The sequence below is a fragment of the Oncorhynchus mykiss genome, chromosome 15 (genome assembly GCF_057628025.1).
Source record: "Oncorhynchus mykiss isolate SJ-2025 chromosome 15, ASM5762802v1, whole genome shotgun sequence".
Lineage (NCBI taxonomy): Eukaryota > Metazoa > Chordata > Actinopteri > Salmoniformes > Salmonidae > Oncorhynchus > Oncorhynchus mykiss.
The window spans coordinates 28,638,836-28,693,685 of NC_143036.1; the positions used below are offsets into that span (position 1 = coordinate 28,638,836).

The 54,850-nt window shown below is 42.8% G+C and overlaps 5 protein-coding genes across 5 annotated transcripts in view; 1 reads left to right on the forward strand and 4 right to left on the reverse strand.

The window, feature by feature from the left end:
* The window catches only part of LOC110489926 (transcription factor Sox-17-alpha-A), a 4,678-nt gene extending 2,814 nt beyond the window's left edge, over window positions 1-1,864 (reverse strand). Inside the window, exon 1 of the mRNA XM_021562941.3 lies at window positions 1-1,864. This exon is cut by the window's left edge and continues 926 nt beyond it. The gene's annotated coding sequence lies outside the window, so the exon portion shown is untranslated.
* A 27,600-nt stretch (window positions 1,865-29,464) lies between these two features.
* On the reverse strand, window positions 29,465-30,533 carry sox32 (SRY-box transcription factor 32). The gene is made up of 2 exons (XM_021564366.3): window positions 30,224-30,533; window positions 29,465-30,120 (listed from the first exon to the last, which is right to left on the reverse strand). Exons 1-2 carry the CDS (start codon window positions 30,531-30,533, stop codon window positions 29,465-29,467), a joined length of 966 nt encoding a protein of 321 aa, XP_021420041.2.
* Window positions 30,534-38,643: 8,110 nt separating this feature from the next.
* Window positions 38,644-43,491, reverse strand: LOC110489927 (large ribosomal subunit protein uL15m). Its single transcript, XM_021562942.3, has 5 exons — window positions 43,319-43,491; window positions 42,721-42,878; window positions 42,379-42,544; window positions 39,997-40,120; window positions 38,644-39,885 (listed from the first exon to the last, which is right to left on the reverse strand). Exons 1-5 carry the CDS (start codon window positions 43,421-43,423, stop codon window positions 39,548-39,550), a joined length of 891 nt encoding a protein of 296 aa, XP_021418617.1. The 5' UTR covers window positions 43,424-43,491; the 3' UTR covers window positions 38,644-39,547.
* lypla1 (lysophospholipase 1) lies at window positions 43,487-46,228 on the forward strand. The gene is made up of 9 exons (XM_021562943.3): window positions 43,487-43,850; window positions 44,146-44,177; window positions 44,312-44,377; window positions 44,511-44,558; window positions 44,649-44,719; window positions 44,855-44,928; window positions 45,036-45,137; window positions 45,357-45,533; window positions 45,678-46,228. Exons 1-9 carry the CDS (start codon window positions 43,782-43,784, stop codon window positions 45,726-45,728), a joined length of 690 nt encoding a protein of 229 aa, XP_021418618.3. The 5' UTR covers window positions 43,487-43,781; the 3' UTR covers window positions 45,729-46,228.
* A 2-nt stretch (window positions 46,229-46,230) lies between these two features.
* LOC110489929 (regulator of G protein signaling 20) lies at window positions 46,231-53,587 on the reverse strand. The gene is made up of 5 exons (XM_021562944.3): window positions 53,453-53,587; window positions 52,287-52,447; window positions 47,896-47,979; window positions 47,212-47,446; window positions 46,231-47,071 (listed from the first exon to the last, which is right to left on the reverse strand). Exons 1-5 carry the CDS (start codon window positions 53,459-53,461, stop codon window positions 46,877-46,879), a joined length of 684 nt encoding a protein of 227 aa, XP_021418619.3. The 5' UTR covers window positions 53,462-53,587; the 3' UTR covers window positions 46,231-46,876.
* Window positions 53,588-54,850: the final 1,263 nt, after the last annotated feature.

The following is a 54,850-nucleotide window of genomic DNA, read 5'->3' on the forward strand; positions in this document are numbered from 1 at the left end:
TAAATCCATGTGCTGCTGTTCTGCGAGGCATGTTCTCAATTGCTCATGCCATCCCTTTCAAATATTTGTTTACGTTTTTTGTCATGTTTATATAACTTATATCACTGTATACCACCTGTAAGTTTAAACTATCCTAAAGTATATATTATTCAGACATAGGTCTAATACACACGCACTCTCTTTCATCTGTGTATTGAGATGCTGGATTTGGTAACTGGAAGTTCAGGTTTACGCAGGAAATAATTATATTTCTAATGCGCAGATTTTAGCATCATCTTAGACTGTCTGCCAGGGTTCACAGCCATTGGCTGAGGCTGGATGTAGATTATGTTGATTCAAAAAACCGTTAATTAGGGGTTAGACATTCTTATAGGAGATGCTGGTGAATACACTATATTTGCAAACAGTCGAGATAGATTAAATGAACAGTCATCTATCGGTCTTTGTTGTCTGTGAAGTGCAGAACCTGGGACCACAGTTAGGGGACACAAGGGCCATACGCAGTGGTGATTATTGGACCGTATTCCTCAAGGCCGAACATGAAATGGTTGTATCTGACAGCAAGGCTAGGGTAGGTCTCCAAATCGGTTTCTCTCACCCTAGCAGAAGTTATTTTTTAAATGTAACCTTTATTTAACTAGGCAAGTCAGTTAAGAACAAATTCGTATTTACAATGACGGCCTACGTTGAACAGTGGGTTAAATGCCCTGTTCAGGGGCAGAACGACAGATGTTTACCTTGTCAGCTCTGGGATTCAACCTGGCAACCATTAAGTTACTGGCCAAATAGGCTAACCACTAGGCTACCTGCATTATATCCCTGTCTTTTTCACTTGAAACTGTCAAAACAAGTAATTCAATTATATTTAATTTAATTACACTAATATATCACTAAAAGTATGTTGCAGGTGACCTTGGTCACTTTGGATCCTAAACCCTACACACACTACTCTCCTCCACACATTGGCAGGAGCTCACCTGAGTTGAGTACTGGCATCTCAAATGTTCTACTTCTTGAGCTCCTGTTCCTCTTATAGAATATTAGCTCAAGAGTATTGTGGAGCTCCTGCACCTAAACATAAACAATACCGGCACCCAAAATGAGTACTAGTACCCTTTTCAGTCAAAGTCAAGCACTGGTGGTGGATGAATGAGGGTGTGTAATTGTGTATACTCTGTAAAGTAATTTATCAGTGCTTAAAATTAGGAATAAAAGAAGTCCAGCAGCCTGAAAAAGCTATATATAGGAAGTATTTAAAACTTCAGAAAAATCACTTCTTCTTTTCATCTGCTACAGATATGACCACTGCTCACAAAAACGTTGTTATAAAACCATGGCTGATCCCTTGTCTATCGCCTACAATCCTGTAGAAAGTCGCCAATCACCATGCAGCCTACATGAGACCCGAGAGAACAAGGTGATGTGAGAGAGCTACTGTTGATTGAATCAGCTGCAGCCAGAATATCAGTCCACCCACACACCTCACACTATTTTTATGTTTTAATAAGCAGGCGAGAACCAAGCCGTGTCCATAGTGGTCAGGAATCAAAACAACAGCCAGAGACTGCAGGCGTCCTTATCAGTAACGGCAGGGCTTAACCTGCCAGCTCCCTTCTTTTCTTCATCTGTCCTCGAGCCGTTCCCATCATGCCATGTAGACACAGTTAGATACAGCATGTCAGACTGGAGCCTTTCCTCTCTCAGGTCAAAGAGGGCTGACAGAAATATGAGAGATGCTTATACAACCCCATCGTGCCCTGTCTCTGTATAGCAAGGGGATCCAGAGTATACTGGCTGACCCTTTTGGAGGGGGTGGTGTTAGAGGGGTCTTGCTCTGTCACAGTCCAGCGCTCGGACAGGATCTGGTGCTATAATATTGGCATCGTCTATTTTACAGCTGATGACCTGATACGGTTTTCCCCCGTGGTCTCATGAGACTGGACTGAAACCTCACGAGTTTGAAAATGTGTGTGTGCATGTTTGTATATGTCTATGTGTGTGTTTGCATGTGTGAGTGCCAGCAGCCATGATGTGTGTGTGTGTGTGTGTGTGTGTGTGTGCGTGCCTTGGCTGTCTCCTGGTGTGTGGGAGAGAAAAATACAATCTTTTGATGGGACAAGTCATGAAGCCCCATTTCCTATACAAGGTGAGGTTCAGAGTCCCCCCAGAGGGGGGGAGTAGGGCAATAAGAGGAGGCGACACACCCCGCGGCCATCCCCCGTCCTCCCGTGTCCCCCACCCCGTGCCTGGGGAGTCTGGGGCTGGGTGGGGGCCAGGGCTCCCGACGCCAGCCTCTGGGCTCCACGCTAAGGGAGAGGTCACTAGGCTTGCTTACACAATGGCATTATCTCAGTTCCAGCCTCGGCTACTGCAGCGGTGAGCACTTCCTGTCCCTCCGCGAGCACTTCCTGTCCTTGGCGTAGCAGCACAAACTGTCCGCCTTCCAAGTGAGTTCTGACACACTGTCGAGCTGCTGGTCGCCAGACTCACTGTATAAATGTCTGTGGGCGGCTTTCTTGGGAATTGCACAATGCGATTGCCGAGTCCTTTGTGTTGAGTTGCGAGGCAGCCATGTTTAGTTTAAATCACTGGTACGGAAGGCATATATATGTTAGCACTCTGCTCAGATCCCAAGACACTATCAGGCTATAAGAGCCTGAGCTCGGTCAAAGCCATAGAAAGGCAAAGGTTTACCAATGGACCTACTACTCAAGTTCAAACGTCATGGTTCATTCATTGGAAGAAATAGTATCGTGGATAGTCATTTATGCTATTTTGAAACATTAATTCTTCCAATTTCAAGGCCTTCCAACAGTGACACACAAAAACACATGAAAACACAAATGAACGAACAAATTAATAAATGAAGGCTAAAACACACATAGTGCAATCACTGACCAATAGGAAGTGAATAGAATAAATATGTGTGATAATCTGTGATTCTATGAGTGTTTAGACTAGGTCTGATTATGATTACCTCTATCAACTGCCTGAGGGGTGGGTGGTGGAGGGAACGGTGCTTGCAGGAAGAGGGAACGGGGAGGATGGAAGAGGAGGTTAAAGAGGGTAGAATGTAATGTAACAGGTGTTGTCAGTCATACTCCATACTCCTCTCTCCCTCTTCCATCATCAGTATGTAAATAGAAATCTAAGGTGATTAAAGCCACTTCATAGTTGCTAATGAAATGCCATCAGACGCTCAGCCTCCATTAAGGCTGAGTTGTGAAGCAACATGTAGTTAAGATGACATGCTGTATCTATTATTTTGCGACGCCCCATATACTATAGGAACACAGCTCTCTGAAGATGTAATAACCCGGCTAATTCAGTATCCTTACTTTCCATTGTGTAATCAAATCGGTGAATGTATGGTATTACATTACTATGGTATTTAGAATTTTTATGTTTTTTATTTTTTTAATATCTCATTACTAATCTGCTCCATGAAACAGATACAAGATATGAAAGCTTGTGCTCAGGTCAGGTTACGCTCAGATGGCTGATGGGAAAGGTTGTGTGGTGGTTGAGTGTGGTCCTGTTCCTTTCTTACTTCCCTGTGTTAAAGCCTGTGACCTCGATGTTTGGACCCCACAATCCCACAATACCTCAGTGTGAAGCAGATCAGAAAATTAACAAGAGAAAGATCTTACTTTCTTTCTGTCCTCAACTGACATACCTGCCAGTCGATGTTGTTATTGTAAAAGATAATGTGTTTTCAATGACTTTCCTTGTTAAATAAAGGCAAATAATAAAGTCACTGAATACAGTACATTTGAAAAGTATTCAGACCCCTTGACTTTTCCACATTTTGTTACCTTACAGCCTCATAAAATTGATTAAAAAACATCAATCTACACACCATACCCCATAACGACAAAGTGTAAACAGTTTTTTAGAAATTGTTGCAAATTTACAAAAAAAACAAAAACAGAAAGACCTTCTTTACATAAGCATTCAGACACTTTGCTATGAGACTCAAAATTTAGCTCTGGTGCATCCTGTTTCCATTGATCATCCTTAAGATGTTTCTACAACTTGATTGGAGTCTACCTGTGGAAGATTCAATTGATTGAACATGATTTGGAAAGGCACACACTTGTCTTTTAAGGTCCCAGAGTTTACAAGGCAGGTCAGAGCAAAAACCAAACCAATTGTCCATAGAGCTCCGAGACAGGATTGTGTCGAGGCACAGATCTGGAGAAGGGTACCAAAACATTTCTGCAGCATTGAAGGTCCCCAAGAACACAGTGGCCTTAAATGGAAGAAGTTTGGAACCACCAAGACTCTTCCTAGAGTTGACCACCTGGCCAAACTGAGCAATGAAGGGGAGAAGGGCCTTAGTCAGGGAGGTGACCAAGAACCCGATGGTCACTCTGACACAGCTCCAAAATTCCTCTGTGGAGATGGGAGAAACTTGCAGAAGGACAATCATCTCTGCAGAACTCCACCTATCAGGCCTTTATGGTAGAGTAGCCAGACGGAAACCACTCCTCAGTAAAAGACACATGACAGCCCGCTTGGATTTTGGAAAAAGGCCCCTAAAGACTCTCAGACCATGAGAAACAAGATTCTGTGGTCTGATGAAACCAAGATTGAATTCTTTGGCCTGAATGCCAAGCGTCACGTCTGGAGGAAACCTGGCACTGTCCCTACGGTGAAGCATGGTGGTGACAGCATCATGCTGTGGGGATGTTTTTCAGTGGCAAGGACTGGGAGACTAGTCAGGATCGAGGGAAAGATGAACAAAGCAAAGTACAGAGAGATCCTTGATTTAAACCTACTCCAGAGCTCTCAGGACCTTAGACTGAGGTGAAGGTTCATCTTCCAATAGGACAACGAGCGAAAATAGCTGTGCAGCGATGCTCCCGATCCAACTTAACAGAGCTTGAGAGGATCTGCAGTGATGAATGTGATAAACTCCCCAAATACAGGAGTGCCAAGCTTGTAGACATATACCCAAGAATACTCGAGGCTGTAATCGCTGCGAAAGGTGCTTCAACAAAGTACTGAGTAAAGGGTTTGAATCCTTATGTAAATGTCATCACTCTGTTTATTTTATATACATTTGCAAAAAAATCTAAAAACGTTTTTTGCAAATGTCATTATTGTGTGTCGACTGGTGAGGGAAAAAACGATTTAATCATTTTTAGAATTTGGCTGTAACGTAACAAAATGTGGAAAAAGTCAAGGGTTTTGAATGCTTTCAGAAAGCACTATACACCCCCCCCCCCCTCTTAGCCAAAAGGCTGTGTGTGTGTGTGTGTGTGTGTGTTGTGGGCTATAAATCCCCCTCAGGGGAATGCTGGGAACATGAGGCCATGAGGAAAGGGGTGCAGGGGTGGATGTGTGTGCCTCAGACAAGCACAACACAGAGTAAACCCTCTCCACTCTCTTTTCATTGTTCTGAAGGCGTTAATCTGTCAGGGATCTGCTGGGAATCAGGTGGGAATCTCCTTGGGCACATTGTCATCGTTACCGGTCTGGGCTCATTCTGGTACCCTCTCGTCCCTTTCTACCACCCCAACACACTCATGCATGCTCACACACTCTCTCTCACACTCCTCTGGGGGGACTCTGAACCTCACCTTGTATAGGAAATGCGGCTTTATGACTTCTCCCATCAAAATATAGTATTTTTCTCTCCCACACACCAGGAGACAGCCAAGGCACGCACACACACACACACACACACACACACACACACACACACACACACACACACACATCGCTCTGGGCTGATGTAGTTGTGATTAAACCTGTTCTTGTTTATCTCCACAGGTCAGTTCAGAGATGAGCATATCCGCCTCATCCCCCGCCTCGCCTTCACTCTCTGTCTGTTTGATTAATCCCAGTCCTGGATCCAAGACACGTTTTCAATCTTCCTTTAGTCATGCTAACAGGAGGATGTTTGAAAACTTTTCACCTAAAGTTGTGGTAACCTCTGGTTTTGTGGACTTCCAGGGGGTCGAGCAACAATAAGACGGAAACGCAAAGTAAAATAATCAAAGTCACTTTCCTGAGTACATGACAACTATGGTGGTGTTTCTTCACTCATGTAGCGTATGGCTTCATAGGATATAAAAGCATTCCTCTTCAGTTTACAGTAATGTACTGTTAAACCAAGTTCTCTTTGGAATTTAAGGTAACATACTGTAAAAAAAAAAAAAAAATTGCAGTAACTTACCGTAAAAAAAGCACAGGATTGTTTTTACAGTGCATATACAGAAAGGATAATGGCAAGGAACAAACACTTAAAATGTTGAAATGCCAAATGACCAGGGATATACGGACTAAAATGAAAGATAAGAATATAGGATGAGTCCCTTTAGGTCCCTACTGCAGTCTGTAGAGTGATTGAGGACGTGTGTGTCTGAGTCCAAATGAATCCAGACTTAAATGAAGGTACAGTCTGATTAAAGTGACCCCCTCCTGTCTATTCCAGTAACTTTACCTGTGATTGATAAGTCATTGTGTCATCATCACCATTTTAGGATAAAAAGGATAAAAGTCTCACTCACTCGTGAATCACATTTTAAAATAGAAGCACAGGGGTGACTATTAGTTAACCGGGGAAAGGGAAAACCCATGTTTCCTTACTCAAATGAACAGAGAGGTCAGTCCTTAAAGGGAGGACAATGACTGAATCCCAAATGGTGCCCTATTCCCTATGTAGTACACTATGGCCCTATGGTCCCGGGTCAAAAGTAGTGAACTATATAGAGAATAGGGCACCATTTGGGACGTAACTGATCTCTTTCATCTTGATCACTTTTACTGCCCTGACCTGCCTAACTCTCCACCAATGACCACTGCATTGTCTTGGCCCGACGGGCTAATTGTGACTTGTGTTTATCATTTTTATGACTTTATCCGTGAAGACAGAGGTATGGCTGGCTTCCTGACACTCCAGGCTTCTTTTTAAACCAATCACATTATTAGGGTCAACATTGGACGCCCCGTCTTCAAACTGTATTGTTTTCGGCAGTGCAATAATGTTCCCAAACTGATAAGACCCTATCTATTTTGGGTTTTGCGCAGAAAGGGATTTGTCCCTGATACATGATTTCTGTGTTCCGGGGAAGAAGTTATTTTAAGAGTTAAGTTTCAGGGACAGCATACACTGTGTGATAAATGGGAGATACAGTCAAATCTGAAAAATATCTCTAAGATCTGTGTTGTGGTATGATCAGGATGACTTGTGGTGAGAAAAAAGTGTAACCTTTATTTAACTAGGCAAGTCAGTTAAGAACAAATTCTTATTTACAATGATGGCCTACTGGGGAACAGTGGGTTAACTGCCTTGTTCAGGGGCAGAACAACAGATTTTTACCTTGTCAGCTCAGGGATTCGATCCAGCAACCTTTCGGTTACTGACACAACGCTCTAACCACTAGGCTGTAGATTGTCTTTAAAGGGGCCATCAGCAGTTAAGACATCTATTTATGAACTTAAAAATGAATGACATGTACCCATTTATTAGAATATAACTTAGAAATGCCTCATGAGCTTAGCTCAATTGTCGTACCCAATCAGAACTCAACATACTGTATATGCTTGTTTACCTCCAATGTTTGTTTACAAAGTAAAAACTATCATTTTGATATCATGGATGGTCAGTCCTTGCATCCAGGGCTCTGTCTATGAATTTCTCCAGCCCCATCCCTCAGCTTTTTACCGCTTTGTTATTGTTTCTACTGTTGATTGCCCGTTTAAACAGCGGTATTGTTCCTCTGACAACTAGCTACCACATAAATAGTACTCTCCACGTCTTGGCATGCATTTGACCCCTCCGCCCTGAAAAGAAGTCCCTCAATTCATCTCATCTGTCACACATACAAGTGACGCATAATAGCACCTTCCTATTTCTATTCCTACAGTTCAACACATGTAGATGCCTATGCATCCACGTTTGTGTGCCTTTTAACTAACTGGTGAGTGCAGAATATGAGTTAATTCCTAATCTGTGCACCGTGTGGCCCATGCCTTTGAATGGGATGAGAGGGACAGTGGGGCCTTTGTATGTGACAATCAGGGTATGAATCGATTCCTCAGGCGGTCAAATACTCCTCTCTCTTTCATGCTTGGCCTTTGCCTGGTCGAGGTGCTAAAGCGTCACCGCAGAACAAAACGCTGATACCCCCAAGGGTGCTAACTGAACACCATGTTGGCGCGAGAGGCGACCAAGGCGACCAATACCGATCAATATTGTGTGATCAGTGGTCTACTCTCTCTCTCTCTCTCTCTTTCTCTCTCTCTCTCTCTCTCTCTCTCTAGGCACAGACAGGGGATCTATGGATCAATACGGTGAAGCACGAGAGCTGGAGAGGAAGAATGATCTCTTAGACAGAAGATAAGAGAGACACCATTGCATTCAGCGACAGCATAAACATCTGCATCACCGGTCTGGCTTGACTGGACTTCTACTTATTCAACACAGTGCCTTATGAAGAAACTCAATGCTACTGCATTGATATAAGTTTATAATCTCATGTGTGGTTTGTTCATTTGTTGACTAATTGATCGTTGTTTATTGCCGTGATTGAATGTCATACATTTGTCGTAAAGAGATTGCAATTACGATTTTTTTTTGGACACCATTGTTCATTTTCGGGAACTTCCTCACAAACGTAGTGACTTCTCCTTTGATGTTTGTTTGTGGCGACACGCTCTTCACAACGCTCATATCCCCTTCATATATGGAGATCACTGCACCGTCACAATGATGCTGACATAATACACATGCAGTGCATTCGGAAAGTATTCAGACCCCTTGACTTTTTCCACATTTTGTTAAGTTACACCCTCATTCTAAAATTGATCTTTACACAATAGCCCATAATGACAAAGCAAAAGCAGGTTTTTAGAAATGTTTGCGAATTTATTTAAAATAAAATAACGGAAATATCACATTTACATTAGTATTCAGGCCCTTTACTCAGTACTTTGTTGAAGCACCTTTGGCAGCGATTACAGTCTTGAGTCTTCTTGGGTATGATTGGCACACCTGCATTTGGGGAGTTTCTCCCATTCTTCTCTGCAGATCCTCTCAAGATCTGTCAGATTGGATGAGGAGGGTCACTGCATAGCGATTTTCAGGATGTTCAATCGGGTTCAACTCCGTGCTCTGGCTGGCCCACTCAAGGACATTCAGAGACTTGTCCCGAAGCCACTCCTGCATTGTCTTGACTGTGTGCTTAGGGTTGTTGTCCTGTTGGAAGGTGAACCTTCGCCTCAGTCGGAGGTCCTGAGAGCTCTGGAGCAGGTTTTCATCAAGGATCTGTCTGTACTTTGCTCCGTTCATCTTTCCCTCGATCCTGTCTAGTCTACCAGTCACTGCCCCTGAAAACATCCCCCACAGTATGGTGCTGCTACCACCACGATTCACCGTATGGGATGGTGCCAGGTTTCCTCCAGATGTGAAACTTGGCATTCAGGCCAAAGAGTTCAAGAATTCAACTCTAAGCGGGCTGTCATGTGCCTTTTACTGAGGAGTGGCTTCCATCTGGCCACTCTACCATAAAGGCCTGATTGGTGGAGTGCTGCAGAGCTGGTTGTCCTTTTGGAAGGTTCTCCCATCTTCACAGATGAACTCTGGAGCTCTGTCAGAGTGACCATCGGGTTCTTGGTAACCTCCTTGACTAATACCCTTCTCCCCCCCGATTGCTCCGTTTGGCTGGGCAGCCAGCTCTAGGAAGAGTCTTGGTTCCAAACTTCTTCCATTTAAGAATGATGGAGGCCACTGTGTTCTTGGGGACCTTCAATGCTCAACTGTGGGACCTTATATAGACAGGTGTGTGCCTTACCAAATCATGTCCAATCAATTGAATTTACCACAGTTGTAGAAACATCTCAAGGATGATCAATGGAAACAGGATGCACCTGAGCTAAATTTCGAGTCTCATAGCAAAGGGTCTGAATATTTATGTAAATAAGGTATTTCTGTTTTCTGTGGAAAAAGTCAAGGTGTCTGAATACTTTCCGAATGCACCGTATCAGCCCTTACAAAAATGTCCATTCAATATAATAGGATTATTTTCCTACTGTAGCAAACTGGCTCAAATTAAAATCCTACACCTGTATAATGCCCATAAAGGAAACACAGGACATTACACACAAAATGTGCTTGTCCACAAAGGACACACACAGCCATATCCATTAAAATATTCTTAATTAACAGTTCTAAATAATGAACTTGTAGTTGTGTTCATTAAATAACTTTCTCCAGCAATCCATGTCCCTACATGTTTTACAATATAATATAAAAACACCTTCAATTATGGGTATTCTTTAATTTATTGTGTTTCATATGTATGCCTAACATTCCAAATACAGCCTAATCAACTTGCAGATTTGTTCCACTTAAAACAATGGCTACTGCACATGCAGCTACAGTTGAAGTTGGAAGTTTACACACACATATGTTGGAGTCATTAAAACTCGTTTTTCAACCACTTCACAAATGTCTTGTTAACAAACTATAGTTTTGGCAAGTCTGTTAGGACATCTACTTCGTGCATGACAAGTAATTTTTCCAACAATTGTTTACAGACAGATTATTTCACTTATAATTCACTGTATCACAATTTCAGTGGATCAGAAGTTTACATACACTAAGTTGACTGTGCCTTTAAACAACTTGGAAAATTCCTGAAAATTATGTCATGGCTTTAGAAGCTTCTGATTAGGCTAATTGACATCATTTGAGTCAATTGGAGGTGTACCTGTGGATGTATTTCAAGGCCTACCTTCAAACCCTGTGCCTCTTTTCCTTGACATCTTGGGAAAATCAAAAGAAATCAGTCAAGACCTCAGAAAATAATTGAAGGCCTCCACAAGTCTGGTTCATCCTTGGGATCAATTTCCAAATGCCTGAAGGTACCACGCTCATCTGTACAAACAATAGTACCCATGTATAAACACCATGGGACCACGCAGCCGTCATATCGCTCAGGATGGAGATGCATTCTGTCTCTTAGAGATGAACGTACTTTGGTGCGAAAAGTTCCAATCAATCCCAGAACAACAGCAAAGGACATTGTGAAGATGCTGGAGGAAACAGGAACAAAAGTATCTATATCCAAACTAAAACGAGTAATATATAGAAAGTAACCTGAAAGGCCGCTCAGCAAGGAGAAGCCACTGCTCCAAAACCGCCATAAAAAAGACAGACTACGGTTTGCAACTGCACATGGGGACAAAGATCAAAATTTTTGGAGAAATGTCCTCTGGTCTGATGAAACAAAAATAGAACTGTTTGACCATAATGACCATCGTTATGTTTGGAGGATAAAGGGGGAGGCTTGCAAGCCAAAGAACACCATCCCAACCGTGAAGCACAGGGGTGGCAGCATCATGTTGTGGGGTTGCTTTGCTGCAGGTGGGACTGGTGCACTTCACAAAATAGATGGCATCATGAGGATGGAAAATTATGTGGATATATTGAAGCAACATCTCAAGACATCAGTCAGGAAGTTAAAGCTTGGTCGCAAAGGGGTCATCCATATGGACAATGACACCAAGCATACTTCCAAAGTTGTGGCAAAATGGCTTTAGGACAACAAAGTCAAGGTATTGGAGTGGCCATCACAAAGCCCTGACCTCAATCCTATAGAAAATGTGTGGGCAGAACTGAAAAAGCGTGTGCGGGCAAGGAGGCCTACAAACCTGACTCAGTTACACCAGCTCTGTCAGGAGGAATGGGCCAACATTTACCCAACTTATTCTGGGATGCTTGTGGAAGGCTACCCAAAACGTTTGACCCAAGTGAAACAATTTTTAAGGCAATGCTACCAAATACTAATTGAGTGGATGTAAACTTTTGACCCACTGAGAATGTGATGAAATAAATAAAAGCTGAAATAAATAATTCTCTCTACCATTATTCTGACATTTCACATTCTTAAAATAAAGTGGTGATCCTAACCAACCTGAGACAGGGAATTTTTACTGGGACAAATGTCAGGAATATTGAAAAACTGAGTTTAAATGTATTTGGCAAAGGTGTATGTAAACTCCCGACTTCATCTATACATGCAGGCCTACCCTGGCATTATATTGTCCTCTATGGTGCTTAAATTACAGAAAAAGTAGAGGAATGTGCAGTGTGTTGTTATCACACAGCTGTGGTTTTATGGAGGAAATGCACTGTGTGTGAGTGCTTCCTCTCTGAGCTCTTCCCTTTACTCTAACGGTGTATAGAAGCAGTACTATTGACAGGAAGGTCCTACTTTAATGTTTATACCACATGTTAATTAGCCTCACATTTTAATTACTCTCCCATACGTGTTCTCATCACTCACAATGTAAGGAGGCCATACCATTCACTTAACGCTCACATGTAGCATCCAGGAAATTAATACTCTCAAATATGCCTGTCTGTGCAGTCATATATCAAGACAGATGGTTTGTGACACTAATGATGCTGAACAAATGACTTGTGAAAATTGTATTTCTTTTCTTCATTTGATGACAGCTTTTTTGTGGATATTATTTTACCTTTCAGTGCAGGAATTTAATTGAGTTAAGAGAATTGATCATCTACAAATATGACAGTCAAATGAACGTAGCCAGTTGTCTACATGACATACATTTCCTAAACTTTACTCAGTGACATGCACACAAAGGAATCGTTTTATCAATACTTAAGGTTGGATGTCTTTTCGAAATTCAAAGGGACTTATTGCTCCGGATGACCTGTCACTGTCTGAGTTCCTGATGTTAAAACAGAGATAATCTCCTGACAGGTCATTTACACACAATGGTGTGGAGCATCAGTATCAACCCAGTCACCACTCAGTACCCTCACCAAGTCAATGTGCTTTCAAAGTCGACCTCAATCTATATATAAAGAACAACAACATTTTCCTCCATTAGAACATAAACTTATTTCCCAAAAGCCTTTCAAAGCTAACCCAAACAGATAAATTAGTCATGTAATTAGTAGTCGAATTCCGTCTATTATGGAAGGTAGAATGTCTTACAAGGATCAATAGTATTGTGTGTTGAGGACAGTGTCTGGATCTAAGCATTACACTTAGCCTCACACTTAACTTTTGAACTTTCAACCTAACCTCAATGACCAGTGTCAGATGACCAACTTCCCCCTGTGATATTCTCACAAGATAAGAGGGGAAACTCTCAGACATACAGTACATACCCACAGTCAGAGACTCTGAATACTATCCACTGCCATCAGTATACACATGCACAATACAGCATTCATACACTTACATGGTCAGCGTCCGAAATGGCGCCCTATTCCCTATTTAGTACACTACTTTTGACCAGGGCCCATAGGAAAAGTAAGGTGTCGTATAGGGAATAAGATCCACAGGCATATTTTGAGACCTAAGAGAAACTTGACCACTTCTGAATGTAAAACATATCTTTCTGACATCGTGGTCGATGCGCAGCAAGTGGACCTTGAACTTTGTAGCGATTGCTGCATTTGCGCAGCAGGTTATAAGGCTTTCTGGCTCGATACCATCAAAAACATTGTCTTATTGCTGGGGGCTGTGGAGTATTTGGGACCTTATCAGATGGCCTTGTGGCTTTACAATAACACTGGCTCTATCAGGGCCAGGCAGACCCCTATCTGGCAGCGCTGGCCTACAACAACTATAAATACAGCATGCAAACTACGCACACACACACACACACTCAAGACGCTCCCAACCTGGGGTGTGTGTGCATTCACTAAAACATGGGATTTATAACAGACTGACCATGACACTGCAGGGCAGTAAAGGGTATTATTCTAGGACCATACGTGTCAAGTGTTTAAAGTAGGAGTGGTGATCTATGGTCAGTTTTGCCTTTTAGATCACAATGATTAACACTCCCATTCGGAGTCTCTTGGCGGATGATGAGAACAACCCTATTCCACCCGAGGAGGAACTTCATTTGAATGATGTGGAGACAACGTGTGACGTTGAATCGCTGAAAGCAAATTTCACATTTCATAACCTGCTGCCACATGAATGACCACTTCAATATAATTCAAGGCCCTAGGCCTACAGTTTTGGCATCACCAGTGTGGTGCAATCAAATACATTTCCACAGAATTGTGATATCTGTGGCCACAATATTGTACGGCGATGCACAGTATGAATTCCCCTTTATTAGGTAGGAGGTCAAGCACAGATTTGATGGACCGTTTCTTATGAGGTGCAGATCTACTCCCATTGTGTGATGAAGCACAGATTTGCTGAGAAAATCAAAGCTGCTGATTTCCTGCGCTGAGGAAACCCCCTTTACGGAGAATGGCTTGATAATGCCCCAGAGCGCCCCAAGCATCCGTTCAGATAAATACATTCATAAATAAAAACACGTCCGACGACATTAAATGTATTGTTCCTCTTTCAGGCTATGAAGTAGGAACCATATTGTTTATAATAAATAAGTGTATTAGCAGTTTTGGGCCGGGTGGGTGACAAGGTCCGGGATATCCCCCTACGGCCCCCGCCACTCACACCCCTAGGCACCTACGTGCCCTGGGCAGAACGCTTCCATTTAAGGCGGTGGTGGCCTAGGAAGTGGGGTGCTGGGTAGTGGCAGGCTGACTAGGCTGAGCCCCTGTCACGTTTTCTCGTGTGATAAGAGCAGGAGCAGGAAGCCATGTGAGGGCAGGAAGGAAGAGTGCTTAAGCTGCCTGGAAGGAGTGAGAGAGGGAGAGAGTCGGGAGCAGTGGAGAGGGAGACTGAGCGTAGAGAGAGAAATACCATCAACGTATATACGGGGAGTGAACGATAGTAGCAAGAGGAGAGCGGGAGTGAGAGGCGAAAAGAGAAAATCAAGCTGTATGGGTACGTCCCCAACGATACTATGGGTCCTGGTCAAAAGTAGTGCACTACATAGGGAATATGGTGCGACTTGGGACGTTTCCTGTACTCCAGTCCAATGACCTTAGTGGAGTCTCTCTGTCTGTCTGATGAAACCACAGGCTTAGACAGGTGGGAAGGCTACAGCCCTCTGGCCACAGTGGACTGAGTTCTCTGTTGGGAAGCCCAGAGGGAAATAGGGAACCTGAAGTCCATGGGGGAAGTGGGTGGACGACTACATTTGGTTAGAGAGGCCAGGAAACACTGCTACATACATCCACAGCTCCAACAGACCACACAATGACTAAGAAGTAATATGTGTGGAAATGATTAATCATAATGCCATATTGTGGTAGTAGTAGAGATAAAATATGCTTATATGATAAATGTGAATTACATAAAACCCACAAAAAAACATATACAGCTAATAATAAGTCAAACAACACATTCAACAACCCTTTCCTTCCTATGTTAAAAGTGGAAATAAATATGCGCTATGAATATAAAGACGGACACCCCATGACACACCTGAACAATTTGGGTCGTCATAGTCACAGGTGAGAATGTCAGAATCTCAGCTCCACCACTCAACTCTCTGTTTTTCTCAAATTCCCTCTTTTTAATCAGTCTGTTCATCTAAAAAGGATTTCTCTATTTTGAGGATTTTAATCCAGGGTCTGTGTTAATCTCTGGAACTCAGGGATTGGAAGAGAGTATGGACGGGGCATCAAATTAATTTCATGGGGCTCAGTGTGAACTGGGTATGGCCATGAAGGTCAAATAATCGCTGCCGCTTTGGTTTATTTTCCAGTCACATGAAAACATATTTGGAAACTTGAAGACAGGAATTCATGTCAGCCAAAGGGTGGAAATGTAACTCAATTAAATGTTATGTGAACAAGGACTGATTATATAAAGAGCAGTCATTGTGGCAATGTAGTCTTGCAGGCCAATGGATGTGGAAAAATACAGGTCAAAGATGGCTGTGATTAGGATTGATTCCACACAGCGCAGGTAGACGTTGCAGGCTAGAGTGAGCCCTCCCCTGGAGCTAACTGGGATTGCACCATTCTTCCAGGGCACTCAGAGTTTACTGCACTCCATGGATGTGTGCCAAATGGCACCCAATCTCCAATAGTGCACTACTTTTGTCCAAAGGGCTCTGGTCAAAAACAGTGCACTATGTATATATATATATATATATATATATATATATATATATATATATATATATATATATATATATATGCACATACATACAGTTGAACTCAGAAGTTTACAATTCCTGACATTTAATTCTATAATTTAATTCTATAAAAAAAAATCCCTGTCTTAGGTCAGTTAGGATCACCACTTTATTTTAAGACTGTGAAAGGTCAGAATGATAGTAGAGAGAATGATTTATTTAAGCTTTCATCACATTCCCAGTGGGTCAGAGGTTTACATACACTCAATTAGTATTTGGGAGCATTGCCTTAAAAATGTTTAACATGGGTCAAATGTTTTGGGTAGCCTTCCACAAGCTTCCCACAATAAGTTGGGTGAATTTTGGCCCATTCCCCCTGACAGTGCTGGTGTTACTGAGTCAGGTTTGCAGGCCTCCTTGCTCGCACATGCTTTTTCAGTTCTGCCCACAAATGTTCCATAGGATTGAGGTCAGGGCTTTGAGATGGTCACTCCAATGCCTTGACTTTGTTGTCCTTAAGCCACTTAAGCCACTATTTTGGAAGTATGCTTGGAGTCATTGTCCATTTGGATGATCCATTTGCGACCAAGCTTTAACTTCCTGACTGATGTCTTGAGATGGTGCTTCAATATATCCACATCATTTTCCGTCATCATTTTCAGTCATCATGATGCCATCTATTTTGTGAAGTGCACCAGTCCCTCCTGCAGCAAAGCATCCCACACAACATGATGCCACCCCTGTGCTTCACGGTTGGGATGGTGTTCTTCGGCTTGCAAGCGTCCTCTGTTACATCCGTCGTTGGAATGAGACCAAGGCGCAGTGTGGTGTCGCCGGAAGCTGTGAAATGTCGCCGGAAGCTCTGGACTGGGAACTCTCGCCAGAAGCTCTGGACTGGGAACTGTCGCCGGAAGCTCTGGACTGGGAACTGTCGCCGGAAGCCCTGGACTGTGGAGGCGCACTGGAGACCTGATGCGTGGGAGTGGTACAGGTGGCACCGGGCTGATGACACGCACCTCAGGGCGAGTGCGGGGAGGAGGCATAGGACTTACTGGACTGTGGAGGCGCACTGGAGGTCTGGAGCATAGAGCTGGCACAACCCGTGCTGGCTGGATGCTCACTTTAGCCCGGCAGGTGTGGGGCGCTTGCACAGGACGCACTGGGCTGTGAAGGCGCACTGGAGACACGGTGCGTAGCACCGCATAACATGGTGCCTGAACGGCGACACACACTCCAGGGCGAGTGCGTGGAGGAGACACAGGACGCACTGGACTGGTGAGGCGCACCAGAGGCCACCGGTGCACATGACTGGTGTCACGCTCTTCAGCACACCCGATCTACAGCGCTCTCAACGCCAGCACCTCTCTCCGGAATCTTGCGTCGAACTCCTCACTCGACTCCCTGACTGGCTCTGGTTCAACCCTCGGCTCCGCGACCACTCCGTGTGCCCCCCATCAAAAATGTTTTTGGGGCTACCTCTCGTGCTTGCGTCGTGTCCAAGATTCCTGATCTTGTCGCCATTCCTCTCTCGCTGCCTCCACCTGCTTCCATGGCAGTGTCTTGTCCCCTGCCATTACCTCCTCCCAGGTCCATGATGTCCTCCACTCCTGGGCACGCTGCTTGGTCACTTGGTGTGGGATCTTCTGTTACGTCCGTAGTCGGAATGAGACCAAGGCACAGCGTGGTAAGCGTACATCTTACTTATTTTTAGATGAACAACAAAAAAAAAAAAAAAACACGAAACGAACGTAAAGCTCTGTAGTGCTAAACAGGAACTATACAAAGACAAGATCCCACAAACTAAGGTGGAAAACAGGCTGCCTAAGTATGATTCCCAATCAGAGACAAGAAGAGAGGGGCGGCAGGGTAGCCTAGTAGTTAGAGCGGTGGACTAGTAACCGGAAGGTTGCAAGTTCAGACCCCCGAGCTGACAAGGTTCAAATCTGTGGTTCTGCCACTGAACAGGCAGTTAACCCACTGTTCCTAGGCCGTCATTGAAAATAAGAATTCGTTCTTAACTGACTTGCCTGGTTAAATAAAGGAAGGAAAAAAAATAAAGATTCTTGTTTCATCAGACCAGAGGACATTTCTCCAAAAAGTACAATCTTTGTCCCCATGTGCAGTTGCAAACCGTAGTCTGGCTTTTTTATGGTGGTTCTGGAGCAGTGGCTTCTTCCTTGCTGAAAGGCCTTTCGGGTTATGTCTATATAGGACTCGTTTTACTGTGGATATAGATACTTTTGTACCTGTTTCCTCCAGCATCTTCACAAGGTCCTTTGCGGTCCTTTGCTGATTTGCACTTTTCGCACCAAAGTACGTTCATATCTAGGAGAGAGAACGCGTCTCCTTCCTGAGCGGTATGACGGCTGCGTGGTCCCATGTTGTTTATACTTCAGAAGCTTCTAAAGCCATGACATTGTTTTCTGGAATTTTACAAGCTGTTTAAAGGCACAGTGAACTTAGTGTATGTAAACTTCTGACCCACTGGAATTGTGATACAGTGAATGATAATCTGTCTGTTAACAATTGTTGGAAAAATTACTTGTGTCATGCACAAAGTAGATGTCCTAACCGACTTGCCAAAACTATAGTTTGTTAACAAGAAATTTGTGGCGTGTTTGAAAAACACTGACTTCTGACTTCAACTAATAGATAGATAGATAGATAGATAGATAGATAGATAGATAGATAGATAGATAGATAGATAGATAGATAGATAGATAGATAGATAGATAGATAGATAGATAGATAGATAGATAGATAGATAGATAGATAGATAGACAGTACCAGTCAAAGGTTTGGACACACCTACTCATTCAAATATTTTTACTAGAATAATAGTGAAGACATCAAAACTATGAAATAACACATATGGAATCATGTAGTAACCAAAAAAGCACTAAACAAATCAAAATATTTTAGATTTGAGATTCTTTAAAGTAGCCACCCTTTGCCTCGATGACAGCTTTGCACACTCTTGGCATTCTCTCAACCAGCTTCATGAGGTAGTCACCTGGAATGCATTACAAATTAACAGGGGTGCCTTGTTATTAACAGGGGTGCCCTGCCTTGCCCTATTTGGTAAAATACCAAGTCCATATATATCATCCCATCTGGTTTGCGCTTAGTGGGACTATCATTTGTTTTTCAACCGGACAATGACCCAACACACCGCCAGGCTATGTAAGGGCTATTTAGCCAAGAAGGAGAGTGATTGAGTGTTGCATCAGATGACCTGGCCTCCACAATCACTCGACCTCAACCCAATTGAGAGGGTTTGGGATGAGTTGGACCGCAGAGTGAAGGAAAAGCAACCAACAAGTGCTCAGCATATGTGGAAACTCCTTCAAGACTGTTGCAAAAGCATTCCAGGTGAAACTGGTTGAGAGAATGCCATGAGTGTGCAAAGCTGTCATCAAGGCAAAGGGTGGCTACTTTGTGGATTTCTTTTTGAATCCTACCTTCTTTTTGTATCCTACTAAGTGTGGGTTTCTCCCTTGCTGTAAACTCTATCAGGTACAGGGGCCTCCCCAGCTGCCACTAAGCAGTAAATAAATATGAGACTATTGTTTTCCTTCAGCCTAACTGTCCTTGCTCTCCCGTGCTGAGTAAATGCACACATACAATGGGAGGCCGGACCGCAGTGTCAGTCGTCATCCCCCTGGATCCCCCGCTCCAGCTCTCCTCACCATGGGAAAGTGGCTGCGGAGGAAAGGAGAGGCTGACAATGAGGTAAGTTGCAACCGATGCTTTTCCCAAATGAGATTTTACATGGAGTCAGCCTGCATACGTTCGACAAAACACCCGGCTCACAATTTTTTATGGCTTCCACAGCGACATTACAGTAAATGTGAACGGGTCTCAGATCCCAACAAATCTAATCGAATCAAGTTTTATTTGTCACAGGCGCCGAATACAACAGGTGTAGACCTCACAGTGAAATGCTTACTTACAAGCCCTTAACCAACAATGCTTTAAGAAGTTTTAAGAAAAATAAGTGTTAAGTAAAAAATAGACAAGTAAAAAATAGAAACTAAAAGTAACAAATAATTAAACAAACAATAGAAGAAGAAAAACAATAGCGAGGCTATATACAGGGGGTACCGTTACAGAGTCAATGTGGGGGGGGGGGGGCAGCACCGGTTAGTCAAGGTAATTGAGGTAATATGTACATGTAGGTAGAGTTAAAGTGACTATGCATGGATAATAAACAGAGAGTAGAAGCAGTGTAAAAGAGGGGTCTGGGTAGCCCTTTGATTAGCTGTTCAGGATTCTTTTGGCTTGGGGGTAAAAGCTGTTAAGAAGCCTTTTGGACCTAGACTTGGCGCTCTGGTACCGCTTGCCGTGCGGTGGCAGAGAGAACAGTCTATGACTTGGATGGCTGGAGTCTTTGACCATTTTTAGGGCATTCCTCTGACACCATCTGGTATAGAGGTCCTGGATGGCAGGAAACTACCCTCTTTAGTGCCATGCGGTCGGAGGCCGAGCAGTTGCTCTCGATGGTGCAGCTGTAGAACCTTTTAAGGATCTGAGGACCCATACCAAATCTTTTCGGTCTCCTGAGGGGGAATAGGCTTTGTCGTGCCCGCTTCACAACTGTCTTAGTGTGTTTGGACCATTAGTGTGTGGACACCAAGGAACTTGAAGCTCTCAACCTGCTCCAATACAGCCCCGTCAATAAGAATGGTGGCATGCTCAGTCCTCCTTTTCCTGTAGTCCACAATTACCTCCATTACAACAGGGTTACATTATTGTTGATATCATTTTTTGTTATCTTATATGGCACTCTTTAAGTGACATTTTATTAACCTTCGAGAGGAGAAAACAACTATAGCATTTGGCGTGTTGATTTGTCCTTCCTGAAGGGTGTGCTACTGCTGGGAAGATATCCCCCATTAAAGACTGAAAGTTGTGAGGCTTAGTGGCCACCTCAGGGTGGGTGGCTTCCTCTGCTGTTTCTCCACAGGAAAAAGGCGGACAGCCATAGTACTGTAGTCTCCGAGAATGCCTGGAAGAATGAGCTAGGAGGCCTTGAGCTATAGGCTGTGGCGATTTTAGCATGTAATCGTGGTGGGGCAACCTCAACCCAATTTTTTTATGCTTGCAAGCAAAGCCACTACAAAACACAACACTAAACAATTCATAAATTGGACTACAACGGTGATACAGTTGTAGTCACCGTTGTAGTCACAACGGTGACTACAACGGTGATAAATGGCGCCCACAAGCCAAATGGTTTTGTTCATTGATTTCACCTGTGTTAGTTACTTACCTGGTCTCCTCAGCTCCTTATTTAGTTCTGTTTATGCCTTTGTGGTATTATTCGTTTTGACTCTACTAAGCCTTTTCCTAGCTCGTTTGTGAGAACCAGTTATAGCCTTCAGTCCTAGTTTGGATTCACCTGCCTGTTTGCCTACCTGTGTATGACCATTACCTGTGCCCAAGATTCCTGCCTTCTGCAAAGGCAAAATAAACACCTGCCGTGCTCTGCGTGTGATTCTACACCTTTTTCTCTGAGTATTCATTAGAGGCAATCCGTAATTTTGGTTAAGACATTAATGAGCATGCTAGGACGGAAGTAGTCAATACACCTATTTGTTCAGCACTTTTGATATGTACAGCAACAGAATTCAGAACATGGGCCATTCTTACAGCATTCTCCCTGTACACCATGTCATATCTCTAGGATAAATAAAGGGGACATATAAGCATACAATGAAAGTTCTTGCTGTATTCAATGATGACATTTCTCTAAAAAAAGATTATTGGCTACATGTGCACCACCAAGTCAGAACAGTAGTCAAAGTTATGATGGGCAAAAGGGAGCAAATTATTATGGTGAGGCACATTGGCTACTAACAGCTTACTACACAACATACACTTAGTACTTTCTTAGCTACAATATACATATTTCCTTTACATATTAGAAGACCTTTTTAGACTCACCTTGCTGTGCTTACTTCAACAGGAAGGTGGTGCGACGGTCCTTCGTGTGCAAATTTTGTCATCAGTCTGGCATTCTCTGGATTTATGGTTCTTTCAAGACAACTGGGAACTTGATCTTTAGGTCGGAGCACTGAAAAAAGGCTTGAGTTCCCGACTTGGAATTCGAGTTTAATCCCAGTCTGCGCTCATTTTTTTTTCCAGAGTTCCCATTTGTCTTGAACTCACTGAAGTATGAGATTTCCCAGTTCTGAGTTTCCAGTTGTTTTGAAAGCGGCATTGGCATGGCCAATGCTGAATGTTTGTCCTTTTAAGCTTGGAAAAGAGACCCTTAAACCCAGACTCGGACCACACATCCACTACACTGAATAGCAGGCCAGTGATTACTTTGCAATGCTTGCAGTTAGCCACTGATTCCTTTCTAACCACTCATTGTTGAATTTGCATTTTCCAACTTCTTGTGTAAGGTTTATGGCCAACGAGCACCAATATGTTTTATCTATAATTTCTCTTCATCGTTTCTCTTCATATGACAAGTATTTGGCAGTGAATTGTCAACTTTATTCATGATGACTGCTAGCTATGATTTTGAAAGTATGTTGCCTTGATCAACCCAATCAAAGCGTGTGTGTGTGTGTGTGTGTGTGTGTGTGTGTGTGTGTGTGTCGTGATTTGACATCATTTTCATTTTATCTGTGGCCAATGACCTTGAGCCTTCTTGGATGGGCACTTCCAATGTAACTACGGCAGCACCCAAGGGGCTTGAATTTTTGAGCTCTCCCTGTAGATTTTGCGATGATGTAGTGTCCCCATGAGTGAGCGAACACTGAGCCAATCATGGCACAACTAGAGAACATTACCAACCCCTACGCTTCGTATTTTCCGCTGGCTGCCCAATGACCACAGAAAGCACTGAGCTGGGCTGAAACACCTGCATTTTGGAGCTGCCTTCCTCAAGAAAGCAAAAAAGAGACCATGTTCGTATGCGGCTTTATTAACTCAATGATTTTGGTGGATTTAAAACAAAAAAAATTGAAAACTGATGTGACACGTATTAATAGCTAAATAACATGCAAAACATGCACAAAAAGCATGACACCTTTGCTACAGGTTGCTACTGGCTATAGGTACCCAGACCCAGAGAGGCCCCAAGAGGAGGCACATTACTCAGGCTTGTCCCTACCCTAAGCGAGCTCAAGTTGCCCAGGCCTGCCTATGCCCGGCACAGGCAGCGGACACTGCAGCCCCATCGCATAATCACCGATGACATACATGGAGTAGTTTTCCAGATTGGTTTTCCTGTTTCTCCAGCTGCGAGTCGGCAAACAGTACAGGAAGAATAACAGAGGTTGCAGCCAGGCTCCCAGAAAGTGGCATTTATAAACAGAGCACAAATAAAAGTTGAAAGGCGCACTGCTCTACTCCTGAGAGCCTAAGAGAGAGGGGGAAGTGAGGGCACGTCCTCCCTTTTAACACCCACTGCCTTTAAACAGCAGGCAGCCTAGTGCTTAAGCGCATTTGCCCAGTGACCGAAAAGTTGCTGGTTCGAATCCCTGAGCTGACTAGGTGAAGAAAAAAAATCTGTCAATATGCCCTTTAGCAGGGCACTTGTCCAACATTTCTCCTGTAAGTCAGTCTGGATAAGAGTGTCTGCCAAATGACACAAATGTAAAAACCCTGCTCACTTTGCTATACCACCTTCAAATGCTTCCAAAAACGTTCTGTGACCCCCCCCCCCCCATTTCCTCCAGGTGACATTTTTATAATTACAGTAAAAGGCCATGTCAATCTACACACCTTACGATAAGATACCGCAAATCAACATATAGGCTATGTGAAATAACAACATCAATCTCATGGGTGTGTACTCAGGTGCCAGTGAGCTTTATGTGGTGGCCCTCTTTGCTCTGTCAGGTCAGGTGGCTATCCTGTAGGCAGAAGATATGGGCCATTGTCATACAGTGGTGCTCCGGTCAGCATTGTGACTGCAGCTGAGAACTAGCTACCCTGCTGAGAGGCTGGGGCTGTATCACTCGGGCTTACCCTGCTAAGCCAATTACCACAGGTGTTAAAGTCCTCGTGTCAATACAAGCTAACAGGTGCCCACCATTGAGGGTGGAACAGCAGGATGGAGAGCGTGTGAGGACGAAGGTGTGAGGGGACGGCCAGATTGTGCCCCCATGAGACGTGCTGTTGGAATTGCTACTGGAATTCTCATCGTGAGGAGATGTCAGGCAGTGACACACACGGACGGACGTCGGACGCACGCACGCTCACACGCACACAGGTATTGTTCACGTCCCTGACCATCACACATTGCTAACAGATTCCTTTACCTTCGAGAATAGGTCGTCCAGAGAAGGCACATTCCACAGACACATCAAAGACCATTGAGGAAGAACTGTGACCGACACATCTTAAATTGTATAGGAGCTTGTTACTGGGATTTAGAGTTTAAACTGCAGAGGAAGGGTGTGCTTTGTTTTAGTGTCCACTACTGACCTGATATTTATTTACAAACAACATGATAACAGCGTCATTATTATTACCTAATCAATACCTTTCTATTCCTATGGGATTCTAGGCTACATGGGGCGGCAGGTAGCCTAGTAGTTTGAGCGTTGGACTACTAACCGAAAGGTTACAAGATCAAATCCCTGAGCTGACAAGGTAAAAATATGTTGTTCTGCCCCTGAATAAGGCAGGTAACCCACTGTTCCTGTTCCTAGAATGTGTTTCTAACTGACTTGCCTAGTTAAATAAAGGGAAAAAAATAGGTAGCACTGAGCACATTTCAGTAAATATCAAATCATTACCAATTGTTAAATACATATGAATGACATTCATTAATCATTATAATGTATTACATTTGTAAAGCACATGTAGGTTAAATATTGAATTTTTAACCTGATAGTGACCTAGAATTATTTTGCTTATGAAGGGATGTCCCAGGTGCATTGAGGTATGGAGAAAGCACAGGGAATCTTTTCCTGTGACGTGTCGACACGGCAACACGCCATCTGTCTCCATCAGTCTCATCAAATCATCAAAACACAACTGCACAAACAGTCAAACACTCACATGCATACTCCTACTCTGAGTCATAGTGCACTGTGAGACATTCAGGAAGCGCTCTGACGTCATTTCCAGAGGATGTAGTGTACGAGTGTAGGGTAGTGGGCTTGGTGCTAAATAAACAAACTCCAGATGATCACTGTGAGGGTAGCTCCTGTGAGTTACTCATCGTTAGTTACTCATCGACCTTACACTGATCTAAGTGTCCAGGGACGGGTTTTTCAAAAATGATCTATCCTGATTTTTAAGCTGTCCGATTGGATTAAATAGAAGGAATAGAACGGGAGTCCCCATTCAAGTCAAGGATTCGTCCGTTCTATTCATTCTATTGCTATGCATTTAATCCTTAGGAAAAATCCAAACAGATAACTTTGGAAAAACTGGGCCCAAGTGATCATTTACAAAAGTATAACTCAACAGATTGTTTTTGGTCAAACATACACAAATACAAATTGCATGCACGCATGCGCTCACAAACACACACACACGTACGTACGTACGCACACACAGCACATACGACTACACATACATTGAGGGTTGTTTGTGTAATCAGTTCCTATATGTGTTTGTTGACAGTCTCTGGGCTCAGGGGCTCTAATGGAGTATTGTATCTTCCCAGCAGGTCACAGGGGCCACACCCAGATGCCCCATTGTATTCAGTCTATCTGTCAGACTAAAACCCTATTTCTGTAATCAGCTGTCTGGTTCTCTGGTGGTGTCTCCCAGTTCCCAGGTCTCTGTCTGGGTCCCTGAGTCCAGAGGCACTTACTCCACTCCACAGAAGGACCCCCACTGTGTTCCCCGTGGAGACCAAAGGTCCCCACTCCCCATCACCTCTCCTCTTTCCTCTCTCTCTTCTCCCACCTCCATTCTCCTCTCTTCCTTCTCTTCTCCCACCTGCCTTCTCCTCTCTCCATTCTTCCCCTCGCATCTCTACCTTCTACTTATCCCTCTCCATTGTCCCCGGAGACAGTGGCCAATGCCAGGTTCCTACCCCAACCAGTCAATTATAGCCTGTGTCTGTGTAAAGACCTGTGAGATTAACAGGTGAAATCCCTTTGAAACTGTGGGACTGAGACTACCCTGATGAGGTTATTGTAATCTGATTGGCCCAATTAGAGCTTGATGGGAGTCGCCCCCGATAGACTCATAATTAACTGTTCTGCCATCAGATTTTTATCAGAGACAGATATTTGATTAATGAATTGGTTTTAAAAGGTGGTGGTTTTATAGGTTTTAATCTCAAGCACGCTGTACACCTACAGCGGACGGTGGGCATTTTAAGCTGGAGTCAGACACACATTCCCCTGCCTATTTATTTTAATTAATTAATGAATGCATTTAATAATTTCCCGGGCTCTTTATGTGGTCCATTTCAGTGGCATGTCTATCAAACAGACTTTCTATTACATTATATACAGGAACACAGTCAGTTTCTAGTTAAGAAGCCATTGAGTGTCTTACTTCATACTGTTTCCTGTTTGAGTTTCCTTCTCGTCCACAGACAGAGGAGACATTCCTGAAGGAGAATTCACGGATGAGCACTATCAGTAGAGAGCAGCCCTGGATTTACCCCAAATGCACCCTGTGCCTAGAACAGGAAATCATTGATGACCTTCATGTTTGAGTTGAAAGAAGAAAATCTCCAATTATAGCTGTTAAAATCTGAAGAATGCCCTCTGTAAGCAAATGCCGACCTATTTTTAGGTTGAATGTAAACCCAAGCTATTTATAAGATCAATACTCTACATACCGAATTCTAATATTTATGGATGTAATCTCTAACTACGAAACTGTTTTAGTCCTAGGAATGTCTCCTTAGGACCTGCCACATAGTTGACACATCAGTCTCCAGATTCCATAAATTCTTCCCAACTGATAACTGAATGCATTTCTAAGACATTCCACCTTGAAAGTATACACATTTCCTGAGTATAATGTAAATATGCAATATTATGCTAAACTAAATTTAGATCACTTCAATTTATATTTATCCCCTGTCTCGGCACAATAGCGCAAAAAGATGGATAATTCACATACAATTTCTACTTCACAAGTAGATTCACTCATTATAAATCTAAGGAATTAAATTAATTGTTTCCACTTGCCCTACTGGTGTCCTCTGCTGTTTACTGTTGATCATAGGAATCCTTTCACTGCTATTGTTGACACTGTCTTTGTTTGTCCTTCAGGAAATCCCTGAAACTGAATATTAATTGTTGCTAAGAGACTAAACTACAACAGAAAACACACTTGAGGAAATTTTTATGAGTTTAGAGAGAGAGAGAGAGAGAGAGAGAGAGAGAGAGGGAGAGAGAGAGAGAGAGAGAGAGAGAGAGAGAGAGAGAGAGAGAGAGAGAGAGAGAGAGATAGATGCAGATATATCAAGCCTTATCCTGTTTATTGAGTAGTTGTTATAAACTACATGACCAAAAATACGTGCATTCATATGGAGTTGGTCCCCCCTTTACAGCTATAACAGGCTTTCCACTAGATGTTGGAACATTGCTGCAGGGACTTCCCTTCACTGGGAGGTTTCCCTTCAATGGAACTTAGGCGTCTAGGCCGAACAATGAAAAACAACTCCAGACCGTTGTTCCTCCTCCACCAAACTTTACAGTTAGCACTATGCATTCGGGCAAGTAGCGTTCTCCTGGCATCCACCAAACCCAGATTCGTCCGTCAGACTGCCAGATGGTAAAGCGTGATTCATCACTTCAGAGAATGTGTTTCCACTGAGTCCAATGAGGGCGAGCTATACCACTCCTCCAGCTGACACTTGGCATTGTGCATGGTGGTCTTAGGCTTGTGTGCTGCTGCTCAGCCATGAAAACCCATTTCATGAAGCTCCCGATGAACAGTTCTTGAGCTGTCGTTGCTTCCGGAGGCAGTTTGGAACTCGGTAGTGAGTTTTGAAATTGAGGACATATTTTTTTCTTTCAGCACTCGGCGGTCCATGTGAGCTTGTGTGGAATACAACGTTGTGGCTGAGCTGTTGTTGCTCCTAGACGTTTCCACTTCACAATAGCAGCACTTGCAGTTGACCAAGGCAGCTCTAGCAGGATAGAAATTTGACGAACTGACTTGTTGGGAAAGGTGGCATCCTACAAGTGTGACGGTGCCACATTTGAAGTCACTGAGCTCTTCAGTAAGGCCATTCTACTGACAATGTTTGTCTATGGAGATTGCATGGCTGTGTGCTAGATTTTATACACCTGTCAGCAACGGGTGTGGCTGAAATAGCCGAATCCACTAATTTGTATATATTTGTATATTAGTGTATTTATGTGTGAGAGAGAGTCTCTCAGTCACACATAAACACAGTGTCTGAGGGGTTTACATGAGTATCATGGGAATGGATCTGACGTCAGATGTCTTCCGTTCATTCAGGTGGCTGTCGGTTGGAGCCTGGAAGTGCTGAGGAGAGCAGCTCTTCAGGCCCCTAATCAGCCCTCTCTCCCTGGGCCTCCATCCTGCACTTCCCCCTTCCCCACAATAATAACCGTCCCTGTCATTATTCAATGTTTCCTCATGTGAACCCTTCATAAAGGATGCTTATGAAAATATGTGTTGGTGAATCTGAGTGGGGTTGGTGGGGAGTGGGAACTTGTGATGTGTTTTAATTTTAGCATGGAGCTCTGCCTGTCTGGCCCTATGCCCTGCCATAATGCTTGACGAGTCAATAGTTTGCACTGGGTTAGCCCAGTCAGGTTGGGGCAGAGTGGGATAAACATTTTCATAAATGGATAAACATTTGGCAGCCAGAGGCATACGATTTGGGAGATGTGTAATATTTTTTGGCATATTTTTAGAGCCTTTGTGAGATGTTTTAAAATGAAACAGGAAGTTTGGAAGTTTATGCCCCTGGCGCCATTTCCCTCCCAACGCCCGGGGACGAGAAATACACAGGGCTAGAGATAAAACAGTATGTCAACAGCCTGGCTTCTGCCAACGGCTGGACAAGCAATAACTCGGACAGCCTCTCAGTCCACTCCAGTTTGTTGATATAACTAATAAATATTCCAGATCATTTGTAGCCAGTCATCCATCATAATAGAAATTCAAAAGAAACTCGTTCTTTATAAACGAATCTGTTGAAATGTTGTATAATTTGGTGCACCACACTTTTGAATCTGTTACATGTAGCATTCGCATTAGAGTATGTTCTGTTAATTACTACTACAACAACAAAAACGTAAAGGTTCTTTTAGATATATTTATAAGACATATTTGGTTGGGAAACCACTCTTTTATCAATAAGAGTACATTTTGACAACAACAGAACAAACCATATGAATAATAATGCTAAACATGTCATGTTTAAAACGTGTAACGTAATTTCCATACATCTCAATAGTAACAATAGGTTGGGGGAAAAAATATAATTTCAATAAATACATTTGGGAGTTGACATGCTGTACATGCTGTACTGGTGATCATTTTACTCCAGGGGCTCCGGCTGGCATGTGGACGGGCCAAAGTACTGTTCAAACTCACTGGGGTCCAGATCATAGAGCATGTCCAGCTGAACCTGCTCCAGGTAGAACTCCAGAGAGGGGCCAGTAGGGGGGTACAGCTGGGGGCCCGAGGCCCTGAAGTCCCCTTGCTCCCCGTGAGACATAGCACAGGCTGGGTTAGGGGGCCCACACTGCTGCAGCCCATGCTGGGTAGAGTAGTACGGATGAGGCTCTGCTGGGTATGCCTCAGTGTTAGAGTACATTAGAGGCTTGTTAGAGAATGTGGCTGCTGGATTTGTGTAAATGAACCTGTCTGGGAAGGTCTCCCTGGGAAGATGGGAAAAGTATGCCTGGGAGGATGGGTAGGTGGCTGGATGTGGGTAGGCTTGCTGCTGATGGGACTGGTTTTGGATGAGGTAGTTGAGGTCATAAGGCCTGGTAAAGCCTTTACTGCAGAGGGTGGAGAGAGGGACAGTGGCCTCCACAGGCAGGGGCCCTTTGGGGCCCTTCTTCAGCTGCTTCTTTCTGCGAGGCCGGTACTTGTAGTTGGGATGGTCAATGGTGTGCTGTACTCTCAGGCGCTCTGCCTCCTGCATGTAGGGCCGCTTCTCTGCCAGAGACATGGCCTTCCAGGTCTTACCTGCAGCAAAACAATCATGTCAGTTATCAGTATATAATTGTTGAAATATAAATAGTCTCGTCATAGTTTTAATTTAAATGGGAATTATTTGAATTAAACTTACCGAGAATTTTGCTGAGGTCGGTATTCTCCAGGTCAGGGTTGAGTTGGGCCAAGCGTCTGCGTTCCTCCTTGGTCCAGATAATGAAGGCGTTCAGCGGCCTTCTGACCCGCGTCTCTGCGGATGATTTCGGCTCAGGACTAGCGCAGCTGGAGTCAGAGTTGACCGAGATAGGACTGGTTGGGCCAGAGCCGGGGGACTTCGCCTCGGACATCAGCTCACTCTGGGAAGACTCACAGCAGAACTTGTCGCTTTCAAACATGGCTTTCGTTGGGCACAGTTCGAAATGTGTGGAGATCGGATCAAAGTACATGGTTACTATCTTTTTAACCTTTGACGTTGCTCTCCTACTCCAGTATTGATGGAGATCGGCTATATGCGCTCCTTCCACCAATGGGAGCCCAGGAGGAGTGGATTTAAGGTGTGAAATCCAGGTGTTTTCTCAAGTCATTGATAGTCCTTGATGCCTCAATCTATTATCAGTCATTCATCAGTCATGAAACCGAAATTGACATTTAATATTAAATCAAAAGAATACACGTAAGCCTATTATTTCCTTTTCGACAAAAATGAATTTATAATATCCCTTTTAAAATGTTTCGTGATAAATGCTGTCATGATTCGCTGCAATGACTGCTCGATTGCATCACGGCAATCTTGGCAAAGTTGACATAGGCCTAGATGTCTTCACAGGCTGTTAATAAGGTATTCATTGCGGATTTACTTTTTAGGAATCTGGCAAATTCCTATGCCTAAAATGAATCGGATGACTACTTTATTCCCCCTTTGATATATCTTTCTGTTTTTTTTATTGAGGCATTACCTTTTCCTGTGTGTGATAAACAAAACGAGATAAATTGGCTGTCACTCTAACATTAAAGTTATGTGGCAGTACTTTAGTTATTCATTAAAAGACCACGGGCCACGTGCAAATTGCCCTCTCCTCTTATCAGGTCCACTGTCTCTATCAAAGCACATTTTACAGGACGGTAACAAACATGATCAAGGCAGATTTATTATAAGATTAAGGCGCACAAATGTTTACCACCAACAAAAGAGGTATATCAACTTTTGAAAAGGCCGCATTACAAGCTCACCTTTGTGTGTGACAATGGTCTATTTCAAGTCGATTCATCAGTAGGTCTATAATAAAAGAAATAGGCTATTGAGTTAATGCCATCTTGGACATGCTGTGGGTGTTCATGGGTTAACACAAAGACATATCCATTATGTCATATCCAGTAATACATATGTAAGAAAAATATGTAGCCTATTTTAAACAGGCCTTTTTGACAGTTGGCGTGCATGGTCCTGTTGCCTTTGCCCTGTCAGGTTTTTCGGAGTGATAAGATTTGCACAGGAAGTCCTAAAAGGTCAGGAAGGAAAATCTATTGGAGTTGTGTGGTACAAGGGACAGTGTAACCCCCCAGAGAGCTAGGGCGAGCTTGTTTTCATATAAACATGTTTCATTTTTACAACTCCTGAGATTGTTCATGAACTCACAAACTTCGATGTCAAAATAACCTCAGCGAGTCAACAAACCCTGGCTGCTCGCGCAGCCTTTGAGTTCAGTCAATATATTCCTGTTGATTTTCAATTTGCATGACTAGTCTAAAAAAGTATTAACATGACATAATTCCTCTCGGTTTCATCTGATAATCCCACTCTATTTTCTTTGATTACACATCTGATTATACATCCCATCAACTTCAACAATGGAGGCTAGGGTCATTACAAGCAGTTTATGTCGATGTGGAATCAAGACTACATAGAGGAACGCCCGTCATCCATTCTGGCCTGTACCTGAAACTTTTTCTTTGTGGCTAGACGACTTGCTGTCATGTCTTCAGCCTCTGCTGTTAATGTCAAAACGGCATATAATGGGTCTTATTGTGAGAATACACACGACAGTGTGCTTCATTAATTTCGGCCTCCACCTGCACTGTTTTGTAGCGACAGACCAATTGCTGTTATGTAGTCCATGTCTTTAGGCCCCGTAAAAAAAAGGTAATGGATGTTGACACCTTGGTCAAACAGAGTCAGTTCTGATGTTGTTGCCTCGGTTAATTCAATAACAGGGGGGGGGGGGGGGGGGGGGGGGGTGTCAAGGTTTATTTTTCTTTTAGATCCTCCTCTTTTAGACCGTTTAAAGTAGACTCTTCAAAGTAGAGAGATCGGTCTGAGAGTCGGCACAACGAAACTTTGGGCCCGGAGGTGTATGTTTGTGAATCGATACAATCTATGCTTGCTTATTAGACCGTCTAATGGTAACATAACGAAGTAATCGAATTGAAGTGAAGTACTCCAATTGAAGCATAGGCTAGCCACACTAAATGTGGCTGAGTAGGCTATAGCCCTATTTGTTTAAATTGCTCTAGGCCTAGTAAAATATGTTAATGAGGTTTATATTTTCATGATCTCGCACAGGGTCCGTTGATTGCGCGCTTTGACGTTGCATACGAAACTAATCACATTAAGTTATATAGCCCAATGGAAATTTCAAAGGATTTTTTCAAATTCATTTTCGTTATTGTTTATTAGTTTACAAACGAATGAGTTAAATACATACATTTTGTAGGAATATAGCCCATGTCATATACTTTACTAGATGTCCACACGATCGAGTTACACGACACAAGGAGTACTTATGTGATAGCAAGTATTATTAGCATAATAAAGCCAATAAAAAACGTATTTTTTGTATACCCACAAAATGTATTTCAATGTTTTTCAGGGACTGTAAGAATTAGGGTTAGAATCCACATCCGAGTGTTAGAAAGCACACAGACAGCTGCCGTGAGAAAAGCGCTAATGGATTTAATTAATTCGCTTCAAAGACTCAGCATGAATACAATAATGTTAGTTTCGGTTGACGTTTCTGTAAATTGGGCAAATATTGGAGAATTTAGTAATATCTGACATTGAAAGTAGCTCATCTTATTTCCCCCTTAATTATGTTATCTATTTACAGTTGATGTCGGAAGTTTACATACACTTACGCTGGAGTCATTACAACTCGTTTTTCAACCACTCCACAAATTTCTTGCTAACAAACTATAGTTTTGGCAAGTCGGTTAGGACATCTACTTTGTGCATGACGCAAGCCATTTTTTCCAACAATTGTTTACAGACAGATTATTTCACTTATAATTAATTCACTGTATCACAATTCCAGTGGGTCAGAAGTTTACATACACTAAGTTGACTGTGCCCTTAAACTGCTTGGAAAACTCCTGAAAATGATGTCATGGCTCTAGAAGCTTCTGATAGGCTGATTGGCATAATTTGAGTCAGTTGGAGGTGTACCTATGGATGTATTTCAAGGCCTACCTTCAAACTCAGTGCCTCTTTGCTTGACATCATGGAAAATCAAAAGAAATCAGCCAAAATTGTAGACATCCACAAGTCTGGTTCATCCTTGGGATCAATTTCCAAACGCCTGAAGGTACCACGTTCATCTGTACAAACAATAGTACGCAAGTATAAACACCATGGGACCACGCAGCCATCATACCGCTCAGGAAGGAGACGTGTTCTGTCTCCTAGAGATGAACGTACTTCAATGCGAAAAGTGCCAATTCAATCCCAGAACAACAGCAAAGGACCTTGTGAAGATGCTGGAGGAAACAGGTGCAAAAGTATCTATATCCACAGTAAAACGAGTGCTATATCGACATAACCTGAAAGGCCGCTAAGCAAGGAAGAAGCCACTGCTCCAAAACCTCCATAAAAAAAGACAGACTACGGTTTGCAACAGCACATGGGGACAAAGATCGTACTTTTTGGATAAATGTCCTCTGGTCTCATGAAACAAAAATAGAACTGTTTAGCCATAATGACCATCGTTATGTTTGGAGGAAAAAGGGGGATGCTTGCAAGTCGAAGAACACCTGGCTTAAGGACAACAAAGTCAATCCTATAGAAAATTTGCAGGCAGAACATAAAAAGCGTGTCCGAGCAAGGAGGCCTACAAACCTGACTCATTTGCATCAGCTCTGTCAGGAGGAATGGGCCAAAATTCAACCAACTTATTGTGGGAAGCTTGTTTGACCCAAGCTAAACAATTTAAAGGCAATGCTACCAAATACTAATTGTGTGTATGTAAACTTCTGGCCCACTGGGAATGTGATGAAAGAAATAAAAGCTGAAATAAATCATTCTCTCTACTATTATTCTGACATTTCACATTCTTAAAATAAAGTGGTGATCCTAACCAACCTGAGACATGGAATTTTTACTGGGACAAAATGTCAGGAATATTTTAAAACTGAGTTTAAATGTATTTGGCAAAGGTGTATGTAAACTTCCAACTCCATCTATACATGCAGGCCTACCCTGGCATTATATTGTCCTCTATCGTGCTTAAATTACAGAAAAGGTAGAGGAATGTGCAGTGTGTTGTTATCACACAGCTGTGGTTTTATTTCACATTCTTAAAATAAAGGGGTGATCCTAACTGATCTAAAATGGGAATGTTTACTAGGATTAAATGTCATGAATTGTGAAAAACTGAGTTTAAATGTATTTGGCTAAGGTGTATGTAAACTTCCGACTTCAACTGTACCTTTGGCATTTACTGGTCATAAAATAAGACATTTTGATTTATTTTTAGAGTTGTCCTAGATTTTCATTATCTTCTTAACCATTCTGTTTTGTCATGAACTGCAGGTAGGTGAGTAATGATTCATCGAATTGGTTTCTTAATCTCTGAATGGATGTCCGTATGCCCAGAGTAGGCATATCATTGCATTGCTTCATGCATGCCATTGTGACGGTTGACATCTAAGCAACTAGGGACAGTGCTGTTGCTGAATGGTCACTATAATGTTTGTATGGGGATTGTTCTCTGAAGATTCCCCATCACAATGTTCCATTGTATTGGACAGAAGTCATATATGAGACACTCCTCTCTGTCTTCAGTCTGATTTGGAGTGAGCCAGGATGGAGGTCTCCAGGTGCCTCCACTCCAGTCGACCTGCCCGAGGAGCACCTTCTCTGCTACACGCTCACTGGATTACCGGGGCTGTGGGAAGATGCAGCCATAGACAGGTCAGAATAAAGATCCCTGCTAGGACAGTGGCTTGGATGTGGATCATGTATGTACCTGCCTAGGACATGCTGGAGCAAATCCTGTCCCTCGATGGACCTAGGACATGCTGGAGCAAATCCTGTCCCTCGATGGACCTAGGACATGCTGGAGCAAATCCTGTCCCTCGATGGACCTAGGACATGCTGGAGCAAATCCTGTCCCTCGATGGACCTAGGACATGCAGTAGAAAGAGGAAGCTCACTGGATGGAGTGACGTGAGGCTGATTAGCTGGATATACTCATCTTAATCACCAGTGGGACCATATTGCATTGTGTCAGTGTGCGGTGTGCTCGCAGGGGGTTACACTTGTAGAATGATCTTCACCAACCATACTTTGAAACGCTGTGTGTTTGAAATAACTACAAGGACAAGTGTGCAACAAAAAAATGGAGACTCCAAAAAATAGAGTATTTCTAACAAGAGGATGTAAAGCAAGGTCATGTGTCTTGGGGGCTTTGTTAACGAACCTCTGTATTCCAGTGGACTCGTATAAAACAGGCCCACATGGAGATACGGGTGAGTTTCCATACAGTGGCTGTTCATAGCAAACTGTGATCTGAGGTTTGAGGTGTGACCTGCATTGTCACAAAACCGTGTGAGATGGCATTATGTGGAGTGGGTCTCTGCATGGTGACTGTTGGTTCAGACTCCTACTGTATTGTATGGACCCAGGAGGCTGGCATCGGTTACACTGTCAGCCTCAGACATCATTCTATGCAGCAGCCTTCCCCCCTCTTCTCTCCTTCTGCCTGCATCCAGCCAGTGCTAATCAGGTATTTGAGCACACACTGAGGCCTCAGCCCTGGGTGCCAGCCCCAGCACTTGTAAACAGTGCCCTGCCCTGGTCTGTCCTACGTGGGGTTAACTGAGAGGATTACCCCCCCCCCCCCCCCTAATGTGGCTTAATGTGGTCTCATTAGTTGAACACAATGATGTCCCCACCTCTCAGAGCAGATAACACACCATGCTTTTAGCCCCAAACAGAGCTTAAAACCCATCCTCAGACCATCAAACTCAGGCTGCAGACAGCGCTGCAGTAGCAGGGGCCAGACACAGAATGGGTGTATTAGGCTATCATATCATTTTTGCGGTTATTTCATCATGATTATGTATTTATTTAAGGGTGATTTGCATTTTTTTTTTAAAGATACACTTGAAATATATATTTTAATACATCATTTTTTTCTGTTTTCTTTTCATATGTTTAAGTCCAATGCTTGGAATATTAAATAAAACAAGACAAACACGATCTAGGTACTGATATTGCAATGTTGTAATACATTCAGTGGTTATGAAGAAGTCAAATATATACCCAATCAACAGCATGTTAGCAAGAACACAACACTGTTGGTTTAGAAAAGACAAATATAAAAGAGGCATCTAGAGATCCAACAGGAACCAATGACGGCTGTCTATTGTGTCAGGCCTCTGTGACATGATGAGGAAAAAGCACTTCATTGTCCTTATCCTATCATCGGATTAAAACTTCATTCCTGCCTATGATGATTTATTGGTGTAAATCCCTTGTGGGTTACACATAAATGTCTTCCATTGCTAAATGCATTGCGCCGCAGCTCTGAAATACGCTATTGAAGGGAAGATCATTTTCAGTCATGCCTAAAAACAATTCTATTCTTTGTAAATGAGCAATTGTATTCTGGACCTGGCCCTCTGATAAGACCCTTATCTATTAAATTGAGTGCTTCTTTTATTATCCGGGCTATTGAGCTTGGGCATTTGATGAAGTGGTGTTGTATTGCCACAGCAGGCTATTGCACTATACATCCAATCTAGACAGTCTCAGTCACTGATCCTCTCTGCTGTTCTACAGCGCTGTCATGGACACTGTATCCCATCATGGTGCTGTGCACTATACCAGATTCTCATAGTTTAACCAAAGGTAAAGACTTGTCCCCTAGTGATGTACAGTATAGCCCTTTGATCTGTCCCACTGTACTGTCCCACTGCTCCTCCCTGTCCTGTCACTAGTCTTGTCTGTGTGTCTGTCTTGCCTGTGTGATCCCCCTGGCAGACAGACAGACAGAGCTCCATCTGATTGCAATCGCCTCTAATTATTAACTGGTCTGGATAAGTATCAGTGTATAACCCTCACCAGACCTGCGAGACACCATGATATCTGCGTCTGTCCCAAACGACCTACTCAGCGATAGCCGACAGGCAATCACAATGACCTGGTCTACTTGGACAACGACAATGTTGAATGTTTAATTAGATAGTGTGAACTGGGCAGAATATCACACTCAGACATTAGATTATTTGGAGCACAAGCCATGGTAAATGCTTTGTAAACTCCCAGCAAATATTTGAAATCTTAAATGTTGGATAATTGCTTAGGGAACTCGATTGATGGCGTTTCTATAAAACGTTGTTTAGTCAGTCTAATTTAGGGTTAGAGTCTAATAACACTTTAGTCTACTATTATACTAAAGTGATGCTTTCTGTGTAGATACTTAAAATTCAACATATACTCCAGGTTAGGGATTTCAGAGAACCATCCCGAAGATTTAAACCAGAACCAGATTCAAACGGATTTCTGTTGCTTTGAAGATAAGGACTGTAGCTCTGCAATAAACAGTAATTGTTTAGTTGCTTTCCTGTGGTGTGATTTATTTCAAGTACTGTGCTGTAAGATTTCAGGCTTGTTTTCCCGGCAGGGCCTGACGTGTGTGTACAGTGTCAACTAGGTGTATATGTTGGTTTATTATCGTCAACAAGATGCCAATCCTGAGATTCCCACCTCCATCACCCGCACCCCCCATTCACACATGACTCCACCTAGAAAAACACTCATGATGACCTTCGAATGTGACCTTTGCACAGTATACAGAAATAGCATAATACGATCTCTAACTACCTAAGTAGTAACAATGGGATTAAGACATTTTTCATTTAGAAATTAACAGCTGTGCACTGTAAAATTCCTTTAACATTTCAATTGTGAAAGTCTAAACCGTTGGCAATTCCTATTACAATACACCCAAGCTATTTACAATACACACACTAGATAATACAGATAAAATAAGTAAATAAGTAAATTCATATCAACATTGTTTAGTTCATATGAACCAAAGTTTATTTCTATTGAAAATCCCTGCATCATCAGTACGAGTATAGAAAGAGCATGGCAGTGGGACTACTGAGGTGCTGCTGCTCCCCTACACGCTCACACACAAACATATGCTTCCCTAGATAAAGACTTTCATGCAGCAGAAAGACAATGTCAGCGTAGAATACCAAGTTATTTATGGAGAACGTTTTGTCTTAAAAAAAAAATAGAAGTGGGATGGGAAATACAGTATGAATATAAGGGCCTTTTCTGATTTGATTTATTATTTTATTGATGTGGAATACCTCATCCTAGTATTGCCGGAAAGGGTTATCACTTAGATAGCAATCAGGAAGTGATTTTGGAGCATTACATCAATACAATCATGGCATTTTCTAAATAGTCTTTACATATCAGTCAGCTTTAGATCATAACAGGGGTAGAACTACAAGTGTGTGTGCCTCAGATTGTGTTCCAAACAAGGGGGGGGGGGGGGGGGGGTACAGTCGTTTGAACGTCCAGGCCAGGATACAGCTGCCTATGACTCATTTCAAACTCCCCCTTCTCCAGCCGAGGCAGCCCATTTTACATTTAACACACATCAGCAGGCATCTGCTTCCTGTTTTCATTCTTTGAGTCATCTTATGTTTCTTATTTCCCCCTCACCTGTTGGGGTCTATGTTCCTTCCATCATGTTGGACATTGGTGTTTCCAGCTAGGGGAACTAAAGCACCACCAGCGGAAGTGATCATTACAGCACTTTCATCTGAGACTGCAGTGGGGTTACTTATCAAAGTCAACACATTAGTCCAAGTGTCCGCTGTCCCAAGAATTTCCCTGATCAGTGCACGACCGTACCATGTTTGTAACCTAATCAAAATGAACTCCTCCAACCACTATAAGCGTTGATCATAAAGCATTGGTGCATTACCTACAGAGCTGCACCATAGAAATACATTGTCAGATCTTGGGTGAAACACCCCTAAGATGAACGACAGAACAATGGCACTAAATGATGAACATTAAATACAACACACGCAGCGGATCAGCGGTGTTAAGAAAAAGCTGAATCTATTGTCAAGTTGTGCTCAGAGACATTCCTTTTAAAAACAATCACAAAAAAAATCAGGACATTTATGTACATCAACAGAGCATGTTAATTTGAATCATTTATGAACTGTAATATTGGAGCAGTTTATCATCAGTCGGTTTCAGTATCTTCTTCTCGGCCATGTTGACGACCCAGCCTGGCGAGAGGCCAAAGAAGATCTGTCTGGGGTCCTTTATCATAGAGAGCATGTGGAACAATTCGTCTTTGGAAATGTCCGGTAAAACGTAGCCATACTTCTGGGCCAAGGCTATCCGTGCTTTTTGAATCTTCTCTGGATCTGCCAGGTAACCCCGGTTGGCAGCATCTGTGTAGTAGGGGACCATGTCTTCCCCAGGCAACATTCTCTTTGGAATGGGCTGTCCACTTATGAAGAATGGGACAGGCTTACAGAGGACCGCTAACAGACAAGAGGAAAGCACAGGGTTACAAACACTCCAAAATGCATACAATTTAAGTGGCGTCATGGCAAGATCATTAAGTTTTGGCCTAACGTGTCACTACTACTCACCAAGACTTCTGGGGTCATAGAAACCTGTAGTGACCATCCCTCCGTTTCTCTCAATGGCAGCAATGGCCTCTTCAGACGCCATCTGAACTTCTATGTTGACTTTCGCCGCAAAGATACCAGCACCCTAGTAACACACACAATTGAATGCAACATTAAATAAAATAGACTACCAAAACAGAACAAACTAGCGGGATGGGAAAAACAGTCTTTGGGTAATGACAGCTACAATCTTAACTAAATACTGCCACCTACTGGCAAAAGATAGGTGCACTAAATAACTACAGATCCAAATAAAATCTAAATCAAATGTTATTTGTCACGTGCTGAATACAACAGGTGTAGTAGACCTTACCGTGAAATGCTTAATTACAAGCCCTTAACCAACAACGCAGTTCAAGAAATAGCCATACTCCTTGCATTACATATGTAACAGGGTTGGTTATGTTTCCACGTGCCTCTAAAGAAAGGTGTATTTAATGTTCAAGCATTCTTATTGATTGGTTCAATTCCGATGACAAGGCATGCTAGTTTTTGCCCCGACTGAAGAACTTGGATTGCAATGCTTGGAGTTTGTTTTTGAGCGTCTCAAAGCCCATAATCTGAAGTTGGCTCCAAAGAAATGCCATTTCATGAAGAGGTCAGTGCGGTTCTTGGGGCATGTCATGAGTGAAGGTGTGGCCACAGACCCAGAAAAAGTGAAGGCTATTGCAGGGATGACAGAGGATCTCATGGAGGATAACACGGACGTGCCCTCCCAGGGGAAGATTCGGTTCTCTCGGAATGATAGTCTATTACCAGGAGTTCATTGAGGGGTGCTCCACCATCGCTAAGCCTCTGCATGGGCTGACAAATGGGACGAAGGCACCAAGCCATGGTAAAGGCAAGAGGAAACGAGAAATCCATAGGAAACTCACAGCAGCAGACTGGACTGGTGAGTGCAAACAGGCCTTTAGTCAGTTGAAACGAGCTCTCCTCGATCAGGTCATGCTAGGCCAGCCTGTGAACAGAGATGGGTTGCTAAACTCACTCCATTCGAGTTTGACATCAAGTACATCCCCGGTCCCAAGAATGTCATTGCTGATGCACTCAGTAGACAGCCATTTGTGCAGCAGAGTGCTCTCCACCACATCACAAGGGTTCCATACAAGTCCCTGCTGGAAGAAGCTGCAGGAGTTCATGCTGAGAAGGTGCAAGATGTGTTCCGCTGGTCGAACCACCCATTCAACCTCGAGAGCTGCTCACCGTCAATTGAGGCAGATGCCTGTGAAATTGTCGTGGACTGCCAAACTACCTCCCAACCTTCTCCTGGTTCTCTGTCAAATGAAGTGGTGGCAGCAGTCCTGAGGTCGCAAGGGGAGGCTGGTCTACAGAACGGTGCGCTGCTACTGCCTCAGCTCACTCAGTCACTGGTGCCATCTGAGATGTCAGATGTGAGAGTGCTATCCCGTGACGACCTGATATCAAAGCAGCGCCAGGATGACGCACTCGAAAGAGTTGTCTTCTATGTGGACAGGGGCCGGAGACCTTTTAGGAGGGAACGTGGCCATGAACCACTCGAGGCTCTGCAGATTCTGAAGACCTGGGAGAAGCTCACTCTGAAAATGGGTGTACTATATCACGTTACCAAAAGTTTGCTGTCAAAAAAGAAGACGTACCAGTATGTAGAACCCACCTCCATGAGGGCGACAGTTTTGAAGGGTGTCCACGATGAAGGTTCTTATCGTCACTGAGTGTACTGAACATGTAACATGCATGCTTTCCTAAGGGGTCTTTATTCTCTAAAGAGAATTAGGGGAATTTAGTCTTTGCACTGGACTATTTAGTGACATATATATTGCAAGGTATTGCATACCTCGTTTTGTTTCTTTATAGTATGCAAGTGTAATTCAGTGGGGGAGAATGTAACAGGGTTGGTTATGTTTCCACTTGCCTCTAAAGAAAGGTGTATTTAATGTTCAAGCATTCTTATTGGTTGGTTCAATTCCGATGACATGGTGTGTCATTGGCCCCGCTTGCAGATAGGGGGAGATCGAACGTCGGGTCTCCCCAGTATGAAAATGTGATGCAAGGGATTTTGCCATCGACAGCCATCAACATCATTAAGCCCTGCACAACTAACATGCTGTTTCCTATTTAACAACAGCTAATAAATCATGATCAACTGGGACCACTGGCTGGGGTGATTTATTTGGACAAAACACAATGCAAGGAGAGTATGATTAACATCTCTTACACATAAGCACTTAACTGCCTTTGTGAGATTGTGCTTCATCTCCAATGTTTAATTGAAGCTTCTGTAACAATTAACTCCCCCAAATCAAGCGGAGACATCGGCTAACTATGACAGTTTACGTGTGAACGTAGCCAAGGCAACCATCTTACCTCGCCAACAAGCTGAACACCATAGTCCCTCTTCTGTGGCTGGATGGTCACTCCCCTGCCATTAACCAGCTGAGTCAGGTCAATGGGCTGAGTGGGGTCAACCCGGCCCAGGTCAATCAGATACTGCAGCCTGTTCAGGGTCAGGGGCTGGTACTGAGCCCGCCGACTGGGAAGAAGAGCACAAATTTGTGAGTATAATCTCCTGTCTCTAGCTATGTATGTACAGAGATGCAGCATGAAAAGTTACAAGACCTTTTTTGCTTCTAGGCCACCAACTCTGTATAGTATGATCATTTGATGATAGAACATGGAGTGTTCAACAATGGACATCAATGTATTTACCTGTGTCCCTCATTGTAGCCGTATTTTGGGATGGCTAGATAGAAGGGAGTCTGACCCCCCTCGAACCCCAGACGAGGTCGGTTGCCTCGCTGCCTCTCCCCCTTGTGACCCCGGCCACTTCTGTTTCCTCCATGTTGGCCTCTGCCTCGCTTCTTCTCCTGCAAAATAATAGACAAGATGAAAAATACCAGCGTTAAAACAGCTGTACATATTCTTCACTATTAATGTTCAATAATATATCCATAGTAATTAATCGCTAATTGTTTATCATTGGCACAATGAATTCCTGCAACGAATGTCTGTTTGAGACGAGACCAAAACTGTCTGACTAGAAATTATAACTACTATGCTATTTGCTTGTGTTTGATATAGCAGACAGTGATGATAACTGACCAATTGTGTTAAAATCAGATGTTGTGCTTACATTCTAGGGGTAAACAAGAGATTTAGCTATAGATAGCTACTATTTGTACAAGCAAGCCATCTTTGGCTGGCTAAGTTACAGTAGCTAGCTAACGTTAGCTGATGGCTACTACTAGCCATGCTAGTTAGCTTGCTAGCTATTCAGCAACTGATGGTCTGGTAAACGCATACTTACAGCCTTCTTGGTCCCCGGTTCAGGTCGTAAGTTTGCTAATGAAATACGAGGCAAATTCTGCAAAATATCTAATGCCTTCCCACTAGGTTTTCTCGTAAAAGACATCGTCCTCTCCACATGTCAACGTCACCCAAGGACAAAATCGGCTACCATGGATATTGCTCACGTGACACACAATCTAGCATTTGCGGGAAACGGAAGTGCCATTGTTTCACAGACTTTTAGACCATCTGTATTTTCTACGACTTGAATGGATTAGTACATTGTCCTATCCACTGGGTTTACCAGTTAATGAATTCTTACTGCGCTCTCTCTTTGCCAAACTGATGCCCGCGAGTACCAAAACATACTGTTCCCGCAACTATCGCATGTAATAACAAGGGCGATACAAATTTAACGTTTTCGTTCCATCCAAGGATACATCGTCAATTCTCTTGGAGAATAACAGCTGCCTGTACGTTGTATGTGCGGTAATAGTATGTCAGTGCCCTTGCCTGCTATTGTACCTGCCGCTCGGAAAGCCACTGCAGCGGTGAGTTAAGATGATTTTTGACAGCGAGTTTTGAATGCATAGTTTATTGTTGCGGACAATAACTTGCCCTCACATTAAAACTATAGTCTCACTTACGTCTGTATTCTCAGTAAAGGACCACTAGTGGGAAGCTAGAATCAAGTGTTTTAGTGTAGGGCTGTAACAAAATCCTGCACAGTAGCTCTCCAGGTGGAGGGTTGGCCACCCCTGACCTAGATTTACCAACCATAGACATTGAAGTGTTGTCAATAAAGCTAACCACATTGTACGTTTATGTATATATTTTGCATTACAGGTGATATTTCTTCATGGCCTAGGTGACACTGGGTATGTGCAGCTTATTAGTTTCATCCCTCATCTTACTCCTTCCACTCACCATTGACTTCAGGGTTATCTGTTGTTATTATTCCCTTTCACTATAGTCTATAGCTCATAAAATGTAATTTGCTTTTTGTTCATAGCCATGGCTGGGCAGAGGCCTTTGCTGGGATCCGGACACCACATGTGAAATACATCTGTCCTCACGCGTGAGTACCTCTGTGGACAAGTACAGCTCCTGTATTTGAATAATGTTGATGATAGTGATTATTGATGACATTGGGTTTAGTATACACATTTATTACTGACATTTAAATATTTTTGTTTATTTTGATTTTTCAGTCCAATCAAGCCTGTTACATTAAACATGGGGATGTCCATGCCCTCCTGGTAAGAAGGGAAGTCTCTTTCATTTGATATAAAGTAGGCAATATCGAAGAACAGTACTGTTTGGGTTAATCACTCCCCTCTATGTTTTAGGTTTGACATCATCGGATTGCAAACAGATGCAGAGGAAGACGAAGCTGGTATTAAACAGGCTTCAGAGAATAGTAAGTTAGAGTAGTAGGTTTGAATGTAGCAGTACTAGGACATTACAGTATGATGGAAGTTTAAAACGGTATGAACTTGAGCTTGACATGATTCTATTTGAGCTTGATTTGATTTACTGCTTCCAATCTCCTCAGTTAAAGCACTGATAGATCAAGAAGTGAAGAATGGAATACCATCACACAGAATTGTTCTTGGTGGATTTTCTCAGGTAGACTAGTGTATGACAACAAAAAACTGTAAAACAATGCTGAAATCTACATAATTCAGTGGTAAGACAGTGAGTATTCATGTTTTTGTGTGCTTTGGCATAAATAGGGTGGAGCGTTGTCTCTGTACACAGCTCTCACAACCCAACAGAAGCTGGGGGGAGTGGTGGCCCTCAGCTGCTGGCTCCCTCTACGGAACTCCTTCCCCCAGGTAATACACTGTATCCTGCATTAGAAGTGTTCTGTGGTGCACTTAGGTTATGCATATGATCCATTCAATTGTTTTGGAATGCAAACAGTCTATCAGCTTGTTACTTTACCAAATCACACAAATCAACAATGTTCAAAGTCCAAGACAGACCAAATCATTTAAGAGGCATTGCAAATTGTAGCTGATTTGAAATATAACCCTAATGAAATCTTTTTTCAGGCATCGAGAAACTCTGCCAACAATGAGATGCATGTCCTGCAGTGCCATGGCGAGGCGGACCCTCTGGTGCCCGTAATGTTTGGATGTCTCACTGTAGAGAAGCTAAAGACCCTATGCAATCCATCCAACATCATCTTTAAGACCTATCCCAGAATGCCACACAGTGCCTGCCCTGAGGTTAGTATGGTTTGCACAGTGGCTGTGAGAAGAGACTAGAATGAAGATTGGAACTTTTTGAAGACTTTGGACATGCACTATTGAATTGATATGAAATGACTTTATATTTTGTGCAGTAATACTTGTCTTTCTTGCATCCCACAGGAAATGATGGATATCAAGCAGTTTATTGAAAAGCAGCTTCCTCCAATCTAACAGTTAGACCCACACACCCACCACCATCAGAGCTCATCGAAGGTGACACCTGTGACGCTCCATAGACTGTCTGAACCACAGACCTCACTCAATAGAACCTGCTAACTCTGGCTGTCAGAGACAGAGTCCGAGACAGGCCCTAGGGCTAGAGACAAGCTGGGGTGAGGGACATCATAACTAAAACTATTGTATTTTCTGCTGGAGCCAGGTGGAATCCTCAGTATTCGAATCGTTAATGTTGTCAGTTGCCAGTAGTGTAGCTGTTTGCTATTGGGATGCCATCTTTCCCAGGGAATACATGTGTTGGGAGTATCTTAGATTGTATGGTTTGAAAATATGATCCTTAATATGTTGATTTGTAATAAATAACTTAATGAATGTATAAAAGCCTGATATAATGCAAGAGTAAAATAAGAATATGGCATAAAAGTATTGTGCTTTAATAGATTTGTAAGAATTGGAAGCAATGTTCTGTCAATTCAATACACAAATACCATATATGAATGGTCACATTCTATTTATTTCATACATATATTATATTCCTGTTTACGTTTTGTGTGAGAAAAAAAAATTGGACTGAATCAGCATCACAATATTAAAATCCACAGGCAAGATCTATTTCCAGGTATCAGCTTACACTATATGTAAAAAGTTACTATTATTGTGATCAACTGTTGCACCATTTCTGTGATATTTTATTCAAACGATCTTGAAGGTGAATGATCTAATGCCAAGGCACTTCCCCATGTCTTCTTCACAATAAGTCAAACCTCATTTTATGCTTTAAGGCTGACAATAGACCTACACACGAATGCAGTGCTCACTGATACAACATGCTTCCCCCTCAGAAAAGTGCAATGCCAAGCGCTAGGGAATATATAAAAATATAAATATATATATATATATATGAAATCGGGAACTGAATCTAGCGTATGCTCTTGCTTGCTCTGAGTATTTTGGAAAGTCAATATTCAAGGTAATATAAACAGTAGTTTACACCTTAATAAATACTGTTTGGCAAATACAGCTTATTAACCTGTTGATCAATCAACATTTGAACTGTAACTGAAAGCTAAACCTAAAACCCCCTTTGGATAAGACAAGTGTCCTCTAAAAGCAGTGCAGAGTGATTGATGGTGAGTGAGAGTCTATGGCTCTGTGACAGGTGGCTGTTCGGCCAGGTCCTGCAGCAGCTCTGCGTACGCTGTGGAGTTCATGTAGCGTGGGTATGAGTCTCTCTGCATTAGCGTGTAGATCTGCTGCTGGGCGTCTTCGAACGTGTGCGACGTGGGCTCCAACATGTTCTTGTTAATCACGTCTCGAACACGCGAGTCCAAACTCACCTGGAGAAGGAAATAACCATTTAAAGGGAATAAGAATACTCTATAGAGAGAGAAAAATGATAGGCTTATTGCTTGAACTTAGAGCGTAATTAGAGTAAACCACCTCAGTCATATAAATGCCTAGGGTGGTGTAGGCTCACCTCTTTAGGGGAGAGGATGGAGATGAAGTCCTTGTAGATCTGTCGTACTTTATCCTCCACCACAGTTTTGTTGGTCTCCTTCTTCAGCTCCTCGCAGGCCAACCAGAACATCATGTTCTCTTCACTGAACTCTGTCCTCAGGAACTGGCGGAAGCAGCCACGCCCTGCAGAGCTCTTCATCAGCCTCTCAAATGACATGGTCCATGTCATCGCATCCTCCAGAATAGGCTTGGGGCTACAAAAGAGGGACCATGCGCTTTATTTCATACAGTAGATATCGTTGAGACTGTTCAATGTCAATGTTTCAGCTCTAGCTCCATACAATTACATATGGAACTCCGAACATATAATTACTCGAAACATTAAATGACATTCAAGTCATTTAATAGGATCTCCATGTCTAGAGACCACATTTAAAGACGACATTAAACAGGCTAAACTATATCCCCTCTTCTTTTTTTCTTACAGTATGTGGCTAGCTGTATAGGGGATATACTTGTGAAGAGCTGATTCTCATTATTATACAATAGTTATCACAATATTCTAATCAATGATATGCATACTCTTAAGACCTATATGCTCACACAACCATAGTCATCTGATTGACTGAAATCTTGAACTAGTGAAGTGTTATATGATTTTGATGTTGATCGCTAACGGCGACCAGAGTATTCCAGAAGTTACCTGTCATCACAGTTTGCGATTTCCTCTGCTCTCCTCTCATAGGTGTTTTTTTTTATCCTCTCATCCTCCGCCCTAACAGTCAGACTGAAAAACAGTGAAAAACAATAGAAATAGAAAATGTATCAATGTACAATGTGTGTTTCTGCTATTGTCAATTGGGATGGTGGGTAACAGATAGAGAGGCATGTTGTTAGTTTCAAGCGGTGAAAAAAAGTGGTGGGAGGTGCACATCCTGCTTCGTGAGCTCTGCAGGGGCTCTTCTGTAAACACTACTGTCATCCAGTCCTTGGAGATGTGTTGCAACACCTGGTGTGGCAGTCACCTGTAGTCTAATTAAAGCCCTGTGAGAATCCACCACATCTGTGCTCCCCGGCCACACTCTGTAGCGCTGCGACAATTAGCATAACTGAATTGAGGTTGATGTGGAGACAGAGACTATTCCCACTCAATGGGGACTGAATTAGCATGCTCTTATTCTGCACACAACAGGAAGAGGCATAACTTGCTTACGTACAGTCGGGCAAAAAAGTATTTAGTCAGCCACCAGTTCAAGTTCTCCCACTTAAAAAGATGAGAGAGGCCTGTATTTTTCATCATAGGTACACTTCAACTATGATAGACAAAATGAGAAAGAAAAATCCAGAAAATCACATTGTAGGATTTTTAATGAATTTACAGTGCCTTGCGAAAGTATTCGGCCCCCTTGAACTTTGCAACCTTTTGCCACATTTCAGGCTTCAAACATAAAGATATAAAACTGTATTTTTTTGTGAAGAATCAACAACAAGTGGGACACAATCATGAAGTGGAACGACATTTATTGGATATTTCAAACTTTTTTAACAAATCAAAAACGGAAAAATTGGGCGTGCAAAATTATTCAGCCCCTTTACTTTCAGTGCAGCAAACTCTCTCCAGAAGTTCAGTGAGGATCTCTGAATGATCCAATGTTGACCTAAATGACTAATGATGATAAATACAATCCACCTGTGTGTAATCAAGTCTCCGTAGTCTCAGAGGTCCGTTAAAAGCGCAGAGAGCATCATGAAGAACAAGGAACACACCAGGCAGGTCCGAGATACTGTTGTGAAGAAGTTTAAAGCCGGATTTGTATACAAAAAGATTTCCCAAGCTTTAAACATCCCAAGGAGCACTGTGCAAGCGATAATATTGAAATGGAAGGAGTATCAGACCACTGCAAATCTACCAAGACCTGGCCGTCCCTCTAAACTTTCAGCTCATACAAGGAGAAGACTGATCAGAGATGCAGCCAAGAGGCCCATGATCACTCTGGATGAACTGCAGAGATCTACAGCTGAGGTGGGAGACTCTGTCCATAGGACAACAATCAGTCGTATATTGCACAAATCTGGCCTTTATGGAAGAGTGGCAAGAAGAAAGCCATTTCTTAAAGATATCCATAAAAAGTGTCCTTTAAAGTTTGCCACAAGCCACCTGGGAGACACACCAAACATGTGGAAGAAGGTGCTCTGGTCAGATGAAACCAAAATTGAACTTTTTGGCAACAATGCAAAACGTTATGTTTGGCGTAAAAGCAACACAGCTCACACCATCCCCACTGTCAAACATGGTGGTGGCAGCATCATGGTTTGGGCCTGCTTTTCTTCAGCAGGGACAGGGAAGATGGTTAAAATTGATGGGAAGATGGATGGAGCCAAATACAGGACCATTCTGGAAGAAAACCTGATGGAGTCTGCAAAAGACCTGAGACTGGGACGGAGATTTGTCTTCCAACAAGACAATGATCCAAAACATAAAGCAAAATCTACAATGGAATGGTTCAATAATAAACATATCCAGGTGTTAGAATGGCCAAGTCAAAGTCCAGACCTGAATCCAATCGAGAATCTGTGGAAAGAACTGAAAACTGCTGTTCACAAATGCTCTCCATCCAACCTCACTGAGCTCGAGCTGTTTTGCAAGGAGGAATGGGAAAAAATATCAGTCTCTCGATGTGCAAAACTGATAGAGACATACCCCAAGCGACTTACAGCTGTAATCGCAGAAAAAGGTGGCGCTACAAAGTATTAACTTAAGGGGGCTGAATAATTTTGCACGCCAATTTTTCAGTTTTTGATTTGTTAAAAAAGTTTGAAATATCCAATAAATGTCGTTCCACTTCATGATTGTGTCCCACTTGTTGTTGATTCTTCACAAAAAAATACAGTTTTATATCTTTATGTTTGAAGCCTGAAATGTGGCAAAAGGTCGCAAAGTTCAAGGGGGCCGAATACTTTCGCAAGGCACTGTATTTGCAAATTATGGTGGAAAATAAGTATTTGGTAACCTACAAACAAGCAAGATTTCTGGCTCTCACAGACCTGTAACATCTTCTTTGAGAGGCTCCTCTGTCCTCCACTCATTACCTGTATTAATGGCACCTGTTTGAACTTGTTATCAGTATAAAAGACACCTGTCCACAACCTCAAACAGTCACACTCCAGATTCCACTATGGCCAAGACCAAAGAGCTTTCAAAGGACACCAGAAACAAAATTGTAGACCTGCACCAGGCTGGGAAGACTAAATCTGCAATAGGTAAGCAGCTTGGTTTGAAGAAATCAACTGTGGGAGCAATTATTAGGAAATGGAAGACATACAAGACCACTGATAATCTCCTTTGATCTGGGGCTCCACGCAAGATCTCATCCCGTGCGGTCAAAATGATCACAAGAACAGTGAGCAAAAATCCCAGAACCACACGGGGGGACCTAGTGAATGACCTGCAGAGAGCTGGGACCAAAGTAAAAAAGCCTACCATCAGTAACACACTACGCCGCCAGGGACTCAACTCGTCGTTTTTGGAGGACAAAGAATGCTGAGTTGCATCCAAAGAACACCATACCTACTGTGAAGCATGGGGTTGGAAACATCATGCTTTGGGGCTGTTTTTCTGCAAAGGGACCAGGACGACTGATCCGTGTAAAGGAAAGAATGAATGGGGCCATGTATCGTGAGATTTTGAGTGAAAACCTCCTTCCATCAGCAAGGGCATTGAAGATGAAACGTGGCTGGGTCTTTCAGCATGACAATGATCCCAAACACACCGCCCGGGCAACAAAGGAGTGGCTTCGTAAGAAGCATTTCAAGGTCCTGGATTGGCCTAGCCAGTCTCCAGATCTCAACCCCATAGAAAATCTTTGGAGGGAGTTGAAAGTCCGTGTTGCCCAGCAACAGCCCCAAAACATCACTGCTCTATAGGAGATCTGCATGGAGGAATGGGCCAAAATACCAGCAACATTATGTGAAAACCCTGTGAAGACTTACAGAAAACGTTTGACCTCTGTCATTGCCAACAAAGGGTATATAACAAAGTATTGAGATAAACTTTTGTTATTGACCAAATACTTATTTTCCACCATAATTTGCAAATAAATTAATTAAAAATCATACAATGTGATTTTCAGGATTTTTTTTCTCATTTTGTCTGTCATAGTTGAAGTGTACCTATGATGAAAATTACAGGCCTCTCTCATCTTTTTTAAGTGGGAGAACTTGCACAATTGGTGGCTGACTAAATACTTTTTTGCCCCACTGTAGATGTCAATAACTCCATAACATAAATGTCCCTGTGTGTTTTTCCCCCAATGAGACTGTGTGTGTAACCGGCTGACACTCAGTTTTCATGCTCTGCTGTTTGTGTCCTGTGCAGAGCATATGTAGCGTAAGAGTTTGGAGTGTTGGAAGGAGCATGGTATGGAATCTCATTATAGTAGGTCCCCCTATGTCCCAAATGGCACCCTATTCCCTATGTAGTACACTACTTTTGTCAAGAGCCCTATGCACCCTGGTCAAAAGAAGTGCACTATATATGCAATAGGGTGCTGTAAGGTAAGCAACCCCTTACTATGGACAGTATAGTCACAGATAGAACAATGAGACAGATCTTTCACTGGATGTATAAATATGAAGCATTGTCACGAAATCCAGCAGCGGCAGTGGGATTGTCACGAAATCCAGCAGCCGGCAGTGGGAGAAGATGGAAGGATATGGATTTTGGCCTACATTCTGCACATTTTCTCATCTATGAAACTTTTGATCTCAATACAGTTTTATGTTCCCAAAACTAGAAACTATAAAGTTTGGTTGACTTTAGGCTTTGCCAAAGTTTTTAAAAAGCTAGTTGTTTAAAAGGAGTGCAAAGGCAAATTGAGTTACTGCACACACACATTTCACAAAGTAGACATTCCCTAACTGAAATATGCAGATATATGCCAGAACGGGCCAATAGGAAACCTCACTAGCTCGTGCTTGGCTCTCCCCACCTCCCTGCTTGTTCTTCCCACTATGACTCATCTGTTCCCATTGGAAACGACAGGCTATGGTCTATGTTGGTTTAGTTATAAAAATATTTGGTATAGTGGTACCTACCAGGAGCAGCTGCAGCAACAACACCAGCAGAAGCAACAGGCATTGGAGGCGTTGGTGGGCGTGTTCCCCATCCCGTGCTGCGTTTGGAGAACACTGGCAGCAGCTTCCTGGTGCACCTGCATCTGTCTCTTGCGCATCTCTACCCGCTCTGACCCCATGGGCTGCAGACCAAGACACAACATCATGCTGAAGATGTAGGACAGACACACAATACAGGAGAACACACACCCCGACAAAACAATGCAGCACACTGCAATCAATTCGGTCCAGAACATGATGACATAGAAGGCAGGTGTCAGTCATCCATCCCTAATCCATATCTTCATGTGGATGAATACGACATTTTAAAGACTGGTACAACATCATGAAACCATGGTACTGTATAATCATCTCAGAGGAAAAATATTACTGAGGGAATCACCATGGCATGTCGTCACATAATTTCGAGTGCGCATGTCTTTCGGAATACTCTGACCACTTCAACATAACAGAATGATCCCTGCGCGAACTTTTACACTGTCCAAGCTTTAATTTATTATAGCGAGAAATGTAGTACCATTTGGCTATGCAAATTACGGTCACTGACAGTAATGCATAAATATATATAAGCTATTAAACGCCTATTACCAAGCATTATAGCCTTTCATTTGCAGGATCAAACTATTGTAGCGCGCTCTGCGATGAAAAATGCACTGGACGAGAAAGACGGAGGCGTGGTGTTAGTTATACAGACAAGGCGTTACTGCCTCCATCCTAGCATCCTCAGATGCAACACAGATGGATCCTTGGGGGTTAGACAGCATTTTAAGCATGTATTAGGTTCTAATAAAGACTAAGAATACATGTAACGAAATAATACAATACTTAAAGCATTGGTGTTTTTCTTAAAAAATGGACAACATGACATCTGGTGCAAGTTATGACTACAGCAATAAATACATAACCATTCAATTGGATAGCTACATCCCAAAGATAGAACGAGATTGTCAAGAAACTATGCTGGCAATAATTATCTAGTCCTCAATCATGTGTAAAAATGATCATTATTGTAGATTATGCTGACTGAATTCTCATTTGCCTTCTGGATTGTTGGTGTTGAATCTATAATTCACAGTTTAGCATTCAATTATATTTCAAAGAGGAAATTCCAATGTAACTGTACTCACTGTCACCATGAATGCCAGAATACAGGTGATTCTTGCCTCGATCACATCCGTCTGCGCTGGTCTGCAACGGACAAATTGCTTTGCTCGATGCGCATGCGTTTTGTTCGAGTGCAAAAATATGTTCTGTGGCTGAAGCTCTGAAGGGCGGACCAGCTTTTACTGGAGGCTTCGCGCGATGGGTGATAATGCTCTCATATTATCATCTGTTGCATAGCCTACTTCACAGCAACTGATGCTGATGAAACCGATACATCAACCACCGATCATTAGTGCTGGAGATTTTATTTTAAGTTTATCATCATGATACAGGGTCCAGACTTCAAACCAATCATAATAAGTCTATGTAATGGTTTGGGTCATTGATATGGCGTTAGAATTTGTGACCAACGTCTTCCCATGATACAAGGCCAAATATTTCAGCCAACTCGTAGCTGGAAAACCACTTTACCTCATTGGAGCGCATGGATATGGCCTATCTTTGCATATGAGAGCAGTAGGTGCCCACAGCCACCAGATAGCAGTAGCGATCTAGCTATGTTAAAAGAAAGGAACGTTCCAGTTTTGATAGGACTTGATGGATGCTGTATTGAATATGTTTTCGAAGCAGCGCCAAGTTAAATATCAGATATCTTTGCTGCTAATACGGGCGAGAAAACACATACAGTGCCTTCAAAAAGTATCCATACGCCTTGACCTATTCCACATTTTGTTGTGTTACAGGCTGAATTCAAAATTGATTAAATTATACAGTTGAAGTCGGGAGTTTGCATACACCTTAGCCAAATACATTTAATCTCAGTTTTTCAGAATTCTTGACATTTAATCCTAGTAAAAAGTACCTGTTTTAGGTCAGTTAGGATCACCACTTTATTTTCAGAATGTGAAATGTCAGAATAATGGTAGAGAGAATGATTTATTTCAGCTTTTATTTCTTTCATCACATTCCTAGTGGGTCAGAAGTTTACATACTCTCAATTAGTATTTGGTAGCATTGCCTTAAAAAAAGTTGAACTTGGGTCAAACATTTTGGGGAGCCTTCCACAAGCTTCCCACAATAAGTTGGGTGAATTTTGGCCCATTCCTCCTGACAGAGCTGGTGTAACTGAGTCAGGTTTGTAGGCCTTATTGCTCGCACTCGCTTTTTCAGTTCTGCCCATACATTTTCTATAGGATTGAGGTCAGGGCTTTGTGATGGCCACTCCAATACCTTGACTTTGTTGTCCTTAAGCCATTTTGCCACAACTTTGGAAGTATGCTTGGGGTCATTGTCCATATGGATGACCCATTTGCGACCAAGCTTTAACTTCCTGACTGATGTCTTGAGATGTTGCTTCAATATATCTATATCATTTTCAGTCCTCATGATGCCATCTATTTTGTGAAGTGCATCAGTCCCTC

What these genes read in the sequence shown, in the direction of transcription:
- sox32 (XM_021564366.3), bottom strand. Translation starts at nt 30,533, where the DNA reads ATGTACTTTGATCCGATCTCCACACATTTCGAACTGTGCCCAACGAAA. An exon ending in CGACCTCAGCAAAATTCTCG is followed by an intron (nt 30,121 to 30,223) that starts GTAAGTTTAATT and finishes GTTTTGCTGCAG; the next exon opens with GTAAGACCTGGAAGGCCATG.
- LOC110489927 (XM_021562942.3), bottom strand. Translation starts at nt 43,423, where the DNA reads ATGTCTTTTACGAGAAAACCTAGTGGGAAGGCATTAGATATTTTGCAG. An exon ending in GGCTACAATGAGGGACACAG is followed by an intron (nt 42,545 to 42,720) that starts GTAAATACATTG and finishes TCTTCTTCCCAG; the next exon opens with TCGGCGGGCTCAGTACCAGC. An exon ending in CTATGACCCCAGAAGTCTTG is followed by an intron (nt 39,886 to 39,996) that starts GTGAGTAGTAGT and finishes CTTGTCTGTTAG; the next exon opens with CGGTCCTCTGTAAGCCTGTC.
- lypla1 (XM_021562943.3), top strand. Translation starts at nt 43,782, where the DNA reads ATGTGCGGTAATAGTATGTCAGTGCCCTTGCCTGCTATTGTACCTGCC. An exon ending in CTCGGAAAGCCACTGCAGCG is followed by an intron (nt 43,851 to 44,145) that starts GTGAGTTAAGAT and finishes TTTGCATTACAG; the next exon opens with GTGATATTTCTTCATGGCCT. An exon ending in TAAACAGGCTTCAGAGAATA is followed by an intron (nt 44,720 to 44,854) that starts GTAAGTTAGAGT and finishes CAATCTCCTCAG; the next exon opens with TTAAAGCACTGATAGATCAA.
- LOC110489929 (XM_021562944.3), bottom strand. An exon ending in ATCGCAAACTGTGATGACAG is followed by an intron (nt 47,447 to 47,895) that starts GTAACTTCTGGA and finishes CCTCTTTTGTAG; the next exon opens with CCCCAAGCCTATTCTGGAGG. An exon ending in CCATCCTCTCCCCTAAAGAG is followed by an intron (nt 47,072 to 47,211) that starts GTGAGCCTACAC and finishes TTCCTTCTCCAG; the next exon opens with GTGAGTTTGGACTCGCGTGT.